At 51.5% G+C, this 70,874-nt stretch overlaps 1 protein-coding gene and 2 long non-coding RNA genes across 4 annotated transcripts in view; all 3 read right to left on the bottom strand.

The window, feature by feature from the left end:
* Positions 1 to 41,188: 41,188 nt before the first annotated feature.
* On the bottom strand, positions 41,189 to 43,058 carry LOC132244894 (uncharacterized). Its single transcript, XR_009456723.1, has 3 exons — positions 42,765 to 43,058; positions 41,860 to 41,913; positions 41,189 to 41,261 (listed from the first exon to the last, which is right to left on the bottom strand). It is a non-coding gene; the product is annotated as an uncharacterized LOC132244894 (long non-coding RNA).
* A 12,004-nt stretch (positions 43,059 to 55,062) lies between these two features.
* LOC132244821 (nicotinamide N-methyltransferase-like) lies at positions 55,063 to 57,422 on the bottom strand. The gene is made up of 2 exons (XM_059717341.1): positions 56,928 to 57,422; positions 55,063 to 56,676 (listed from the first exon to the last, which is right to left on the bottom strand). The coding sequence occupies exons 1-2, from the start codon at positions 57,188 to 57,190 to the stop codon at positions 56,250 to 56,252; spliced, it is 690 nt and encodes a 229-aa protein (XP_059573324.1). The 5' UTR covers positions 57,191 to 57,422; the 3' UTR covers positions 55,063 to 56,249.
* A 12,785-nt stretch (positions 57,423 to 70,207) lies between these two features.
* The window catches only part of LOC132244769 (uncharacterized), a 2,412-nt gene continuing 1,745 nt past the window's right edge, over positions 70,208 to 70,874 (bottom strand). The window contains exons 1-3 of one of the 2 annotated variants that reach the window (XR_009456517.1): positions 70,761 to 70,874; positions 70,438 to 70,678; positions 70,208 to 70,268 (exon numbers count right to left, since the gene is read on the bottom strand). The exon at positions 70,761 to 70,874 is cut by the window's right edge and continues 1,745 nt beyond it. This is a non-coding gene — a long non-coding RNA (uncharacterized LOC132244769). The remainder of the gene's footprint in view (positions 70,269 to 70,437; positions 70,679 to 70,760) is intronic. The other variant, XR_009456518.1, reaches the window with a different exon arrangement.

The following is a 70,874-nucleotide window of genomic DNA, read 5'->3' as shown; positions in this document are numbered from 1 at the left end:
CTGCAGGAGCCTACTCTGTTGCTTGTTGCTTGCCTTTTTGGTTGCCACAGAGGGTCACCCTTCAGCCTCTTTGTGGGGTTGGGGTTTGATACAATTTGATTGCTGCAGACCAGAAGAGCTTAACCTTCTCTTGTAGTCTGTCACTTTTTGGGAAGCCTGTGGGAGCTGCTGGGAGTGAGCACCTTGCTTCCTTGTGGTAGCATCTCAGCGGTGGCTGAAAGCTGCCAGTTAGCTTACCTGTGGTTCTTGAGCCAAGGGTTGACTAATGCATTCGGGTTTGTTTTGTGATTCTGGTTACACCATTTAAGTTCACTCGTAAGTCACCTTTCCTATTATTCTTGTTTTGTAAATAAAGTGTAAATCATTAAATCAGTTAAGTGTTAAACCTTGGGACCACGGGCCGCTCTGTGGGAAGCAGGGGCCGGCTGGAAGGTAAATTGGTACTGGCCAGAAGCCCTGCCCCACTCTCACCACACCACACACCGTCCCTGATATTGGGCAGGGGTGGCAACTATTGGGCTGCCACCCCGGTTATATAAAGAACTGAGCAGTGACCACATGCAAATGAGGCAGGGAGCTTGCTAAGAAAAAGCAGCCAATTCCTACTGAAAACCAGCCACTGGCAGAAAAAGCTCTCAGCATCTGTACAGCTCTCACAGGCATTGAGGGAACCTGACATGGCAGGTCTCGGTGTGCTTCTCTTCCTGGCAGCTTGCTCAGGTGAGTGCAGGAGATGCACAGACACCCAGTGAGAATAGGGCCTCTGGGAAGGAGAGAACCTGGGCTCAGGCTGGGATACAGACATTTTGGGATATAATTACCATACAAGGGTCTCCAGGGTTTCACTGTCGTCAGTGTTATTGAGAATCCACTGTTCAATTCCAATAGGAAACATGGGAATCTCAGACTCTGTGCCCTCTGGTTTGCCTGGAGGAGAATAAAGCAAAACAGTCCCTTGCCACTTACAGGGTGTCTGTGGATAAAAGAGTTAATAAATAAAAATTGAGATACTTTCAGGCAGGAACAAAAGGATGGACATGGACACAACTAGGAGAAGGATTGTAAAAAAGCAGACATTAATGGGATATAATTCCCTATATTGTTCTTTCTCTGCAGGAGCCAGGTCCCAGACCCAACTGACTCAGTCTGGAACAGAAGTCAAAAAGCCTGAGGAGTCGGTGAACCTGACGTGTAAAACCTCTGGTTATTCATTCACCACTTATAATGTGGATTGGGTACGTCAGGTCCCTTCGAGTACATAGGAGGGATCAATACCAATACTGGTGGTACTAGCTATGCTGAAGCTTTTGAATGGTGATTCACCATCACCAGGGACACCTCCATCAGCACGGTCTATCTGCAGCTGAACAGCCTGAAGACAGATGACACAGCCACGTATTACTGTGCCAGGGACACAGTGAGACAAAATGCAGCTAGAGAATATCAAAAACTTCAGTGAAATCCTGTGGGCCTCCTGGTGACACTGAGGCCCTTAGTCACCCCAGTGAGCACTCACCCAGTGGAGGCAACTTTGGGTCCTTTCCTCCTAAGGTGTCAGGTGATCCATGAACCCCAATTTCAGTGTGATCCAAGGGGATTTTTGGCTCCTGCGTAGCCAGGTCTCTCCTCCATCCCAGAGCTCTGTTCCCATGGCTCTAGGAGCTTCAGTGGAAGAGGCAGATGGGCCAAAGCCTTTGAGAAGGTGGATTGTCCAGAAAGGAGAGGGTGGACCCCTGGGTCCCTCACAGGACTGGAGGTAGGATAAAGGACAGCTGGCTCTCCTAGAAGGACCCTGGCTGAGGTGAGCAACTGCTATTAGAGGTTTGCAGGTAAGGGAGCACCATGTGCTATGCTAGGAAGGGACACATGGCTGCAGGAAAGCAGAAGCACTAGGCAGCGGTGCAAGAGTGATCTTGAGCCTGTGGTGCACAGATGTGAGGTGGCATGAGCGGTGCCAGGAGGGATGGAAAAACTGCAGCACTAGGGCACAGGGCCTGTGGGAGGGAAGGGGGGAGGTGGTGGAGAGCCTCAGTGCTGGGTGTGGGGCTCGGGTCTCAGCGGCTGGGGCTCGGCCCTGTCATGAGGGTCTGGATTCTCCCAGGGAGCTCAGATGTTGTTCACTCCTTGAGAACAGAGGATGCTGGAAACAACTGGAGTAAAAGGGACAGAGAGGAAAAGGGGACCCTTACTGCTCACAACCATCTTTTTAGAGTTGTTCTTAGACAACTATGCTGTGTCCTGAGTCTCTGCTAATGCTGTGGGAGGGCAAGTCACATTATCTCACCAGAGAGTGTCTCAAACAATTAACTGAGGAATTCCAGAGATGGTCTCCCCATGATCTGCAAAGTAAATTGCGAGCTTCCCAGCTGTTCTCCTAAGGGACACCCATCCTCTATGTACCAATAAGAACCACTTCCACTCAAGCACTGAGGAAGGATCTGGCTTTGGTTTGCTAAGGGAATCTGGTGCACAGAGCTCTGCAATCTGGCATTTTAACTGGAAAACAGAAAGGGACTGAAGGCACAGTCGTAGGAGAGAGAGGCACAAAACAGGAGGATGCTTTTACAGGGTTTGTGAGATGGAGGGGGAGATACAGGCAAATGGACATTGTAGATGAACAGACCAATGGTTTAATGCTAACCCTCCCCCCCACCCTCCCAAAACACAACTTATTTATTGATTTATTTTAAGGAAACTTGTTATAAGACAGGGTGATTTTTCTCTGCCCACTTCTCCCTCACTTTCTTCCCACCCCTCCCAAGACCTGAAGATATTTTCAAAGTAAAAACAATAAAATGGAAAGTTAAAAGCAGACATGCCACCTCTGCTTCCAACAGATGTGTACAGCCTTAGGCTGGCAGCACATTTCCACATTTAAAACAGGGTGACACATCACAGAACAAGGAAAGATACTGAGAAGTTCATCATCTGCAGACACTGTGACTGGGATTTGCAAACTGGAGGTCTGGAAACCCAAATCCCTTTTCCATGTGTGACACCTACTGTATCAATTCCTCTGCTGAATTTTTGGACGTCCAGGCTCACCTGCACATTTTGTCTGTAGAGAGGGCTCCAATCCACGGTTCCTAGAGTTCATGTCATCATAATTGTCCTCTTATCCCAGAGCTATTCCCTGTCAGGGTCCCAGAGTCAGACACTAGTGCACATTGTGTCAGACGATATCTAGGGCTCATACTCTGGTCCCACTGAGGCTGACATACCTCAGGGCTCCCCTGAATGGGGCCTAGCCAGACTGCAGGGCCCAGCACCCATCTGGGATCTGAACTCATGTATGGGAGAAGGCCACTGAGGATGGGATGTACTCAAATGCCTGAGCAGTGACCACATAAAAACAAGGCTGGAAACTGGCCTGATAAAGGAGCAGTGGATCCCCACTGAAAACCTGCCAGAAGAAGAAAAGCTCAGTGTCTTTGCAGCCCACACAGGACCCAACATGGCAGGCTGGGAGTGCTGTTAATCTTGGCAACTTGTTCAGGTGAATGCAGAAGACAGAGACCCAGGGAGGACAGGGCCTTGTTGGGATCTGGGCTCAGACCTGGAACAGAGACAGTCTGGGTTTTAATTCCCGATGAGAGGGCTTTTCTCTCCGACTGCCACCATTGCTAGTGTGGACCAAACAGCCAAATCCTTTAGTAATGTTAAGAATCTCAGCCTGTGTTTTTCTGTGCTTTAGTGTGCTTGGAGCAGAATAGGGATAAATGTCCATCTTATGTTATGGGATGCTGCATGGATGAAAGTTTTAATAGTGACAAGAGACTATCAGATAGCTGGGGCGGGGGAGAAGAGGGCAATAAGTGGGGAGCCAAAGGAGGAACCTGAACACAAGTAGAAATGGGATTTTAAAAAGGCAGAAATAATTCCCTCTGTTATCATTTCTCTGCAGAATTCATCTCCCAGATCCAGTTGACACAGTCTGGAGCAGAAGTCAAGATGCCTGGGGGTAAAGCTGACTTATAAAACCTCTGGCTACACTTTTACATACCTTGGCATGAACTGGACACAAGAGGCTCGTGGGAAAGCACTGGAATGGGTAGGCTACATCAATACCAATATTGGTGGGTATTGGCTCTACTAGGGCATTCAAGGGCTGATTCACCATCATCAGGTACACCTGGCTAGGGAATGGAGCCACCAGGAAAAGTGGCTACGCCACTTCCAGAAGTGGGCAAGGAGCTCTGGAAGTTGTGTGGCTGCAAGGGGAACCCCCCCCCCTACTCCCCTGGTCAAGGGGATAGACTGCCAGAGGACCCCCCCATCACTGACTGGTGTCAGGTACCAGATACTCAAGAGGTACCAGATACCAGTGGGGTGAGCGAGATGCAAATCAGGGGCAGGCCGTCCCATATAAAGCTGTGTGCCTGGCTTACCGGGATGTACCCACAGAGACAACCTGAAGCCTGTGGGGTCTGTGCAGTGACTGGCCATCACCTCCACAGCTTCCCCTCCAGAACCAACAAAGATGGGACCTGGGCTCCACCTCCTTGTCCTGGCAGCAGTGCTGGAAGGTATTTAGCACTCCAGGAGGCAAGGGAGATGGAGGGGAGAACTGCATTGATCCCATCCTGATACTAGTTACCCTTGATTCATAACTTGGTTTTCAGGTGTTTGGCCCCAGGTGCAGCTGGTGGAGTCTGGAGGGGCTGTGAGGAAGCCTGGAGACTCTCTGTACCTCTCTTGCAAAGTCTCCGGATTCAACTTCAGCAGACACGGCATGCAATGGGTCCAACAGGCTCCTGGGAAGGGGCTGGAGTGGGTTGCTTATATTGGCATTTCCTCCACTCCCCTGTACTACACTGACAGTGTTAAGAAGCAATTCACCATCTCCAGAGATAACTCCAGCAGCTTCCTGCACCTGCAGATGAACAGCCTGAGAGCAGAGGACATGGCCCGGTATTACTGTGCTAGAGACACAGTGAAGCAAATGCTATTAGAGCTAATGCAAAAAACCCTGAGCACAAACTCCACTTGTGCCCTGTCCCACAGGAGGCTGCAGGGACCAGAGCACCACAAGACTGGGTCCAGTGCTGGAGGGAGCCGACCTGTTGGTGTCAAGAGTGAACACTTTCTTTGACTGCACCAGTCACACATTCCTCCGCATGGGGTTATTGGGAGAGCTGGTCTCCACACTCAGCACTTGAGCCAGTCCCGATGGCAGGGCAGGGGCAGGGGCTGCACCCCCAGCAAAAATTCGAAGATTTTTGAATCCTGCTTTGCAAGTCCACCTGCTTTGACCTGGGCTTGGGATCATGAGCCACCAATGCAATGTCACAGCTGGCAAACGAACAAAACTCTGGCTTGCATCCATAGATGCTTCTCAAGTAAATCTCAGGATGTCATCCTCCTGCTGTACTCGGCCTTGGTGAGGCCACAGCTGGAGTACTGCATCCAGTTCTGGGCTCCACAATTCAAGAAGGATGTGGAAAACCTCGAGAGTCCAGAGCAGAGCCACACGCATGATCAGAGGGCAGGAGTGTAGTCCTTATGAAGAGAGGCTGAGAGCCATGGGACTCTTCAGCCTGGAAAAGCGCAGGCCCAGGGGTGTCTTGGTGGCAGCAAAGAAGTATGTCAGGGGCGTGCATCAGGATCTGGGGGAATGCCAGAGCACCCCAAGGGATGACAAGGACCAACAGTCACAAATTCCTCCAAGACCATTTTAGGCTGGAAATAAGGAAAATTTTCTTTACTGTCCAAGCCCGCAAGACCTGGAATAGGCTCCTTCCAGAGGTGGTGCAGGCACCTACTCTGGACTCTTCTAAGAAACGTTTGGACACATATCTTGCTGGGATCCTTTGACCCTAGCTGACTTCCTGCCCCTGGGGTGGGGTGGGGTGGGGGGATAGACTTGATGAACTTTTGAGGTGCCTTCCAGCCCTAACGTCTATGAAATAAGAAGCTCAGAGTCTGGGCAGCCCTCCAGGGTGCTTAGCATCATGGACAGGACAGGCTTGTGGTTTCTGCTCCTCTTGGCAGTTTGTTCAAGTAACCACAGGAAGCTCTCAGACCCTGGGTGAGAACTGCAGGGAGAAAGAGGTACGGTCTCACGGTGAAGGGTTCAGGCTTGGGTAGCAGGGGGCTCTGGGGTCTGTTTAACGCACTTACTTGTCAACTTTTCCTCGGTTTCAGTGAGAAGCAGGTTTTCCTGCACTCCATGCCTCAGTTTCCCATCCAAGAAATGGGCACAAGGGAACTTCTGTCCTGCCCAGGAATGAGATGTCCATCTAAGCATTAGTGCTGTAGCCCAGGTGTCCACGGGTTTCTACCTCCCTCTCCAATTGAGGGAATTATTGGCAGGGCAGTGTGCTGAGGAGGGACACAACAGCCCAGTGGTTGCCCCCATTCCCTATAAAGTCAGGTCCAGTCAATCAATTACTTAACTATATACAGATTTATTATTACAAGAAAACCATTAAAGGGTAAGGACATATATGTATAATCTATGTACAAATTTACAAAACAATAACCGCCCCCCCCACACACAGTTATCATTCAAAATGGAGATGAACAGTAGAACAGACCAGACCAAAGGAAATTGATAGAGCAACTCTATAACTCTATTCATATATAAACTATTACTTCAAAACGGTTTATGTAAACTGTGAGGCACAGTCCACAAATATAATCAGCAGTTCTTAGACTACCTGGGTGCCCTCCAGGGCAGGGGCCCCACTCCCAAGGGACCACTACAGGAAAGGAGGTGGGGGGAAGAAAAAGGAGAGGAAGACCCCAAAGACTCCTAAGCTCCCCCACTGTCACCCAGGAGCGGCCCATGTGGTGCCCCTTCACATCTCTTGGGGGGCCCTACCCTGTGGGACCCTCTCTCCAGGGCAACTTACTACTCCACAGTCCCGGAGGGTTTTCTCTCCTTCTCCAAGTCAAGCTCTGTTCCCCGCCGGGTTTTCCTGCCACCTGACTCTGCTGCCACTGTCCTGGCTTAGGGCCACATGCACCGCTGTGTGTAGTGGGCAGTTAGCCTTGTGTTAGGGGTTTGAGGCCTGGATAGCCTTGTGCAGCACCAGGGCTCAGTCTGTCAGGACCCTCTGGGCAGTGTCATCTGCACTGAGCTGCTGCCCTGTGTCAGCAGCTATAGACCCAAGACACCTCAAGTGGCTTCCAAGGTCTCTCACCCTGCATGCAGCGCCGCCTGCACCGAGCTCCCAGCCTCGTTCTGGGGGTTGAGGACCTGAGCCACCCCAGGGGCTCCAAAGATCCTGCTCCATGCACTGGCCTTTGTACCGTGTCTCTGGCTGCATGCCAGAGGTTGCAGACCTGAGCCGCCCCAAGCAGCTCCCAGGGTCTGGACAGTACAGGCACTGCCAGTACTGGCTAAGCCCAGGCCTTTCAGAGCAGACTCATCTTCCATGTGGTAAGAAGTCAGGTCTCCTGGGGATCACAGAGGCTGTCAGACCCCTGACCTAAGAGATTAGAGGGATCAAAATACAGGTTGGGGAGAGCAGTGTGCACCTCCCTTCAGCTGGGAAAGGGGAAGAGAGGTAGAAATGGCTTGTATGAGGATAGGGAGTTGCACCAGAATCTTACAAAACTCCCCCAAGAAACCTTGATAATCAGATCATTTTCCTAAATGAAATGAAAAGAACAGGCCCCTGACTGGCATCTGTTGGCAGTGAGGAAATAACTCTCTCAGAGTTAATGGTTTAAACATTGAAATTACCAGTGTGCCAAGACTTTATGCTTTCAACAGAGAATGTAGCCAGATGGTGGCAGTAAAAGGCCATGGTAATACTTTGTGAAATGCTGTAAGTTAATACAGGGAAGGTTTTGTTCTCTTCAGACCAGTGAGGCTGAAATATCCCAGGTGAGGCCCTCAGCTTCCACATCTCCTCTTCACTGAGTGGGAACTGCATTCAGCTCCCATTAGAAACCTCTGAAATCCCAGGAAAATCACGTGTCACCAGGGCAGAGGACTCACGGTCGTGGGTCGCTGCACTTCCAACTGCACTCAGAGCCTAGAAGTATGAAAACGCAGGTGACAGGTGAGGGTACCATGTTTTAAAGAAAGAAAGGGGGAAATAAAACTGGCAAAAGGGGAACAGGAAGGAGACTATGATAGAAATCCTCCACAGGCTCCAGTTCACTAATTACCAGATATCATGTAATCACATCTGTACTTGAACCCCAGGGTCTTTTCCTGTCAGGGGCAGTGTAAGGCACCCAAATGTCAACTGGGCCCAGTTACACTTTGAGCACAAACTCTGGTCCCACTGAGGTCAGCACACCTCAGGGCTACCATCTGCACAACGCTGACCCAATGTCCCTCTGGCCTGATTTCTGGGTGGTGGGCTGGGATAGATATAACTGAGTAAGCAGTGACCACATGCAAATGAGGCAGGGAACCTGCTGATAAACAGCAGCCAAGCCCCACGAAAACCAGCCCGTGGCAGAAGAAACTCAGCATCTGTACAGCCCACAGGGTCATTGAGGGGACCTGACATGCCAGGTCTTGGTGTGCTTCTCTTCCTGGCAGCTTGCTCAGGTGAGTGCAGGAGATGCACAGACACCCAGTGAGGACAGGGCCCGGGGGGAGGAGAGAAGGTGTCAGGACCTGGGATCAGCCTAGGATGCAGCAATTCTGGGATATAATTACCACCTAAGGGTCTCCAGTATTTCACTGTCATCAGCGTAAGTGAGAATCAACTGTTAAATTTCAATATGCGCATCTTAGGCTCAGACTCTGTGCACTTTGATTTGCCTGGAGAAGAATAGTGGGAAAGCATCTGTCACCTCACACAGGGTGTCTGTGGATAAAAGAGTTGAAAATAAAAGGGGTTTAGACACTTCTAGGCAGGAACAAAAAGGATAGATATGGACACAACTAGGAAAGGGATTGTAAAAAAGGCAGAAATTCATAAGACGTTATTCCCTCCATTGTCCTCTCTCAGCAGGAGTCAGCTCCCAGGTCCAGCTGACCCAGTCTGCAGCAGAAGCCAAGAAGCCTGGGGAGTCGGTGAAGCTGACATGTAGAACATCTGGCTACACATTCACCAGCTATAGCATGAGTTGGGTGCGTCAGGCCCCTGGGAAAGGGCTTGAGTACATTGGATATATCAATCCCAGTAATGGTGGTACTAGCTATGCCGAGGCTTTCAAAGGGCGATTCACCATCACCAGGGACACCTCCATCAGCACGGCCTACCTGCAGCTGAACAGCCTGAAGAGGGATGACACAGCCACGTATTACTGTGCCAGGGACACAGTGAGACAAAATGCATCTAGAGCAAGTCTAAAACCTCAGTGAAAGCCTTTGGGTCTCCAGGCAACACTGAGGCCCTTTGTCACCCCTGTGAGCACTCACCCAGTGGAGGCAACTTTGGGTCCTTTCCTCCTGAGGTCTCGGGTGACCCAAGAACCCCAGTTCCAGTACAACCCAAGGGGATTTTGGTTCCTAGGTACCCAGGTCCCTCCTTCATCCCAGAGCTCTGTTTGCATGGCTCAGAGAGCTGCAGTGGAAGAGGCAAATAGGCCAAAGTCTTTGAGAAGCCATGTTATGGGATGGCTGCTTAGAGCACCAAACTTCAGCCCCCACTGGGACAAAAGGAAGGCACTAGCCCATTCACCTGTTTTCATGGGAGTTTGATCAGAACTTCAAGGGCAGGGCTTCTCTCCCACTATTGTGCACTGGTGAGGCCATGCCTGGATCACTGTGTGCAACTTTGGGCCCCACACGCCATCCAAGAAGGATGCCAAATTCACATTTGAAAGTGTCCAATGGGGAGAACAAAAAATGAATAGAAGTCCAGGAAACAGGACCCACAAAGAAACATTGGAAGAATTAGGATGTTTAGTCTGGAAAGGAAATGACTGAAGGGGATTTGATAGCAGCCTTCAAACACCTGCAGGGTGCTTATATGGAGGATGGAGACAGACTGTTCCTTGTAGGCATTGGGGGGGGGGGGGGGGAGGGGCATAGCATAAGGAGCAATGGCCCTAAACTGCAAGACAGGAAAGGGAGGGTTGGAGATAAAGGTAATGCTCTCACCTGGAGTGTGGTTCAGCACTGGAACTTATCCCAGGAGAGGCTGTGGATTTCATAGACATTAGGGCTGGAAGGGACCTTGAAAGATCATCAAGTCCAGTCCCTCCTCCCCAGGGGCAGGAAGTCAGCTGGGGTCAAAGGATCCCAGCAAGATAAGTGTCCAAATGTTTCTTAGAAGAGTCCAGAGTAGGTGCCTGCACCACCTCTAGAAGGAGCCTATTCCAGGTGTTGGGGGCTCAGACAGTAATGAAATTTTCCCTTATGTCCAGCCTAAAATGGTCTTGGAGGAATTTGTGACTGTTGGTCCTTGTCATCCCTTGGGGTGCTCTGGGGAAGAGACGTTCCCCCAGATCCTGATGTACACCCCTGACATACTTGTATGCTGCCACCAGGACACCCCTGGGCCTGCACTTTTCCAGGCTGAAGAGTCCCATGGCTCTCAGCCTCTCTTCATAAAGCCGAGACTCCTGCCCTCCGATCATGCATGTGGCTCTGCTCTGGACTCTCAAGGTTTTCCACATCCTTCTTGAATTGTGGAGCCCAGAACTGGATGCAGTACTCCAGCTGTGGCCTCACCAAGGCTGAGTACAGTGGGAGGATGACATCCTGAGATTTACTTGAGAAGCATCTATGGATGCAAACCAGAGTTTTGTTTGCTTTGCCAGCTGTGACATCGCATTGGTGGCTCATGTTTATCCTGTGGTCAATCATGACCCCCAAGTGAGGGTAGCACTGCCAAACCTACAAGTGTGCGGCAGGTTCCCCCCCTACCCCCATCCCCACTCTGAGGTGGAGTACTTTGCAATTTTTGGTATTGAACATCATCAGGTTTATCTCTGACCACTTTCTAAGCCTATCCAAGTCAGCCTGGATCACCAGCCTATCCTCAGACGTGGACCCTGTACCCCAATTTTTAGTGTCATTAGCAAATCTGGCCAGTGCACTTCTGACACCAGTGTCCACATCATTGATAAAGATGTTAAAGAGAACCAATCCAAGGATGGAGCCTTGGGGGACACCACTGGTCAAGGAGCACCATAATGATCCACTTCCATTGACTACCATTCTGGGTCTGGCCTTAGAGCCAATTCCCCAGCCATTGAACTGTGATGTAGCTGACGACACAGTTGGCAATTTTTTTTCCATAAGAAGATCATGGGATACCAGATCAAAGGCTTTTTTAAAGTCCAGATATATGAGGTCAATCACTTCTCCCTTCTCCAGGTGTGTCACCTGGTCATAGAAGGAGATGAGATTGCTCAGGCAAGACCTACACACAACAAACCTGTGCTGGCTGTCCCTCAGCATGTTGCCATCAGGCAGCTTGTCAACAATGGTCTCTTTGATATCGGTTTCCAGAATTTTTCCAGTGATTGAGGTCAAGATGACTGGCCTGTAGTTCCCCAGATCTACTTTCCTCTCTTTCTTAAAGATGGGCAGTACCTCAGCCTTCTTCCAATCTTCAGGTACTTCACCCGAGCATCACGAATCTTCAGATATCTTTGCCAGTGGCTGGGCTACGATGCCTGCCAGCTCCTTAAGTCCTTGGGGGTGCAATCTGTCAGGACCAGCTGACTTGAAGGTGTCCAGCCTCTCAAGGTGTTCCTTTAAAAGGTGTACAGTGATGCTGGGTATAAATTAAACGTCACCCTGGCCCTCCTGCATCATGGTAGGCAGGGCAGCCCCTTTGGTCCGATGGAAAACCAAGGCAAAGTACCCATTAAGCAGGTTGGCTTTTTCCTTGGTGTCAGTTATCAGTTGTCCCACTTGGTTTAGCAGGGGCCCAATGTTACCCTTGCTTTGCTTCCGAATCCCACAAATCTGAAAAAGGATTTTTTATTGTCCTTGATATGTGTAGTCAGATGGAGTTCATTTGCAGCCTTGGCTTTTCTTGTTCGGTCCCTAAAGGTTCGCTCCCTCTTGGACTCCTCTCCCTGACAAGTCATGGCCTAAACAACAAGCCTCCTGAGCTTATCAACGTCAGCTTTCCTGCAGTTGAGGACTTCTGCATTGTTGACTGACTTGCCAGCTTTAAGACGGATAGTAAAAGTGCTGAGCTTGTGGCCACTGTCTCCCAGCTTTCCTTCAATTCTTAGGTCACCAACTAGATCATCCCCTTTGCCCAGAGGCTCCATCGTCTGAAGTTTTTAACAGCAGGTGAGACAAACTCACCGGAGATGGTTCAGACATGGAGGATCATACTGTGACTTGGAGCTTGGAGGACATGGGGCCTCCTGAGGGCCTTCCCTCCCTTTTCTATGGCTCTGGGCCCTGTTCAAATCAGCCAGCTCCACCCTGCACCTCCTGCTTTCCTAGTTAAGTGGTTTCCACCCCTCAGCCCATGCAAATAAGCACCACAGAGGCCCTGTTTATAGAGCAACTGCAGACAGGTTCCCCAGGACCAAGAGAGCTTTCCTTCTGTCCAGAAGTGATACCAACAGAAGGGCCATGGCCTCTGTCACCTTCATCCCCTTCCTCTTGCCAGTGGGTGGGTGTATGAATCACAAGAGTCTCCCATACCTGTGCCTCTGAGCATCCCTATGACCTCCCTCTTCTTTCCCTCTGCTGGGATGCATCTACTCCCAGGTCAGCCTGGTGGAGTCTGATGTGGAAGCCCAGAAACCTGGAGAGACCCTCAGACTGACCTGCAGTGAGTCTGGACTCTCACTTCTCAGCCTCTTGTTGGCTCAGATCAGGTGAGTCACTGCACTAGTCTGATGCCCTAGCTGAAATGCATTTAAAATGGCAGTGAAGGGTGTGGCAGAAAGCCACCTTGGTCTCTCCCCAAAGTCTCTGCTATGTGACAATTGTGATAAGAATGGGCCCAGCAGAGAGACACATCCTTACCCTATCTCTTTAGGTAACCTGAGCTGGATACATTCCTGAGGGAGGGGGGAAACCTGCTGTCTCTGCCTACGTGACTGGCATCACATACCTGGGTGAGGGGCTTCCTTCCTGGTGGGCTAGAGTCTGCCCAGCAACTAGTGATGCATTTCAAATTGGTTAGCTCACAGCCAACAGGTGCTGACCTTCATTGGACCAGGTGAATGAGGTCACAAGGGCTATATAAGTTAAGGACTGCCCAGGAAGAGGGGGCAGAAGCCATGAGGGATACCCAGGAACAAAGAGCTGGACCATCTGAAACTGGCCCTCTCTCTCAAAACTCGAGATCAAGGAACTGCCTGCCTCCAGAGGGATTCTCCAACAGCCTCTGGATGATAACTGTGAGTAAGCTAACTGACATCCGACTAGATATATAGCGTGCAGTAACTCAGATGTGCTCTCCAAAGCCAGCTCAGCATCAGCAGAGAAATATCCAGCAGTCAAGTTCACCTGAGCCTGAGCAGCACTTGCATCATGAACAGGATGTTGGCATCATCTGAACTGAACCCCTGCACTTACCTGCTGACTTCCAGCACAGGCTCGCCAGCTACCACCTTGTAGCACAGTCCTTCTACAATGCTCCTATAGTAACCGACTCTCTAGACACCATGGCAACATTGCAGATGGTCTCTACACACATCCGCTGGAATTGCATTGATGGAGACAGCACCAGCCATTAGCCCACACACGCAAAGGCAGATGACCGCTCCAGCCAGAACAAACCCCCACAGGCCATGGAGGGGCACACAGAGAGAGCCCCCATCCTCAGGCCCAGGGGTGTCTGGGTCCAGGGGAAGTTTCACTTCTGGGCTCCAGCTCTGAGGCCCCAACCAGGGGAGAGTGAAAACTTCTCACCTTCCAGCTGGGCACCTTTGCAGACTTCCTCTTCCACAGCTTCTGCCAGCTGCAGAGCAGGAGGCTGCCCAGAGTAGTCAACAACCTCCAGCTGCAGCCCCCAGGCTGAGCCTATTGGAGCAGCTGTGGCTGATGGCAGACAATCGCAGCTCTGGGACATAATTCACAGATTCATAGATTGTAGCCTGGAAGAGATCTTGGAAGATCATTGAGTCTAGGCCCCCCTGCACCAATCAGGAAAGACAACTGGGGTCAAGTAATCCCAGTAAGGTGACTGTCCAGTCTCCTCTTGGAGATTTCTAGGGTAGGCAATTGCACCACCTCTGGAGGGAGCCTATTCCACTGTCTGGATACCCTAGCTGTGAAGAAGTTTTTCCTAATGTTGAGCCTCAAATGGTCTTCCAGGAGTTTGTGACCATTACTCATGGTTTTCCCCAAGGATGCCCTGGTGGACAGTTGTTCACCGACCCCTTGATGTACGCCCCGATCTAGTGGTAAGTTGCTACCAAGTCCCCTCTCAGCCTTCTCTTCTTCAGGCTGAAAAATCCTAGGTTCTTCAGCTTTACTTTGTATGACTTGATGTGTAAGTCTCTGATCATACAGGTGGGCCTCCTCTGGACTCTCGTGAGCTTTTCCACTGCTGGCACCCCACATCCCTTGTTGAAGTGCGGCACCCAGAACTGGATGCTGTACTCCATCCGTGGTCTCACCAATGCCGAGTGCAGCAGAAGAATCACTTCCCTGGTTATGTTGGAGATGCATCGATTGATGCACGCCACAGTATTATTTTCCCTGCTGGCTACAGTGTCACACTGCCAGCTCATGTTCATACTGTGGTCGATTATTACTCCCAGGTCTCTTCCATTCATAGTGCTGGTCAGATTACCAGGAAGGTGCTGTTAAGCCTGTAGCTGTACAGGGAACTGTTGGTCCCCAGATGGAGTACTTTATGTTTCTCGATGTTGATGTTAAACCTCATCTGGTTCCAATCCACCCAACTTGCCAGCCTGTCTAGGTCTGCCTGTATCAGCAGCCAATCTTTAAGCATGACTGCACTTCCCCCTAGCTTGGTGTTGTCTGTGAAGCTGGCCAGTGAGCTTTTCACCCCCATATCCAAATCATTGATGAAGATGTTAAAAAGCACTGAACCAAGCATCGACCCCTGAGGGACACCACTGGCCACTTCTTGCCAAGATGACAGATCCATTCAGTAGAGCTCTCTGGGTCCTACCCCATAGCCAGTTTCCTACCCCCCTAACTGTCTCACAGTTAAGCCCACAATCTTTCAATTTTCTCATGAGAACATCGGGGGAATACCAGAACAAATGGGTTTTTTTGGAAGTCAAGGTATACACTGTCAACCTCCTCTCTCTTATCTAGGTGGCAAGTAACCAGCCCCATCTCCTTTTATGATCAGGTAAGATGAGACCTGCCCATGATGAAGCCATGCTGGCTGTCATTCAGGCTTGCAAAAGGTAGGATTCTATCGCATATAGATGCTTTGATTAATTTTTCCAGGATTTTCCCTGGGATAGAATTTAAGTTAATTGACCTATAGGCACCTGGGTCCTCCCTCCTACCCTCCCTTGAAAATGGGCATAAAATTGGCCTTTCAAGTCCTTAGGGACTTCTCTGGAGTGTCACCAGTTTTGGAAAAAAATCACCAGGGGGCCACAATGACTTCAACCAGCTTCTTCAGCACCCTTGGATGAAGTTCATCCAGGCCTGGTAACTTATATACGTCTCTCTCTCTCTCTCTTTTTTTTTTTCTTCACACCAGTTGTACAGCAACAGTAGGAAGGAGGTCATTCCTACCTTGCTGCTTCTGTACTCTATCTGGCATGTTTTTCCCTTTTGCCTTGTGAAAGACGAAAGAAAAGTAGTCATTCAGGAGCTCAGTTTTCTTTTGAGCACTGGTAACTAGCTGCCCCGAGTTGTTGAGCAGTGTCATAGAATCATAGAAGTCGGGTCGGAAGGGACCTTGTAGATCTGCAAGTCCGACCCCCTGCCTGGGCAGGAGGGAAACTGGGCTCAAGTGACCCCAGCCAGGTTGACATTGAGCTGCTTCTTAAAGACCCCCAGGGTAGGAGCCAGCACCACTTCCCTTGGAAGTTGGTTCCAGATCCTAGCCGCCCTGACTGTGAAGTAGTTCCTATGGATGTCTAATCTAAACCTACTCTCCAACAACTTGTGGCCGTTATTCCTTGTTATTCCGGGGGGCGCTAGCAGGCAAGGCAGAGCCCACAGCCCCAGCCCACAGCCTGGCCCAAGCCATGAAGCCCAGGACCAGTCCTTCCCTCTGTCTGTCCTGACCACAGTGTCTCCCTCTGTGCCAGAGACTCAAAGCCCTGTGCAGAGAGAGCAGGGCCCCATGCTGAGCACTCCCAAACTGGAGCTGCTTATAGCCCCTTGGGAGCAACATGCAAACCCCTATAAGGAAGCTGCTGGGTAAATACAGCCCCTGGGTCCCAGAGCCTCAGTCCCTACCCTGCCCCCTCCTGTCTGTTGAGAGTCTGCCTCATTATATAGCAACAGCAATTAACTCCTTATTCCTACTCTTGTTTTCCTTTCCCACATAGGTTTTGGGGAAGATTCAAAGGAATCCAGGGCTCTGGAGCTTCCTCCCTGGACCTTATTTTCCCCCTGGTTTATCTTTCCTTTAGGTGTCCTCTTTGCTTTGCAGCTGGTTAAATATGGCCAAGGGGTGGTGAAGCTTGATGAGACCCTCACCCTGACCTGCACTGTCACAAGTTACTCCATCAGCAGTGGTTACCAGTGGAGCTGGATCCAGCAGCCTCCTTGGAAAAGGCTGGAGTGGAGGGGGTATATTGACAACAGTGGCAGCACCAGCTACAACTTGACCCTCCAGAACTGCATCCAGTTCCCCTTACCAGAGGCCATACCCAGGGACACCTCCAAGAACCAGTTCTCCCTGCAGCTGTGCTCCCCGACAGCTGCAGACACCACCATGGATTACTGTGCCAAGGACACAAGAGCAGAGCAGGGGCTGTACTAAAACAGGAAGCCTGTTCTTCTTAATGTAGCAGAATTACAACTCAGACAGGGAAATTTCCACCGGGAAACCACATGTACGTAAAAGGGAAACTCGAGCAGGATCAGCCTTGGCCATCTGAGTACTTATTATATTTGGACCTATAAGTTCCCAGAGAGCAAGATTCTGGGGTCTTCACCAGGCATTTGACCTCATAAAACAGTACATCCATCACAGAGTTTTTGGTCCTTGCCCCCATGAATGGCTATGGCAAAGGGGCTCCTCACTCCCTGGGGCACTAGGGATGCCCAGCTCTGCCTGCCCAAGGGGCCATCAGCACCATATTGCACCAGCTCCTGAATTCCCATGAAACTTCTGTCCTGTCTTTTTATTCAGCAAAAAAACATTCCTAAAGGCTTGAGAGGAAGCACCCAGGCTCTCCTCTCCCATGCCAGTTTTTCTTAGATTATTTAGGCTCTCATAGAAATCCTGCTCATGGACACCAAAGCAAAGAGGGCCTTGCTCATCCACCTCAGCAATCACCTGGCGCCTTCTTTCCTGTTTCTATATTGCATTGGACATTTCAAACAGCCAGCAGGAATGCATGGCACATCAGTCACAAAGGTTACATAAATCCTGACACACACACCAGCTCCCAGCTCACTTGGAGCTCCTTATCCTGAAGGGTCAAGCAGTAAAGGGAAGTCACCCCACCACTGTCACCGCCACCACTCTGGGCTGGACTCAGGAGATCAGTTGACAGCAACAGCAGTGGCGGGTGGGCGGGCAGGTGGGTTCTTCCCTGCTTGCTCCTCCAGGACAGCACCAGTAGCTAAAGGTTTGTCTGTGAGGGGAAGTGGATAATCTACAGACACTGAGGAGGGAGCAGCTGGGACTTTGGATAACAGAGAATAATGTGGAAAGCCCAGACAGTGCTAAAGCACCAAAATTTGGTGTCCGGGGCAAAGCCCACAGTGGCAGTCCGCCCTTGCCCCATGCACAGATCCAGAGCAAGGTGATGGGGGGCGGGGGGAGCAGGGGCACATGCACCCCCCCCCCATGCTTGCCAGGAGTGCACACAGCAGTGGCAGCCCCCCTTCTCCCATCCCTGTGCCCCCTCCCCCCAAGTGCTCTGCTCATGGCTCCATCCCACATCCCAACCCAGCTGGGCAGGACCTGTTGGTGCCCCGCTTGCTTTGGCACCTGGGGCAGTCACCCTGCTCGCCCCCCCTCCCCCCCCCCCCCGCCTCTTGCTATGGCACTGAGACCAGACACCCTCACACAGCCCTGGCCCCTTCCTGCACTATGCTGCCCCAGTGCCGTCTCCCAAACAACAAAAAACCCACTTCACTCCCTAACTAACTGGCAGAGTCACTTCTAAAAGCCCTGTCAGCTCTGGGCCTCTCCCTAGCCTGGGGGTCCCTACCCCATTGTGCCCTCAACCCCTAGGACCACTGATTCCCCCCAAGAGACAGTCAAACTCCAGGCCCTCCTAAAATCCCCACCAGAGACCACTTCCCACCTACTACTGCTCCCTTCCCTGCTAGGCAAGTGCCTCTCCAGCCCCTCTGGCCTCTTATAGGAGCAGCTGTTTTAAATGAAGCTGACCCCAGCTTGGGGAGATCATTACATTCCTCATTGACCCTTCCTGGGCTGCTGCCTCTGGCCTGCCCCTTCCTTATTCAGCGTGGCCTGGAGGTGTTGCTCTAACCAGAAGGACAAAGAGGCATGTAACATCTGAACCATTTCCAAGTGCAAGGGTCAAGCCATTTATAAAGGAAGCATTCCAGCTGCTGGACACTCACATGGCCTCATCTGCCTTCAGCTGGAGCCCTTCACACTGCCAAGGGCTGCAGGCAGGGGTGGATTCTCCAGCCCAGGGTACAGGGAGCTGTGAGGACTAGGGAATCCATAGCCTAGAGAAGGTGGGGGCAGGACAGACTCTAGTGGGGCTCTGCAATCCCTGGCACACAGCTTCCACCTCATTCCCCACATAGCATCACACGCAAGCAGATGTTATTTAAAACCCCTTTTTCACCATTGATGCACTTAGTTCATAAGGTTCAACTTTACTCTGCCTTGTTCTAACCTGTCTCTGGCAGAACAAATTGGAGGGGGGTGTCTGCTAGAGCAGAGGAGATCCAAAAAAAAAAAAAATTGCACACAAACACACACCTATACTTTATCATTTTCATGAAGTTCAATGAAGGGATGGGGATAACATGTAAAGGGTTCAGAGGAGGGCCACTCGTATGGTTGAAGGCCTGCAGGTAAGATCCTATGAAGACAGATTGAGGGACCTGAATCTCTTCAGCCTCCACAAGAGAAGGCTGAGAGGTGATCTTGTGGCTGTCTACAAACTCACCAGTGGGGTCAGCAGGTAGTTGGGGACACTGTTTACCAGGGCACCCCTCGGGGTTACTAGAAATTGTCACAACCCAAAGTTGTGAGTTTGTTTGTGTGTGCTTCGGCATTGCTAAATTATGTTCCCGCTAAATTGCAGCTTCCTTGCACGGTGGAGTTCTCTGCTGCAGAAGAGAACTCCGGTGCAATGGGGAATTTCCCGCCAATTTGTAGCTTTCTTTGCATGGTGCATTTCTTTTGCATCTCAGAAATGCACGGTGCAAAGGAGTTCCCACCATTTGTATGATGATTCGTGCCACATTATTGGCCGATTCTAATATATGCACACGTAACTGCTAGCGATTGGCTTGTTAGCCGTATAAAGAGCTTGAGTGGTTTCCGCCCAAGTTGGAGGACTCCACGAACACCAGGAGAGAAATCACTTGGAGAGAAATCACTTAGAGCGTGAAGATCTCTAAGCGCTGCGGATCCTCACGGACCCAATGCATTTCTTAACAGGCAACAGAGGTCTAAACAGCCTCTGGCCTCTCCCCGTCGCCGAGCGCAATCCTAGACGTATCCCTTTCCTATATACTCAATTTTTGAACCCACGAAGATTTAACAACTCCGGGGCCTGAGAACCGAACAGAGCCCACGGAGCTTCGACAACTCCGTGGGAAAGAAATTGCCGAACCTGCGGAGCCTTAACAACTCTGGGGCCAAAGAACCGAATTTGTCGTAGTCCTCCAACGAGGATTTAAGCGGAGCTGCACCTGGAAACTGTCCAGCCTACACCGCGACCATCTTGGGTGTAAGTAAATAATCTTTTAATCAACCGTTACGCCTTTGTGACTAATTCTAGCCCGTGCGTGCCTTGCCGCCGCACGGTCTCCTCCGACCCCGCGTGCCCGGGCTGCTGGCCACAGCCTGCGTGCGCAAAGACGGGCCCGGCTCGCCCCCGGCCCGCACAGAAATAACAGCCACAAACTGAAGGAGAGTAGATTTAGATCAGACATCAGGAAGAAATTCTTTACGGTGAGGATTGCTAAAATATGGAATGGACTTCCTAGGGAGGTGCTGCTTTCCCCTACCTTGGAAGTGTTCAAGAGGAGATTAGACAAACACCTGGCTGTGGTCACTTGATCCCAGTGCTCTTTCTTGCCCAGAACTGGGGGGTCAGATTCAATGATCTAAAAGGTCCCTATGACCCTAGAAAACAATCAAATCTATGAAATGAAGGAAGATTTAGCCTTCACAGGGCAGTTCCAAGTACCTGCTGCATTTGCACCTGAGAACAAGGGGAGAGAGGATATGGCTGGTGTCCCATGTGAGGCACGGACTGAAATCTACTGGCAACCCTTGGCTGCAATATCACCAGCTGCACCATCAGCCTCATTCCTCTGATGCAGGGGGTGGCAGCTCCACATACCAGAAGCCCAGAGCCCAGCATCAGGATAAGCCTCTACATGGATACAGGTCTGCTTGACATTCACCCTGGGGGCATCTGCTAACACCAGACCCTTCTGCTGCACCAGGCCGGGGGCATCTTCAGGGCAGAGATTGCCCCACACCCACACACCCCACCCTTGTACCCAGGCAGAGATGGGGGAAGAGCCCACAGCCATCTGCACATAGAACTGCAGAAGCAACAGAGTCCAGTGTTTCCTCTGCTCCATCCACCTCCCAGGGCTCTTACCAACTGTGCTTTCAATCCCCTAGCAGCTAAAATACCAGCTAAATTTGACTTGCCATGGGCCAGAACATCCAGGGCTGGAGCAGAACCCAGGAGTCCTGGCCCAGCCTCAACTGCACCCACTACTGTGTCTGTCTGGGAGAGTGCAGCAGTCCAGGAGGAACTTAATCCAACCAGCCACTCCTCTGGCTTCATACTGGGGATCCCCTGCCCTGGACACCAGCCCCAGGGGAGTCCAAGTCATATCCCACCCCCCTCCCCTGAACAGCAGCTCAAGCAGGACCACAGATACTCCCAGTCCCACCCACCCCATAACGGTCTGACCTGTGGCTAGGGATACTGGGATTATGACACAGTCCAACTCTCAGTGCTGTCCCAAGAAGAAAAGGATCTGGAATTTTAAACCCACAGCAAAGTCTTATGAGTTGTCTTCAAGATTTCTGATGAACCGTGGGAAATCCATCTATCCTCATACACATCCCACTCTCTCTCCCTCTCTCTCGCCCCCTCTATCCTCTCCTTTCCACCCATCCACCAGATAACCCTGCTACCTGGGAATACAAACACTTGGGCTATTAATGGCTCGGTGTTGTTCCCCTGCAAGGTTAAGTTCCCAAGTCCAGCTGACTCAGTCTGGCACAGAAGTCAGGAGAACTAGGGAAAACATGACCAAATCATTCGTCATATCTGGGCTGGAGTTTCCTTGCTATATCATTGACTGATCCATCTATCCCCTGTGCCGGAAAGAATAGGAGACTTCAGTCCACATTCTAGATGGACTGACATAGTCAAGGACTTTCAGGGCTGACTCTCTATCATCTGGGACAGCTCCAAGACCACCATCTACCTGCATCTGAGCACCCTGAGAACTGAGGATGCAGCAACACACTACTGTGCAAGATGCACACTGAAGCAAAACCCATTTACAGCAAGTAAAAAACCTCCCTGTAAAACCAAAACCCAATTCTCCTAGTCACTGCCAGCATCCTGGGTTGAGCACATACCTCAAAGACAAGTTTTCTCTGGCCCTCTTTTAAAGTACAATAAGTTAGGAGCCCAATTTCCAGAGCAAGCTAATGGGGCCTAGGTTCCAATTTCCCCTTCTCATTTCATGTCAGACTGGGACTAGCATTGCACAGTATGACAGAGGAGCATTTATTTGGTTCAAGTCAAGCTTTGCTATTTCAAAAGTCACAGATCCACAGGGTGGCACCAAATGTTCACATTAGTAATGATACAGAGAGACTAGAAGACAGCACTTAGGACATCCCCAGGGGCTCTTCCCATCCTCCACTCCATGAAGGAGAGATGTTGGGAGGATGTGGGGATCTCTGCTGCCAATGCCTTTTACCATCAATGGCACCGCAGTGTCCAGTTCTTGAGGGGTGGAGAGGCAGGTGGCGGAGGGGGTTGAGACCCTCAGTGCCCAACTCACCAGCAGAGTCTGCTCTGGTTCATGAAACAATTATTTAATGACAGACAGCTTGTCCCCCACCATCACCTTGGCCCTCATGAGGTCTCATGAAGCTGCACCAGTGGATACCCACCCTCGCCTAGGACATGTGGAAAGTGGGCAAGTGCCAAGAGAGGGAACAGAAGTTCAGTATATGGATAGAGGGACACACACACAATTGTTTTAGTCACAGAGCAAACGATGCAGCCTCCCTCTCTCCAAATACCCACCGTGTCCAAGAAAAACCTTCTCCAGTGCCTTCTATGAGTACAACATGATCCTTGGTCATTTCACAATCTCTGGTAGACTAAAAAAAACCCTAATTCCCCAAGTTATTCACACACTGTGATACTACAGGTATAGGGGAACCCAAGGGTGCAGCACTGCCCAGTACACACAGGCACCCCGCAAGAAAGAGACTCAGCAAACCTGCATGGGCAGAGATAACCAGGGAACGAACACAAAGTGTAACTGCGTAAGTGAGGAAAGTGAGGATTTTTTCCCTTATTTCCCTGCTTTACCAAGTCAAAGTTAAATGCTTATCACCATGACAACTGGTGTCCCAGTACATTGCTTTACTGTCTACATTTAAGGGTCACACCCCGAGATCCGCTTTCCCCACAAAAACAGTTGTATTGCAAATTTCTGCTCTGGGGGTATCACTCCCTCTGCTCCAGAAACAGTCACCTTCTGAATAAATCAACCACCCCCTTCCCCCTCCCCCCAAATCCTGGGGCTCAGTCTATTGGTTGTAACATAAAACAGAAGGGACCCATCTTTCACTGACCATCCTGAGACACCGCCAGAGAGGGCTTGTTCCCTGGGAGGGAAAGGAAGATCCAGAGCTTTGACAACTCCTGGCTTTTAAACACTTTCCATAATGCCTCTAGGTCTTTATCGGCTTCTCCAAGTTCCTAAACCCCTTGGCTTTCAAAGCCGCATTATTAGTAGACAGATGTACATTGTGTTCAGTGAGGTCAACAGAAAGGACATTTATAAAACAAGTTCATGCAAATCGTGTGACCCGATTTCCTGCTTGACACCTGGAAGTGTCCTCATTAAGCACCAGCCCTGGATCTGGGTGCTTCAGTGTCTCCTTAGATTTGCCCCCTCCTTTCTCTTGGGGATACCGGGCATTAGTCAGAAGGACCATGACACCAGCACTGGCTTTGCTCATCCTGCTGGCAACCCCCCTGGGTCAGTGCCTGATGAGATGTGGGGCAGGGGGATGCAAAAGCATGGGCAGAGGGTCCATTAGCTAATGCTTTATTAATTTCTCCATTAGGTGTCCTGTCCCAGGTCACTTTGAAGGAGTCTAGCCCTGGGGTAGTGAAGCCTGGACAGACCCTCAGCCTGACGTGCACTGTGTCCGGATTCTCCCTCACTTGCTATGGTGTGCACTGGGTTCGGCAGGCAGCAGCAGAAGGGCTGCAGTGCATCGGAGGTACCTGGAGTAGTGGAAGCACTAACTATAACAGCTCTCTCCAAAGCTGCTTCACCATCAGCAGAGACACCTCCAGCAGCCAAGTTCACCTACACCTAACTGGACTCCAGCCTGCAGACACTGCCCAGTATTATTGTGCCAGATACACAGTGAATAAAAACTCATGAGAGCCTGCACAAAAAACAGCCAAGAGGAACCACCTGCCTGTGTGAGCAGCAGAGGCAGCAGCTGCCAGCCCCGTGCTGTGCCTGCTGGGTCAGACACATCAGACTTTTTACATCACTTGAACAAACCAGGAATTAAATCCAGGGAAGGCTCAAAAGTGACCAGTAGGTCAGAGTCTCTGAGAATTGAACTCAGGTGCCCTGCCCTGGTCTACATCGTGCCCCCTGCTCTGCCTGTCCTTCTTATAGCAATCCAAGGGACAGACTCCCCAGCGTGGCACCCAGGACTCAGGTTGCCACCAGCCTGCTGTGCTGTTACAGGATTACAGGGGGGAGATGCGAATGTGGAGGTGACTCCTTGCTTAAACCTGCTCCATGCAGCCTGAGCTGCACAGAGGGGCAGAGCCTGGGTGCTGGGTCTGTGTAGGGACCAGCTCCTCTACACCAAGAACTTCCCCCCCAGCAGCATGAGGCTCTGGGCCCTGGCCATACTCATGGCCAAAGCCCTGGAAGGTATACCCCTGAGTGCAGGAGAAGGGATAGGGGAATCATGGCTCTGGGCACTGATGTTTCTGTGAACAGTTTCTCCTCAAGGGGTTATCTGAATGAGGGGTGGAAGACGACCTTGAGGAGACTGACGACCTTGCTAAGATCTGCAAGGTCCCTTCCGACCCTACATCTATGAATCTATGGCGGGGAGACATGGGGATGGGGGGAAAGGGCTGGACTCGATGATATCTCGAGGTCCCTTCCAGCCCCTAATGTCTATGAAATGTCTGAAATCTATACTCCAAAGTTCCTTCCTGCAGGAAGATCTGGCCAAGCATTTCAGACATCATCCAGCGTACTTCAGCACTCAGAGCTTAGCATACCACATGCCAGATTGGACCCACCAGCTGGATTTGGCCTGGGAATTAACTGGGCACTGTTCCTCCATCCTATGTGGCAAAGTTTGAGTGCCACTGCTTAGATGATCACAAGGCAAGGAGAATTGCTCTTAACCAACTATAGGAAGACTTTTCTGTCCTCCAGTGCTCACAAATCCCTCATGATGGCCTGATCTGCTGAAGGAGATTTGGCCACCCATATCCCAAGATGATTGTAGAATGTGGGTGCCCTGATCTGCTAGATAACCTTGGAAATGGGACCCTCTTACCCAGTTGAACTCACTGTCCAGGTGAAAAAAAAATCTCCTGGGGTCAGGTTCCCAGCTGTGCAGGGTTCGATGTCAACCGCCTCCTATATCCAACAATGTACCTACCTACTCATTCCTGCTGGAATTTATTGCAATCTCCTGGTCCCAGCAGCCTCTGTCTCCTCCCAGATACTGAACAGCCCAGTCCTGCCTTCTGGGACTCTGCAACCTCAAATCTACAGTGTCCCAGGCAGCAGCACTGAACCCCACTGTGCTTCAGACAACATACCCTGAATCCCTCCCAGTCTTGCCTGGGTCCTATTTTATGGGGCCATGGATAAAGTTTGAAGGTCTCATATGGCACTGCAAAGTGGGGGGCAGGCTGCAGGGAGTATCTCACCGGGGGGCAGTAACAGACCCAGTCTGACTGATCTGCAGTCCACAGCCCCATCTCCCCTGGGTGTCCAGTCTCCCACTTCCACCAAAGCACTTGAACCTCCAGGACCAAACCCAGCCCATCTCCTCCTGCACCTGCAGCTTCTTTCCCACAGCATGTTCTCAGCGAGACTAGCTCCCCAAGTGGGTGCTGTGCATTGCTCAGACACCTGCCTGGAGCATGGCATGCAACAGGTACTGCTGAGAGGAGAGACCCAAACAGTGCCCATGGGGTAGGGGCAGGGATCAGACCCAGAGACACGAAAAACACAAAAAAGACCCTCCCCTAACCATGAAGACACAAAGAACCCTTTGGGGCTGGACTCGATGATCTTTCAAGGTCCCTTCCAGCCCTAATGTCTATGAAATCTATGAACCTTCCCCGCAACAAATCCCACTCCCAGGTTGGAGGCCTCCTGGCTACTACATTCCTTCTAATATATAGCAAACAGTTTGAATACACAATACCCCCTCTGCAAATGGCCTGTGTTTTAAATGGGATGGAAAGGCTTTGAAAAAGTCCAGAGCTACGTTACCTCATCTGTGTACTTGCTGTTTAATTTTGTTTTCTCATGGGAGGCTCACAAGATCCATGTGTCTTTTACATTGAAGGTGATCTTATATTCCAAAGAAAGTGATAGCAAAATCCAGGCTGGGGAGAACCGCAGAGAAGCCCCCTGCCCCAGGGGGGTTTCCTGAGCCCTGGTCCTGTGCCCACAGACTCCCACAACCTTCCCCCTACTTCCCATTAGAGCTCAGGCCTGGGCAATGCAGATCTGAAGAGGAGGGCACAACGTCTGTCTCCAGATCAAAGAGCTCACAGACCTTCACCCTGACCTGTGCTGTCACAAGCAATCCCATCAGCAGCTGGTACTGGCACTGGATTCAACAGTCTACTGTGAAAGGCCTAAAATGTATGGGATGGATCAGTGGAAATCATGGGAGAACAAGCTATTCCTCTTTTCACCAACCCCAACCTCCATGTGCAGAGACACCTCCAAAAACCAGCTCTGGTTTCAACTGTACTCCCAGACAGCCACAGACACCACCAGGTATTTCTGTGCAAGGCAATTCAGAGTGACACAGAGTAGGGCAGGGGCTGTGCCAAAAGAAGCAAAGTCTGAACAGCCTGGCAGAGTCTGTGCCCAGGCTTCCCCATTAGAATGGGAACGAGACATGGACTCAGGGGCTGCAGGTTCAGCAAAAGGGGGAGGTGAAAGGAAAAAATCCAGGCTACCCCCAAATCAATCTCAAAGAGACCAAGCACAAACAGACGCCCACAAACTGATTGCTCGCAGCCAAGCTGCACTCCCCTGGGCCAGACCCAGCTGCACCTCCCTGCTGGGCACAGATCCCTGCCCAGCCTGATGGCCCTCTCATCCAGACCCAGATCTGTTGCCCCACAGGGAGGAGAGGGTGACCTGCTGAAAATGGACTGCCTGAGTCCCTGGCAAAGCAGAGCAGCTCCTGCAGAGAGATATCTGCCCCCTCCCCAGACCCTTCCTGCCCTGTCTGCTGCTAAGCCTTCAGCCCCAGCCCTTCCAGAGCTAGCCCCAGACTGGCAAATTCCCCAGCTGCCCAGTGCACCTTCTCCTTGCCTAGACCTGGCTGCTGCAGCTGGGGGATGTCACAACCCAAAGTTGTGATTTTTTGTTTGTGTGTGCGCTTCGGCACCGCTAAATTATTTCCTGCCATTTTTGTCGCTTTCTTTGCACGGTAGAGCTCTCTGCTGCTAGAGAGAGCTCTGGTGCAACGGGGGATTTCCCGCCAACTTACAGCTTCTTTGCAGTGTGCATTCCTTTTGCATTGTAGTGATGCTCACCGCAAAGAAGTTTCCGCCATTTGTATTAGAGTCTACGCCATGTTATTGGCCGACTTAATTTAGGCACACGTGGCGGCTAGCGATTGGCTTGCTAGCCGTACATAAGGCTTGGGTAGTTTCCGCCCAAGCTGGAGGAGGGAGGAGAGAGAGATATTCTGTGTGAAGATCTCCAAGCGCTGTGGACCCTCGCGGATCCGGTGCGCCTCCCCTAAGCAGGCAAGAGAGGCAATAGAACCGAGCCTACGGAGCTTTCGCTTCTCGCCTCTCCCCGTCGCCGAGCGCAATCCTAGACGTATCCCTTTCCTGTAATTTTGGACCCCGTGGAGCCTAGCAAACTCCGGGGAAAACTTATCGGACCAGCGGAGCCTGAATAGCTCCGGGGAAGCTTTTCGAGTTCAACTTGACTGGACCCGCGGAGCCTAGCAAACTCCGTGGGAGCAATCGTTTTGTCAGAGTCCTCCAACGAGGGTTCAAGCGGGAGCTGTGCCTGGAAATTTATCCAGCCTACACCGATACCATCTTTGGGTGTAAGTAAACAATCTTTTCAATCAACCGTTACGCCTCCGTGACTAATTCTAACTCGCGTGCACAAGACCATCCCGCGGTTTTTCCCACCCCGCGTGTCAGGGCTGACGGTCACAGCCCGCGTGCACTGGAGACGGGTCCGGTATGACCCCGGTTCGCCCCCGGCTTGCCCATGGCGGCCAGAATGGGATCGGAATCACCGCCGCGCATGGTGACGAGGGCGGGCTCGGGGCCCGGCCCGCACATGGCGACGAGGATGGGATTGAGATTGGGAGAAAACTCGAACATGGGATTGAGATCGGGAGACAGTGCACACGTAACAACTCAGACGGAATTAAGAGAGAGCATGCTAGAGTTAGAATTGGTTAGGAATTGCCCTTGGCGCGATAACCAACGCCAAGTGAAAAATTTTGAAGAACTAGAGATCCATATCGCTTACCACCAGGCGGGTGGAACGGGTGAAAGATTTGTAAGCGGCCGTTTGTCGCTAAAGGGAGAAGAGGGAATCTCCGAAGACGGAGCCCCGAAAGAAAGGGAAGTGTATTTGCTCCCCGCGGCGTTCGGGTGTATAATGAGAGATAAGCAGGTCCTGTTTAGGCCCCTCGATACTGTGTCCCTCGCCGAGCCCAACCCAGCGGGCGAAACGAACCCGACTTTCACCTGGGAGTGTGCCCGATGCCTACGATACGCTCGGGAGAGTGAAGAACCGGAGCCCATCGGCCCGTTCTCTCGGGAATAGTAATGTCTAGATTGAAATGAGGGAGCTCTCCACACTCTGCACTGGTGTTAATGGCTGAATATGACCTACAACATTGAGAAGGGACTAACCTGAGGCCCTGGGGATTGTCCTGTCCCTGTGTGACAGAAGCACCAAAAGAAAGCCCAGGCACAGTCCTGCTCCTGTGATAACAGAAGGTCACCTGTCAGACCTCTCCCAGTTGGCAGAGCCATGGGACCTTCCCCCTGGGCATGGATAGCAGTTCGGCTGGACCATGGGTTTTCTCCCATAAGGGCCCAAGGAGGAAGTGCTGAGCATCTTCTGGCAGTGGCAGCAGCTGCTGTGTGCTTCTCAGGCATTCCCAGCCCGAGACGGTGGGTGCTGAGGACACAGGAAGAGATACCAAGTCCTTCCCTGGAAACACATGGGGAAAACCCTGCCCCAGGGAGCTGTGACGGTCACAGGGGCTCAGTGAGATGAGTGCCCACAGCCTACGTGTGGCCCTGGGCATCAGCTGCTGACATCCCTTAAACCTCTTGACTGTGGGCCATGCTTCATCCACCCCAGTCTGGAGAGGGGGTATCATGCTGCACACACCCCAAGCCATGGCCAGTCACCACCTGCACCTGCCCTGTTCTGAACCCAGACAATCTTCTCCCCCTGCAGATGCTCATGGGCAAAACTGGACCTTTAGTGTGGAGTGCAGTATGCCTGGGATTGGTCCCCAGGCCACAGGTCAGAGGTGTGGGGGGTCACTCAGGTTTATTCATTGGCAGCCCTGGGTCTGCTGTGGGCTGTGTAGCCCCAATTTTTGTCACTGCCCCAGTGTAGACATATCAGCTCATTAGTGGGAGAGGCTCATGCCCCTTATTGCAAAGAGGATATGCAAAGGGCAGTGCCAGGTCCTTGCTCAAATCTGTCTGCCCAGGCTGAAGTTGGAGAGTATCCACTGCCCCTGCTCTGTGCAGTGCTCAGCCAGTTAGTTTCACATCAGCATTGTCACTTGAGGGGAGATTCACCGTCTCCAACAATAACTCTGAGAACCTGTTTCACCCGGCATTACCGTGCAAGGGACTCAGGGCATTCATGCATGGCACAGGGGTTTAATTCTCTCTAAATTGAAAAGGTGGCTTTTTAAAAACACTGCTTCAATTTAGGGCAAAGTAAACCCCTGTGTCATGCACACCCATGTTGGAGCCCGATCCTTAGCTGCCTCTCCAGTGGCAGGGAGGAGAGAGAGCTGCTGGTGAGCAGAACAGTTCCTGAGCTGCAGGGGGCAGGGAGGGGAGTGCTGGTGCCTCCCCTTGCGGCAGCAGCAGTCCCCCCCCCGCCGCCAAGTGGCACCCACCCGCAGGCACCCAGCTCGGGCAGTTCCAGGGGGCACTGCAGCTGTGGAGGGGAGCACCAGGGCCCTGCACAGCTTAGGTAGGCAGGCAGGCTTGGAGGCAGTGGGATTAGGCTCACCGCTTCCATTTTTTTCTCCCTTCTGTGGAGCCTGCCTTCCCGGGCTGCTGCCAGGCTGCCTGCACAGTCTGTCTGCACTGCCCCTGAGCTGCACAGAGCCCAGCGCTTTCCTCTGCAGCTGTAGGGTAGGCAACAAACTCCTTGGAGGTGTCTTAGTTTGCAGCACCCCAAAGTCATTTGCTGCCTCCCAAAATCATTTAAGGCACATTGCACCACTGAATGTGCAACAGTGGATGGAATTAAAGTGCAATACACTGCCAAATGTGCAAACAGCAGTGGCATTAAAGCATTGCAAAAGACATTTAACCCACTTTAAAGTGTCATCTACAAACTCCCACAGTGAAGCAACTCCAATTAGAGTTAATGTCAAAAACTTATTGCAGTTCCTTCTCCAGTGGCCCCAAGGAGGACAGCAGTGACCAGAGCAACACAGCCCTGGGAACAGGGGTAGGACAGGGAAGGCTATGGAGTGAGGAAACCTGGCAGCAAGATTTAACTCTTTCTTTCCTGACAGAATCACACATTTCAGTCAGTCATCATCATCCTTTCCAGTAGATCCAAATGCCCAGAATCCCAGGTGACATATGAGCCCCACAAATATTCCAGTTTCATACAAAGTAAGTCTGGCTACCAGGATTATACAACCCCAGTATCTACAGCTCAGGTACAGATGGGCACAGGTGAGCCCCTGAGCTCACAAAACTCAGTCCCGAGAGGCAGTGGTCACAGCCCACTGCTAATGGGAAATGTAGGGGCACAAATAGACATGTGCTACTGTGCCAAAGACAGATGGCCATGAATGCACAGAGACACAGCAAAGCAGGGCATTGTGCAGCCTGAGGAGTGGGTTTTGCATAACAACATGATGCTGGGTCAGCTGGGATGGTGTAGCAGGCTCCCTGGCTTCCATATGCAACATGTAGGAAATACAGAAAAGTGTCCTGCACTCATACATCTGAAATAAGAGCTGTGCCCAAGAGCTCTCCAGGGTTTTACCTGCTACTTAGCTCAGGCTTCACGGGATTCTACCCCAACCCTGAGGAAGGGCTCTGTGTAGTCAAAGATTGTCTGACATGATCTCAGCCAACTATGCATTGGGTGCAATGCTCAATACCTCCCCAAAAGCCCTGGCTTCCTGCACCATCACCACCACAGCAACACTGCAACCCTGGTGCATGATAGAAGCAGGCATAAGTGATGAGGACAGCATCAGGGAGACAGGTACTGTTGGAGCTCAAACCAGTTACATTAGATTAGAGAAATCCTCAGGGTTGTTACCAGCAGATGAAGAGCTATTCTGCCACATGAAGTACTCCATAGGAGACCAGGCCAGGGGCTCAAAGCCCTCACCAGAGCCTGGACAAAAGAAGATGCTGATTCTGACCAAGCATCTAAGGCCCATCCCAGCCTCCTTCCTTGTACCATCTACCTGCCAAGCAGCTACCAAGGGCACAAGCTGAGCCCAGTCCAGCCCAGACCCAGACCCAGACCCAGACCCAAGAGCTCTGCTGCCCCTCCAGTGCTGCCAAACTCCAACTCCAACAGCTCAGGCCCTGTACCCCCCCCCCCTCCCCCAGGAAAGGGCTGGGAGGGGAGAATCCTTTGGATGCAGTAACCAGGAGCCTGCAGACACAGACACCCCCTGGCCTGGAGCTAGGTAGTAGGGCTGTGCGAAGCTTCGGACCATGATTTGGATTTGGAAAAAAGATTAGATTAGACAGTGGAATTCAGACACACTGCAACCTGGCGAACATCCGACTCCCCAGGCACCTCTGCACTTTTACCTGCACTGCTACATTCTGCTTTCCCACCCCCCAATCCCCACCCCAGTCTGTCCCTCACCCCGTGAAGTCTCCATTTCCATTTTCACTGACTAGCTTTCTTGCCTGCATTGCATGACAGTCCAGCCTCTGGCTTCTTCACTATTCCTTCCATCCAGGACCAGAAGACACACCAACTGCAGGTACTTCCTCAGCCTGACAAAGGGTTTTTCAACCTGAAAGCTTCCAAAGATATATCTATAGATATCTATATATTTAAGTATTCCTTTTGTTTTCTCCATAATAAACATATAGACATAAAAATACAAGATAAGCTATCACATGCCATGAGTAACATCATATATCCAACACAACACAATATTTTTAATTCTTGCTGCCAATACCTTTATAAAAAGAAAGGTGCTGTGACAGTTCTGTTTGGGTACCTTTGGTGCTGCTGCTGCTACTCGTGTTGAGCCAGCTCAGTTATTTTGACCTGCTGTTGTTTAGTGGTGGACTGGACCAAGGCTGTAGGGAAGGAGACTTCACTGGGGCACACTGCCGTGTTGTGCAGAGGCCCCAGCGCCAGTGAGGGCACACCTTAACACACACAGTGTCACCCACCCACGCCACGACTTTTGCCTGTTAGCTGCCAGAGGTGCAGGGCCCCAGAAGCCAGACTCCCCCCTGCACTTATCTCCTTGAGAGCTGGCAGGCTTTGTGGCCACAGCAGGACCTAGCAGGCCTGCAGTATTCACCCTGCTGTGCATTCACACACACACACACACACACACACACACACACACACACACACACACACACACACACACACACACACTCTGTTACCAATGTTACATGTTTTGCTGGTCAGCAGCCTGAGGTGCAGTGTCCCCAAAACCCCTGCACCTGTCTCCTTTAAACTTAGCAGGCCTCATACTCTCTGCAAGGGCTACCACCCCTGCAAGTTTCATCTGAATAAGGCAAAAAACAACAAAGTTATAGATATGTCATTTATTCCCCATTATACCCTATGGACAAATCTCTGAATTGGCTCCACTGAATCAAAGAGGAAAAATGATTTGGAGCTCCGAATCGAATTGCTGACATCCAAAACAGCTGAATCCAGATCCAAATCGAACAGTTCCCTATTCGCACAGGCCTACTAGGCAGGGCTGTGCTCCCAGGGGCCCTCACTGCTCAGGGAGAAAAACAAACCCTCTCCAGGGGCCAGAGAGGACACAGAGAGCCCACAGCCTCAGTCCAGGGGTGTCCAGCTCCCAGGACAGTTTTCACTCCAGGGCTTCAGATCTGAGGCCCAACCTGAAGTACTTGCATCCTGGCCACATGCACACATATATCCAGCAGCACTGTGCACCTGCAGATGGACAGCCCGAGAGCTGAGGACATGCCAAAGACACAGTGATCTCAACAAGGGCAATGTTGTCTGGCACCTCACAGCAGCCTGAAAAGCAGCACCCGAGGGCGCTGTGCACCCTGCCCCAGCATCCAGCTGAAGTACAAAGGTTTGCTTCAGTCATTTTGGGACCTGCTACCTTTAGGTCCTGACTCCTGATCCTATTTCAATCCCCTGGCAGCTTTTCTGTCTCATTGCTGTAGTTCAACTCATTAATTATCTTTAGCAGGCGATTAATGAAAGCACCCTCCTTTTAGTATCTGCCCTTGCAACGCAGTGCTTCAGCCCCCAAAACGCCCGGACCCGCTTCTCAGCACAACGCCTCCGCCTACGCCGCGGCCGCGTGGCGCATACTAATGCCTGAACGCCAACGGCCAGTTAACTCTCAATCTCGGTTGCTCACCGCAATTTGCCTGTCATAAATTTCTCCCTTGTGTTTGGGGGAGAGTTTTTTGCAGGGGGAATCCTTTTTTTTCCATTTAAAAAAAAATAAATTACGTAAGGCTGGTGTTTGGGCGGGGGGGGGGGAAGTTGCACGTGGGCTCCCACTCCTCTGTCCTGAGTTGGCGTTGCTGGCAGGATGGGTCTTCATTTATTTTTAACTTCAGTTGTAAGCGGGTTGTAGTTTCACTGATTCCATCTGGGACAAAAAGACACCACCGTCTGGGTGGATGACTTTGATTTCTTCCAGCTGGCAGTCAGGGAGTGCAAGAGAACAGAAAACCTCGTTTTGAGAAAATTTGCCTCTTTCCCACCTGATGTTGGGGGCTGTTTATTCTGGATTTAATCTATTATTATTATTATTATCTTCTTTTTCCTTCCCACCCCCACCTTCCCTCAGTTTTTTTCAGCTCTGCCCAGAAAGCACATGGTAGGGTAGTGGATGAGGCTGAAGTTGGTTGTTTATTCTCAGTTCCTTATTTCTTGTTCCCAGTTTCTTTTTCACACCTAATCTATACCCAATAAAAAGCTTGTTATTAATGAATTACATATCCTAGAGAAAGAGCGTTTCATTGGCTATGCACATATACTAATTAATATGTAAAACAATATCCTGCATCTAGCATAGAGCCCTAAATGAAGGTCAGATGAGGATGGGATTATGGGGCAAAATGCATCTTGGGCTGCCCGAAATTTTCTCTTCATGCCACTGGGGGACTGTCCCAAGAAATCCTGATCACAGTCCTACCCAGCCCAAAGCATGGTCTGGCCATGCCAGGCTGCCAGTCCCCATGCCCACTGTACTAAAGACAATGGCTTCAATAAGGACCTGGCTTTTGGGCTGAGATTATGATTGGCAATTCTTTTTGGGCCATCCCATGCCATGTCTCTCTGTCACTATAGGACTCTCCTGGACATCTCTGGTCAGGGTATTGCCTGGCCCAAAGCATGGTTTATGCACGTCAGGGTGCCAATTGACCAGTCCCCCCATGCCCACTGTACTGAGTACATGGGCTCCAATAAGCAACCAGTTTTGGCTGGGTTTCTGGTTGGAAATCTTTTTTGGGCCACCCCACGCCATGGCTCTGTGCCACAGGAGAATCTGATGGACATCTCTGACTAGAGACGCCAGGCCCTTGGCCATGCCAGGCTAGTAACTGGCAGCACCCCAGCCACTGTGCTAAGTATATGGACCAGAAAAAGGAACTGGAATTTGGGCTGGGATTACAGCTAGAAATCCTCTTGGGCCACCCCATGGCATACCTCTGTGCCATAGGTCAGCTCTCCTGGACCTCTCTGACCAGAGACTTGCCCGGCCCAAAACACGGTTTGGCCGTGCCAGGCTGACAACTGACCCCCCAACACCCACAGCCACAGCACTAAATATATGGGTTTGAATTAGGAACTGGTTTCTGGGCAGGGATTAGAGACGGAAATGGTTCTTGGCCCACCCAACACCATGTCTCTGGCACTTGGGCACACTCCTGGACATCTCTGACCAGAGTCTTGCACGGCTCAAAGCGTGGCTTGGCCCTGCCCCCACCCCCAACCCACACACACTACTAAGTACATGTGTTTGAGTAAGGAACTGGATCTTGGGCTGGAATAATGGTTGGAAATCCATTTTGGGCCACCTCACAGCATGCCTCTGTGGCACCAGGGGACTGTCCTGGTCATCTCTGGTCAGAGTCCTGCCTGGCCCAAGACCCAGTTTGGCTGTGCTAGGCTACCAACTGACAGCCCCCCGAGACATTGTACTAAGTATATGGGCCTGAATAAGGAACTGGGTTTTGGGCTGTGATGACAAGCAATCCTCTTTGGGCCACCCCCTGCCATGCCTCCGTGGCACTGGAAGACTCTCCCGGACACCGCTGACCAGGGTCTTGCCTGATAGAAAGAGCACTTTGGCCATGCCAGGCACCAATTTACTCCCCATCCCCATGTGCTATTTACATTTCTACCAATAAGGAGCTGCCCTTATGCTGGGATCCTGGGGCGAAACCCTCATGAAATCATCCCAAAACATGTCCCCACTACCAAGGGAGCCTCCGGAAGAAATCTGGGCATGTCCCTGCCTCGCTTTTTGAGTGTGCGCCTGCCAGTTGACACCCAACCCTTAAGACCTTTGTGTTGCTGTTCCACCAGGCACTGGATGGTAGGACGACTGCCTGCATGCAAATACAGGGCACCGGTACACGTGATGCAACTCTGCTCCGATGCATAGTCAGAGCAGACCCGATTAAATGAGTTTGCTGCCAGTCTGCTGGAGCATGCTAATTAGTGCACTCCAGCAGCCTCTGCATCGTGTATTCAGTTGACTGTCCCCGTGTTTTAAAATGGCAGCGCCAGCACTTTAACTAAAGCTCTTCTAACAAGCTTTGTTAAAGTGCCCCTGCCGCCATTTTGAAGCACAGGACGCTGAATACATGTAACGCTGCAGCCGACTTAATTAGAGTGGCTCTCAGAGCCGTTCTGTTTAAAGCAGGCCCTCTATCCACCCCAGAGCATGTATATAGAGGCCTCTAGGGATTTTTCAACAGCTTTTCACACTTACCTCCAGCCGCCACCCAGAAGCTTGGTAAAGTAACTTAAAGCTGGGTGTTGAAGTTTAAAGCAACCTGCTCACTCACTAGCAAACATTAAATTAGAACAAGTTTATTACAAGGGAGAAGGAGAACAGTGGTACTCCCAGAGCAAAACCTTAACTATTAGCCTTCATTTGTAACTAAAAATGGATCACAGTCACAGTCAGTGGAAAACCAACCTAGGGAGCTCCCGCCTAGCTGAGTCACTGGGGAAGCGAGTCTCACCCACGGCTGCCATCCAGGGACCACCTGCAGTCCAAAAGAAATTCCTTACTCAAGCCTGTATACTTAGTGCAGTGGGCATGGGGGGCTGCCAGTTAGCAGCCTGGCACGAACAAACCGCACTCTGGGCCAGGCTAAACTCTGATCAGGGGTGTCCGGGAGAGTCCTCTGGTGCCACAGAAGCATGGCATGGGGTGGCCCAAGAAGCATTTCCATATCTAGTCCCAGCCCAAAAGCCAGTTCCTGGTATCCACAGACAAGGGGATGGTGTTCCCGCGCCAGTGAAGTCTGTCTGCCCCCGGGGTGCAGCTGTATGTGACCTAGATCAGAAATGCGCCAACTCAAGGCAGGTTCCGGAGGTGAGAAACAAGCAGAGTCTGAAGTGAGGGACGATGGTTGTGGGATGTGCTCGCTCCTTCCCCCGGGGGCCGTTGCCATCCTTTGGGGGGAGCTGTGCAGGACCCCAGGCCTTACCAAGGTGGCGGTCCTAGAGATCTCAGCAGCAAACTCATTGGGCTGCACTGGTTTGCTCTCCTGAGTCCTTCTTCGACACGACCAGTGCTTCACAGCGCAGACGGTACCAGCTACCTCCCGCCCTGCACTTGGTGCCACAGGCCAGCGGCAGTGATGTGTGGCTGAGCAGCCTGGGCTGTGCCAGGTGTCAAGAGGTTGTGCCTGAGTCACACACAGGTCACAAGAGGGGAACGTTCCCATAAGTGTTGCTCTTAGGGCTGGTCAAAGAGGGCAAGTGGCCCTTCACCTGGGATTCAGTCACCAGAGGACCTTGGGGCTGGGGAGCACAGCACAGGGGAGAAGGTATCCCTGCTGCAGAGCACACAGGGGCAGTGAGTGGGGTGGGCAGGGATGGGCAGAGGGCCCTTGAGTGCAGGAGCAGCAAGGTTGGGGGGTTACATTTCTGCTATCTCTTTGCAGGGGGTTCCCGTGGGTCTGTCTGAGAGATATGCAAAGGAATCAAGTCCAGACTCTAATGTGTCACTCTGGGCCTTGCTCCAGCCCCCAGCACTTCCCCAACCAGCTCCAGGATGTGCATGAGGCCCAGCGCTGATGGCCCACCTGGGACCTATGTCCACTAACCCAAACGTGAAGCAGGAAGGGTCCCAGATGCCAGAGCCTCCCTGCAAGCCAGAGATTTCCCATCCTTTCCCCAGCCTGCCTATGCCTCTGCGCCCTGGAACAGAGGCCCCAAGCACAGATATCCCCGCACACACCATCCTCACAATGCTCCAGGCTGAGCCAGGCACCCGGGGAGCCAGAAACCTCAGGGGCCGTTTCGAACCACGGTTTGTAGCCCCAAGAGATTCAAAAAGCTTCCAAATCACGAGCCCTGGGGATTTATCCAGCTCAGCCTTCCCCGCTGCTGGGGAGAGCACTTCTGACATGCAGGTGACACTTCTCTGCTGTGTTAGAGCTACCATAGCTGTGAGGAAAGACTGAGGGGCTAAGCCCTGCAAGGTGCTGGGTGAAGAGGCTGTGCTTCCCCAGTGTTGTCCCATGCGTCGGGTAGTGGGCCAAGCTGGCTCAACTGGCTGGATCCCAGGGAGGATGGAGCCTGCTCTGACCACAGCAAACGGTCTTGCTCTGTCCGGTGGGACAGCTGAGCCCTCTGCTTGTACTGCTGAGAGCCAAGGTTGAAACCCCACGGAGGAGTCGTGACCGGGGCTGCTGAGCAGCACTTGGTGCACAGGCAGCTCCACTGTTTCCTGCCGCACTCGAGCAGCAAAATAGGAAATCCCTGGCCGAGGTGTTACATGGTGTGACTCTGAAATGCTGAGGAGATCAGACTAGCCTGGAGAGAGGGCCCCACACAGCTCACGGGGCAGGAACTTTGTTCTGAGCTACGAGCAGACATGGGACACTTTTTACATATGTTTGTGCTGCAGTGCCAGGCACTTTTAAAAGCACCCGGTGCTGCATTACATACATTTGTATAAACAGTGAAATGCATGTCAGCGCTGAGAAAACAGTGGTGGTGCACTTTCGAAGTAAAACACATCAAAAACGTTTTAGTTCAAAACCACACTGCTGCCATTTTCTCAGCACTGATGCACATTTCACTGTTTATATGAATGCAGGCGACGCAGCACCAGACACATCAGCTCGTGTACGGAGAAGACTCGATTAATTGAGTCTGCTCCAACACACAGGATCTCTGGCCCATTACAGCAGACAAATATACGTGGATAAATGTCCAAGGTGCCTAAGGAGGCGCACAGCATCGCAGTGGTTAAAGGAAGAGATGGTACAGAAGGGCTAATGCACCACACATCGCACAAGGTAGCCCCACATCACCTGCAATGGGAGCAGGAACCTCCTGGCTTGAACTCAGCCCCCTGATTTAGTCAGTTCAATTCTCAGGTCCAGAAATGCAAACATTTGAAATATCCATATTTAAAACTGCAGGTGGCCACGTACATCTCATTAGGGGATCTGTGCGTGGGGTGTCCCCATATCTTGTCTGTCCTGCCTGACCGGTCTGTAAACACAGCCGCCCACCCAGCAGTGGCTGCATCTGTGTGCTGGGAGGGACGTGACTGTGGGGAAGAGACGCACTGTGTCTCCTGTTGGAGCTTATGCAGTATCGGGGCCAGGTGCCTCAAACCTCCCCCCAAAAGAACGTGTGTCCTCAGCAGCCTGGTGTCTCCCTGCTACCCCTGCACACACGGAGCTGCCAGCGGCTCCTGGCTCTTATTTGACTGAGAAAGTCACAGACCAGGGGAGCAAAAGCCCTTCCGTGAAAACTCAGCACATCACCTCATCCACCACTGTGCTAAACCCCTCCTGCCTCTCCAGCCAGGCACAGCTCTTGTGTCACTCAGCCCTGCTTCCTTTCTTGATGCTGAGAGCAGAACAGACCACGTCTCTGCATCCCAGCTCCTGGGGACTCACTGGAAGGAAAAGCCAGGTTTCACTTTAGCCTTGACTACCCCAAAAGCTAAGCACCCGCTGCTCCCCTCACGCTGCAGTCCCCCTGGGCAGCCCAGGCACAGCCCCAGGCAGCAGGGCTGAGCGCTGATGCAGTCAGATGACAGGATCCCAGAGCAGTGGGGCTGGGAGGGACCTCCAGAGCTCACATCTAACCCCTGCCTGAGGCAGGACCAGCCCTGGCCAACCCATGCCAGGCACATCCACTGACTGGCCTCTTAGCAACACTACAGTCAACCCTGACACTACACTGGACATAACATGTAAACTGGCCACAGCTAAAGCAGAGGGGTTACCCCAATACCTTGGACTGGGGACCCAGGGAGTCTTTGGGAAAAAGAAAGCTCGGGAGACAGGAGTTTCCACTGCACTCACGTAGGTTTTCTCAGCACTCACTGCAGGGGAGCAGCAATCAGCCAGCAAAGAAGCCCTCTCCCAGGCCAGCTCCACAGAGCAGCAGGGAGAGCTGTATGACCTGGCTTTGCTATGCTATGGGGCTCAGCCCCGGTGCTGAGAGATAAGAGGGAGCCAGGGGAGAGAGACAACAGTATGGCGGGTGCTGCAGGGTTAGGAGAGGAGCCTGGCCTCTCGTTGCTGCAGACACTCTCGGGTCTTCCAGGGGGTGCCGTTGTGTGGTCACATAGCTCACAGGCTGGTGGCACTGGTTCCCTGCTGCCCAGATGCCTTGGTCTTCTGAAACTGGGCAGGAATTGAGATCAGACCATGCCAGGGTAGCACCCACCGGGGGGTTTTTTAGGTCTACAAAGCAGGAAAGCAGGGCAGCGTCCTCTCCTGCATGACCACGCACAGGCTGTGCCTCTGGTCTGCTTGTTCCCAGTGTATTTCCCCTCCTGCCTTCCAGAACGTGCCCAGGCCTGAAGGAGCTGTGCACCAGCACTGGGGTGGGACAGGGAATCAAGGCTGGTCCAGTGTAGCTACATGCACTGCACAGCCCAACACAGAGGGAGCAGGATGGAACAACTGCTGCTTTGTACCCAGTTGTCCCAGATGGATGTCAGCACAGTTACATGTTATGGGCAGGCTACAACAAACAGCTGCTTCTGTCTAAAGAAGCACAGAGGCACATAAATAACCAGCATCTAATATATACTACAAGGCAGTTCACCACAATACCATATAACAGGAAATAAAACAATATAATATAACTTAACCTAGCCTAACCTAACATCATATATAGGGGGAAAGGAGAGGCAGGGAGGGTGGTGAGGGCTGGAGAGGGAAGGGGCAGAACAGAGGGAGTAGCTTTCTGGTGCTGATTTTCTTCCCTCCATCGTACAGCCCCCAAATCCACTCCTTCATGCTTGATGTCCTGCGGACCAGGTCCTGAAATACAAAAAGGCAACAGAGAAACTTTCAGCAACTTCCCAGGTGGCAGAGGAGGGAGAAAAAACAAAGGGTGATGTATAGGGGTGTGCAGAGACCACCACACAGCTGGAATCACCTGTCAGGACCCTTAGCAAATACTCTGAGCACAGCCTTGCTGTCCCACAGGGCACCAGCCCATCAGAGCTGTCTTCACCCATCCATCCTGCCCAGCTCCCTAGATGTTCGTCTTGACTAACATCAGCTGAGTCACAAGAGTAGAAACTTCTACCAAGGAGACAGGGTGGACCCCACAGTGTGCTGGGGTTCCCACAGCACTGACACCTGCTGCCTGCCTGGGACATATGTTGGAAATCCAGTCTCTAGCAGTGGGAACTGTCCCCAGGGGTAGGGCAAACAATGCCCCCATGCACTGAGGAAGCTTGCCCACGGTGCCAAGAAGAGGCAGGCACCAAACCCTAGGCCCTCTCCCCACTGAGCTCTACCCAGCAGCCACTGGGGCTCTACTGTTCTCGCATCTTACCAGGAGGGAGCTGGGGGCCACGGGTCACAGTCCGTGTTCCCAGAGAGGCGTGGGAACTGCCATAGTACAGCCGTAGAATCATCTTCAGTGGCTGCGGTGAAAGGCATCGTGACATGGCATCAGTGAGAGAGAAGAAAACTCATGGGATTAAAACCAATACAAAACCATGGCCACACCCTGATCTCAACGGGGTGGCACCCCCGGCAATGCCCATGGCTGTGCCTGGGTGAATGCACTGCTGATACAGCTCTCAGATGGGCCAGTGAAAGCTGCTCTGTTGCTAACCCTCACTTCCATCCAGCTATTCGTTCCCGGTCCCTATTCCAGGGTTAGGCCCCCTAAACCTCTCACTGCTGCTATCAATTCCTGCCCAGGGCCCCTTCCCTAGAAGATGTGTCCTAGAAGACTTCCTTGGAGTCCCAGCTGTGGGGCTCCTAGGTGTCAAGAGATATCTCTGGTGAGTAACACAAGACATGTCTGAGGGGAGAGGTGATGGAGCTGCCTCCAAAACTCAGTCATCTTGTGTGAGCGCAGCCACTTCTGCTTTACACAAAGTTCCCATCACTGTAAATAATTTCAGGGCTTGGGCCCCCAATGCATGCGCTTCTGGAGATAATCTCTGTACAGGCCAAAGGCTGCACAAAGCAGTTGCTGTAGGGGGATACTGGGAAACTTAAGAGGAGACCAACCATAGAAAGCAGATTTCGGATGCTGCACCAAGCTGCACAGTTCTTGCCTGGAATCTGGAAATAAAATACAAATTATTTCCGATGGACTACCAGTTCTCAAAAGTAAAAAGAAACATTCACTAGTAACTTCACGTGAACAACTTAAAACATAAAATCGTAGAGAAGTGGGGCTGGAAGAAGGGACCACCAGAGGTCACAGCCAGTCCAACCCCTGCCTGAGAGAGGAACATCTCTATCCAAACCATCCCATACAATCCACCATCTAAACTCTACATCAGACTGCCCTCAACCCTGACATGACGCAAGACGTAACACCCTCACCTGCCACAGGTGAAGCAGGAGAACCATGGCAGCAAACGTCCTGCTTCTATGAAATGTTATCAATATACACTTGAGAGATCTTGCATACAAGCCACACTCCCCACTACAGAGGAAGGAACCCCGCACCCCGACAGACCATACCAATCTCACCATGGGGTAAAATTCTTTCCTGACCCCAAATGTGGCGTTGGTCTGATCCTAGGCAGATGGGTAAGACCCTCTAGCCAGGAGCCTCTGGCTTTGGTCCCAGCAGGAGCATTGGCACAGCACAGTCAAGGTCCCCAGTCATAACACCCTCAAGGCACATATGTCCCAAAACATAACACCTTCACCTGCCTGTCTCCCCTGACTTCATAAAGAGGAAGAACAATCTGAGTGGCCTCAAGCTAATTCAATTCCCTTGCTTGAAGGGGATTCTCACTTGAAGCTTGGATTCTCACTTGGATTCGCACTTGAAGCTGAGATGACATGTAAACATATTCCAGCCCAGCACATGAAAGGGCAATTTCAGATACATCCTTACCACACGGGCCATTGCTGGAGTGCAGAACTGGAAAATCAGTTACCACTAACAGACTTGATACCTTTTGCAATGGCTCCAAGACATGCTGGATCCTCCCCTTCCCAGTGGGTCGAAGCTGACCAGGACTCCAAGTTTTTCCTGTCTGGAAAGTTTAACATGATGTTACTGGCAGAACTGTGAAGTCCAAGAGGTGCCCAGGAGGCCCGCTGTGTTAGGACTCGGGCAAGAGAAGACTGTGCACCAACCCAGCACTTCCACTCCCAAGGGATGCAATTAGGAAAGGTGGAAAAATACAGGAGCTACTGCATGAAGAACATCTCCACAGGAGCTTTAGGATTTCTGTTCCAATTGTATGATAAACAGCTGACAAAAGCCTCCCAGTTGCTCGGCAGTTTCACCTACCCATTAAGGCTGCCATGCTCTGCCACCTGATCTTGCAGGTTCCAGGCTTGGAGACATTGGCCAATAGCCCCTAGGCAGAATGGGGTTTTCTACATGTCTGTACAAAACATGAATTATCTCAGTGGGAACCTCTGAGAAAGGCAAAAAGGCTGCAAAGGGACATTCATGGACAAAGGTTCCTGCATCATGAGTCTAGAGGAGGCCGGGGCACAAACCTCTGCTTCCAGCAGTACCAAACGTCTGATCTTGCATCACAAGGTTGGCTTCCCTGGCAGTGGGGCCAGGGTGAGTGATAGCACTGGCATGGTGTCATATGGGAATTGGAGGGCACATTGTATTTCCATCACCTTCTCTCTCTGTCCATCCTGTCCATTTGGCTAGAAGTTGATACTTGGGATACAATAAGCATCCCAAGAATCAGAAACTCCTGTCAGGGAGACAGGGTGGGTCCCATGGGTTTCCGTTCCCACAGCACTGATAGGTGCTGCCTGCTAGAGACACATGTTGGAAATCTAGCTTCAAGCAGTGTGAAGTGTCCCCATGGGTAGTGGCCTGAAGGGATCCTAGCCTGGGTTCAAAGGCACAAGTGGACAGCTGGGAGAAAAACTCACCTCTGCCTGCCCTGTCTTCTTCCCAGACATGGCATCATCCTTGGTCCATGTCCTCCGAAAAGATCAAAGCATTTCTGTTTAGACCATGCAGTCCTGGCCACGGGGCTGCATCCCACTCACCTGAGGAAAAAACATGGACTGGGCCTTGTCACTAACCTGATGCATGGGATTTAAGGAGTAGGACAGAGGCTATTTCAAACCAGTTATGTCTTGTTTGGATTGATAGCATTGCAGGAGGCTGCCCCTGAGACCCAGAGTGAGCCTCAGTCCTCAGCTGTCTAGTGCTCCATGCGCCCAACTGCTACCAGTCTTGTCCTTAGCCACTATATCTCCTGAGAGGCATAAGTGGCTCCATCTGTCCCTGCAGCCATACCCATGCCTTGCAGGTGGTACTTTATATCACTTCAGGGGGTCCCTGGCTCCATCACAACACTTGGACCGCTCAGGCCTCAAACCTTTGTTGGGGCTTCAGCCTTCCTGGCTTTGGTCCTTTTTCTCTGGCTGTGCCTCGTCAGCCAAGGTCCATGGCCTTGGACTTCAGGTTCTGGACTTCAATCCCGTCTTGCCCTTCTCAGCCCCCTTAGGCCCCTGACCCTGGTCTTGCCCATCTTGGGCTACTTGGGCCCCTGGCCCTGCTCTCAACCACCTTGAGCTGCTTGGTCCCCTGGCCCTAGCCCTGGCAAAGCTGCTGCCTTGCATCCCTGCCCCCAGGGTCCCTGACCCAGGCTGGGCTGCTCTCATGCTGCTCAGGCCCTTTAAGGTCTCTCCCCTCTGCACAGCTCTATGCTGGGTGCCTCGCAGGTGCCCCCGTGACTTCCATACCACCCCCATAGCCACAACCCAGTCCTCCAGTCTTAGACTTCAGTGTAACACAAGTATAAGCAAGCAGCTTCCCAAGCTAAACTTTACCCTCACTCTGGGTCAATGCCCCACCATAAGGCATACCTCCCTTTAGCTAGGCTGACCATAACAAGATCATGGACATCCGGGACATTGCCCCAAACCTCTCCTCCCGCACTCTCACAAGCTGGCAGGGGGCTGGGTCGCCTTTAGGTGGGCAGCCGTTCCTGGCTGCTGCCTGCTAGCTGGGTTGTGCCACTCAGTGCCGTTCTGATTCCCTACCCTGCACCCCTGCATTTCTGAGGCACCCATTATAATTCTCCTCAGCCAGCCAGGCTGACCTCTTTAATCTGGGACTGTCTCGGCAAAACAGGCCAGGTGGTCACCCTTCCTTTAGCTGCTCTGTCTAGCACCCCTGGGTAGCTCGGGTGTCCATGGCACTGTTCCACGAGGCCTCTCTCTCTCCCAGGAGCTCCTTCCCCCCAGCATGCAGGGCAAGACTGCCCCTTTTGCCACAGGCCCTGGGCTTATATACCTCTAAGCCGCACCCCTTCCGGTCATGTGGCTCACCAGCCACACACAGGGGTTTCCCCTTTTCCCCATGGCCAGCACGTGCTCTCCTGCTGCAGCTGCACACAGCCCACTTGGCCCGCTGCACCCTCATTAAAGTGACAGGAGCCTCTGGCTTCCTGCCACGCCATTGATCCACACAGGAAACGGGTGCCGAGGGCGTTCCCTCTGACCTGATGATTTATTCTCTGACCAGGAAGATGAGCTGGAGAAAGATCCAGTCTGACAATGGAGGAGCAAAATGTTGGGAACACAGAGGAGAGGAGAGGAGAGGAGAGGAGAGGAGAGGAGGGCTGGCCACCTCTCAGCAGAGGGTCACACAGCCCTGGGGCCCAGCACTGCCAGCGATGGGCCCTTCTTATTCCCATACCCAAGCCGAGGAGGTCTCCACTACTACCACGTGAATTCAGCTGCACTCTGCGAAGCAACTGTTTTGCCAGTGGTGGTCTCTCTTCTGTGAATCGTACTGACCAGAAGCCCAGGGGTCCTGGACACGGCTGCCTGGGGCCCCATGGAAAACAGTCCCAGCCGTCCACCTCTAAGGAGAGGCAGCGAAGGTAGGAAAAGCCCCACATTTCTCTCACTGCTCTCTCTGGAAAAATGTAACGTGGTATTTTCCCTAAACATTTCTCTTACCTCAGCAGATGTTTTGGGGGACTCAGCCAGGCTCCCTCTCAGGGCTGATCCAAAACGCCCACAAGGTAGCAAACAAATTGCTCTCCGAGCTCGTCTCCTGTGCCATTGGCAGGCCCTGAGTGGAGAGAGGGGGTTAGCTGTGTGAGACTGGACTCGGGCAGAAGGCAGCGCAGGGGTCTGTATTTCAGACTACTAGAGTTGCAAGTCAATGCTTTCACATGGAGATGGAGTTAATTGTCACGTGCATGTGAAATCAAGGCTGTTACAGGCAGGATGGCATGACAGATTTCTTGGCACTAAGCTTTGTTGCCAAACAGTGCCTATTAGGGCTAAGCAAAGCAGTTTGCGATGGCATTTCGAAATCCTCCCCTTGCATGGCCTAAGAAACTGGGGAAAAGGAAAAAACAGAAGTAAAGCCTCCCTTTGGTATTTTTGAAGTGAGATGGTTCACACTATACCTGCAAACTATATTTCTGTTTCAGTCTTTACCTGAATGTATTTGTTTTGAAATGCATCTCCCCAAATTCAAATGAAATGCTTCAAGTACACACCAACTGCTGAAACTTCCTTAGCCTGACGAAGGGTTTTTGAACTCGAAAGCTTGCTTAATAACTATTCTCCAACTATTTGGGTTGGTCTAATGAAAGATATCAAATTCACTCAAGGAACCTTGTCTGCCTCATTCAAGCAAAACATTCGTTTCCTTCTTAGCTTGGCTTGGCTACTGCCTGAAAAACCAAATCCTCAGACACTTGCCATGGTCACAGGGGTGAGATTTCACTTCACAGCTGAACAGAAATGGGATTATTTCCCTCAGAGGAAGTAGCATCTCCTCTAGTTCAAGGTCTCCGTATCCCCAGACACCTGCTGCTCAGCTTCCTTTCCAGGCAACATTCCCAGAAGACCAGTCGAAATGCTAAGGAAGAGAACAGCCCGGGTAGGGGCTAAAAATCAGATGATGCCCACAAGTAAGGGACTGTGCAACGCACCCTGAAAGGAGGGGCATAGTTAAAAAGGGAGCTCGCCACACTATGGATTCTCTGTACGCCTGGAGACAAGGAGTCCCCACGGGCAGAAAGAGATTCTGCCGACTAAGTGAGAGCAGCAGGCAGCTGTCGCCTGGAAGGGTGGCTGGGATACCTGGGAAGGAGTTGATGGAGTGGCCTGGCCATCTTTGGAAGCAGGCTCTTGTTTTGCCAGAGTCTGAAAAAAGGAAACCCAGGTAGTCAGACAGTCTTCCCAGGGTTTTGTGGCTCCAGCAAAACTCAGCATCAGTCAAACACAGAACACAAGTAAATCACACATAATACACTGAAGCAAAGCCAGAGACAGTCGGTTCTGTTTGCTCTGTAAGGAGAGAAGGAGTAAGCCAGCAGTAAAGAGCGGGCACAGCCAGATGTCAGTCCTTCCTAGGGAACGCCTCTGTGGGCACAGCACGTTCCCCAGGCTGTTTCCCTCAGGGGGGTTGTAACTGGTCAAGCAGTTTCCAAAACCTGCTCCCACAGGAATGGCTCCATCTCTGCTCCATCAACTCAGGTGAGATTGTGCCATTAAACCAAGGGGATTCACTAGAAACAATTCCAGCCACCGCTACAGCTTTACCCAGCCGACAAAAGCCTCCTCGCTGTTTGGGAGTGTCACCCACTGGGTGCCTATGCACCTGCTCTGACCCGCTCTATTTAGAACCCAGCTCAGTGACTCTGGCCAAGTCCTGGAGGGCCGACCGCCTTGGATCGGCATTAACGGTGGTGCAATGAAGCTGCTTTCTGGCTGGGGCCCTGGATGAGGTCAGAAAAGTTATTTAAAGTTGCGGCCACTTGGCCTGATCCCTCTTCTTGTTCCTGGGGTGCTGAAGTCTGAATGCTGATTTGGGAGCCAGGAAAGCCTGATACCCATGGGCGGGGGGCGGCAGGGGGGCACCCATGCTCTTCACCGATGAAGCAAACTGAAACAATGTGCAGGACAAGCCTCAGGAACAGCAAGAGAAAATCTCTCAGGGCTTGAGACCTCTGTTCTCTCCCTCTGCTTTCTGGGTTTTTGAGTGGGATGAAGCTGTGTGAGGGACATCAATCCCTGCAGCAAACTGGCCAAGGTTGAAACCTGGCGTAAATCCAAAACACCATAAAACCAGTGGGACGTGTTCTTTTATTAGTATGATGAGATGTCCAAAAGGCGAACAAAATCTCAAACTGAAAGTCTAAAAGACTCTCAAAAAAAATTAAAACAGCAGTTAAAAGCCGTTCGGGAAAAATTGGCTGCTCCCCCAAATTACACGCTGGCCACCGCACCAATGTATCCAGCATTGCCCGGGGCGCCCCCACTGCCAAAGCCAGCAAAGAATATCCTTAACTTTTGTTCGAACCCTGCTCTCCTGAAACTCCCACATCAGCAACAACCGGTTCAACATCAGGCTGCAGCCCAGGCTAGTAACCCATTAGCTGAAGCTCCTTTGGTAAACTCATCTACGGAGCTTAATAGTCCAAACTCATCCACCGTACCTGCCACTCAATCATCACCAGTGTGACAATTTACTCCTGGGTCACAACCCACCACAGGTGTATTTAGAAGAATGAGAATAGGCACGGAAAGATCTGCCATTAATCTTAGATCCCGGGATGTACAAATTCTCCCCCTAAGACAAATGCCAGGCATTGGCACCAATGGAGAAAATATAGTAACTGTGCATGCACCCTGGACTCCAGGTGATCTCTAGAATTTAACTCAAAAATTCCCCCAAATCAGGGAAGACCCAGAAAAATTTCAGGAAGAATTGCAGACTGTTATAAATTGTTATAATCCAACATGGGCTGACATTAATCAGCTCATGCGATCCATTTTGCCCAAGGAAACTATGCTGAGTCTGTACGCTGCCAGTACTTGGCCAGATCAAAACCCAGGGACTGGCCAAGACTTTATTGACAAGAGAAATGCTTTGGTTCGGGCAGGTCTCACAATTTGCTCAAAAAAGGCAGACTGAACCAAAATAAATACCTGTAAACAAAACAAAAATTAACACCCCAGTGACTATTTGGAACTCCTCAAACAGGCATTTGAACGATATTCAGTAATGGATAACCCGGTTGGAAATGCTAAACAAGCAATAGTGGCAGCATTCGTCCAGGGACTTAACCCTAAAATTGCTGAGAAAATTCAAACAGTAATTATTGGCTGGGAAACTGAAGATTTGACTGAAGTCCTTGCTGCAGCTAACCATTTTCATAACAAATTGGAACGGTTCAAAGACAATGCTGAGTTTAAGTTAATGGCCTTACAGATTTCTCAGTTGCAGGGTCCAGGTAGAGGAAGGGGATGAGGACAGGGAAGGAGAGGCCCCAGTAGATTCAGGGGAAGAGATAGATCCTCGGGCCCACAAAACCCAGGCTATGGGAACCAATGTCATTATTGCAAGCAAGAAGGACATTGGAAATCAGAATGCCCCAACCGCCCCGGCCAAGGACCCAGCCCCCAGCCCCCACCTCCTCTTCCTGTCAGTTTTCCCAGTGTTGAATAGGACAGCCTGAGGGACAGTGACATCATCGCTCCTTTGCTTGCTACTGACCAATCCGGTCCCTTTGTTGAATGCCTTATTTCTGGTAAACCTGTCTCCTGTCTTGTTGATACCGAAGCTTCCCGCTCCACGCTAAGGGCTACTGAATTTCCTTTCCTACCTCATTCCCCTGAAACTGTAAATGCTGTCGGTATAGGCAGACAGCCTATCCCATATCCAGTCTCTGAACCTGTCTCCATCTCTATTGGCCCTTTGTCTGAAAATCATGCCTTTCTTCTTAGCCCTTGTGCACCTGCTGAACTCATTGCTTTAACACGTACTTGCATTCTTGTAAAAAAATCAAACCACAACCATTTATACTGACTCTAAGTATGCTTTTGGTGTTGTTCATGATTTTGGACAAATCTGGAAACAAAGAGGGTTCCTCACTTCATCAGGGACCCAAATCAGTCATGGTTGTTATGTAAAAGCACTCTTAGAAGCTGTTCAACTGCCTTCTGCTATTGCTATTGTTAAATGTAAAGCTCATGAGAAACCCGTTGATGATGTCACACGAGGAAATGATCGGGCAGACCGTTCTGCCAGAAACGCGGCCCTTTCTGGCCCACAGGCTCCTAACTCTGGTCTTGTTTGTTTTTCAGCAGACCAGTCTCCTTTGGCTAGCCTTTCAAGTCTGGCCCTTCTTCAAAAACAGGCCCTAAAAAAAGGAAAGGATGACTGGCTGCGTGCAGGATGTTCACTGCGCCCCGACTCTCTCTGGCGCTCCCCGGATGGCCGCCTGGTGGCGCCTAGAGAGCTTTTGCCACATCTTGCTCGTTTAACCCACACTGTGGCCCATACGAGCAAAGGGGGAATGATTGCTATAGTACAAAGAGATTGGTTTGCCCCAAATTTTCCTTCCATGGCACAACAGTACTGTAGCTCCTGTCCCATCTGTCTAGCTTACAATATTGGGCAACGGGTAAAAACGACACCCGCAGCCCATCCCCCTGCATGGGGACTGTTTGTAAATCTGCAAATGCTGCGAGCGAGGAGAGCCCCCCCCCGGCCTGGTCCGGCCCGGCCCGGCCCCGCTGCCGCTTCCCTGCCCTGCCCTGCCCGTGCTATGGGACCGCGAAGGATCGCAGGCGGACCAATCGGCGCACAGAACGGCATCCCTCCCAGCCAATCGCCGCACGTCTCCAGGTGTCCCCCTGGGTTTAGCAGGGAGCTGATGTTCTTCAGGGCAGCACAAAACGTGCCGAGGTCTTTGCAGGCAGCTTCCAAGCACAGTGTGGAGAGCAGGCACTTGGCCGCGGGCAGCGTCATGGGGGCCAGAGGGTTGGGCTTCCTCACATCGCACTTCAGAGCCTGCTTCACTTTCTTCCTCGGTTTCTCTTCCTTCTCAGCCCACTTTTCCCTGGGAAGAAATATTGAGTGCATGAAACCTCTCAGTCAGCTGCCTGCCTAGAAGCTTGTGTTGATAGAAAAGGGAGGGCGTTCAATGAAACTGAAGAGCAGTGCCTTGAAGAGGGGATGCTCGCCCCCGCTCTATTATACACAACGAGGCTGTAGACCTTACTGCCACAAGAAGCCATTGAGGCCATGGCCAGGCACCTGCACTTGTTCCCAGACAGAGAAAGGCCCCTAACTCTGAGCTCAGGGTCCCCAGAGGGAGACTCGGGGTGCATATGCACTGCAAACTGGAGGAGCAAGGGCATCCTGTGCAGACACCCCCAAAGCTGCTTCCGGGGAGCTCCGATGCCAGCATGAGAAACATTGAGCTGTGGAAACCCCAGGACCAGAGAGACTAGATTAAAGCTACGTGAGTTGGTCAGCACCCGCTGTATCACATCAGGAGAAACTGCTAGAGTTGCTGCATGTAGCTACAGCTGCAGCTGTTTTCCCACTTACCATTTGCATTGCCTTATTCACATCAGGGCCCTTTGCAAGGCGGCAGAGATAAAGGTCCTGTTCGGAGGCCCTCTCCTTCAGGGACAGAGGCTGGTGAGAGCTGAGCTAGAATGAAGGGCCCATGAGCCCTCTGCTGGAATTGTACAGAAACTCACCCGGAAAGGTTGTGTTGTCTGCAAAAATATCTAGTGTGCGGTTGTCTACGGTTTTCAGAGACTGTCAGGGGCTGCAAGGGACCTGGTAGATCGCCGGGTGCAGCCCCCTGCACTAGGCAGGAAAAGACACTGGGGTCAAATGACCCCAGCGAGGTGACCATCCAGTCTCCTGTTGAAGATGTCCAGGGTAGGTGACCGCACCACCCCTGGGGGGAGTTTATTCCACAGTCTGGACACCCTGACTGTGGAGGAGTTTTCCCTGGACTTGCACCTGACGCGGCTTCCAGGATTTTGTACCCATTGCTCCTGGTCTTCCCCAGGGGTGCCCTGGTGAACAGCTGTTCCCCAAGCCTTTGATGTACTCCCCGATGTAGCGGTAAGCTGCTACCACGTCCCCTCTCAGCCTGCTCTTCTGTGGGCTGAAGAGGCCCAAGTCCCTCGGCCTCTCCTCGTATGGCTTGTCTTGCAAGTCTCTGATCCTATGAGTGGCAGCGTGGTGTTTGCCCTGCGGGCCGCAACATCGCACTGCCAGCTCATGTTCGTGCGATGATCTAGCACTACCCCTAGGTCCCTTTCGGCTGTGGTACAAGTCTAATTGTTGCCACCGAGCCTGAGGTCTGCTGGGGACTGTTTGCCCCCAGATGCGGGTGTTTCAGGCATGCTCAGCAGGAATAAGGAGCCTGTCCCATCTATTTTGACTGTACAGACCTGCGGTCAGGACAATTGCTTCCTGGGTGTTTGCACAGCACCCACTGCTCTGGGGCCCTGGTCTCAGGGCAGGCCTCTAACCACGGTTGGGTTAGTCTTTACCTATCCTAAAGCAGTTCAGCAGGGGACTTTGTCCAGACTGATGCAGGACAGGCTTTACCTACTTAGCTGCCTGCTGTATTTTTCAGCTTAGGAAGGGAAAGAGCAAGGAAAATCATTTAGGAACAGGATGCAGAGGCTACTTGTACCTTCCTGTGGGGTGGGGTGGTGGGAGAGTGAAAGGTTTAATTGCTGGTGCCAGCACCACCTGTTAATCCATCCCCACCTCTCTTGAATGGAGACTGCCTCCCATGTGGACATGGGTGAAGCCCAGTAATTAGCCAGTATGCTGGCAACGTAGTGACATGTGGGGTTAACAGACTTTGAGATACTGGCCATGGCTGCAGAGAGGAGCGGGTAGTGCGATGCACGGTGAGCTGTCCTGGCCCCACAGCTGTTGCTACCAAGATGGGGGCGGGGGGTATTTCCAGGCCCCTAGACATGCCTTGGCACTTCCCAAGTGTGTCTACACAAGACACTTATTGCACATTAGCCTAATAATACTGTGCAGTAGCTTGTCATGGCAAAAAATGTGCTATTAGTCTACTGCGCAGTCTTATTCAGGTAATGTGCAGTTAGCATCACTAAATAACTATGTGCCAGTGCTACTGCACTGTAACTTTAGTGCATTTCGTTAGTACTTTATTAAGGAAGTACTAAAATAAATGCACAGTATCTAAGGCGCATTAATGAACACGAACCCACACAATGCAGTGTGCTGTGTGACACTCACTTAAAGCGAACATCTCACACAGGCTTCTCAGGTTGAGTGTCAGGATCTTGTTTCCTTTGCAGTGACTTGCACCGAGGCTGCAGTATGTTTCCAAGTAGATCCTGGGGTTGAAATCCATCTGATTCCCTTGTAAAACTGCTTCAGCAACTTTCTTAAGGACTGGATACAGAGGCTATGGGACGAGTGTTACTATAACAGCGTGCTGGGGCTGCGAGCTATTGCTGGGGGGGTGCTGGAGGATGGAAGTGGCCTACAGATGCTTGTGTGTGTCAGGAAAGCAGAGACATGTGGGATTGCTGAATATTCGTCAAAACTCATCCCTCTTCCAGCACCGCAGCAGAGGGCTGTAGGACAGGGCATCGTTCCCTGCTTTTATCATCCTTGTGAGTAACTGTGGGCATCGCTCCCTGTGTTTTATCATCCTCATGAGTAACTTTTCATGGCAGCAAAGTGAAGCAAAGTCAGCAGGAGAGGGATTCATTTTGGCTGTAGGAGTGCAACTCACTGAACCAGGCGGGAGATCCAGAAGTCTCTGAGCTCCCTAGGGATGCCTGTGAAGTAGGCACTTGGTAGTTAACATGTGACGGCATTTTTCTTGATGTATCACAGGCTTCAGAACAGGACGGAGAAGAAACTGTGCCCTGTGCGATGGGATGGGTTGCATTGGGTGAGTGAGATGCATTGGTGAAGTGGCATGGGAACTGCCCGCTGGGACAGCAAACAGCGCTATAGCTCGGCTCCAGACAGACTGTGCTGAGGGCACCTAAGGGCTGGCAGCCTTCTCTGGGTTTGCTTCATGCTAAACAGGGCTCTTGGTATTAGATGAGTTAGAAAGCAGCAAAAAAAAAAAAAAAAAAGCGGGGGGGGGGGGGGGTGTTGCAAAATAACTCCTCCAAACTGGCAAAAGTTTCCAGTTCTGTTTTATTGATCCATAGATGAGAACTCCGTGCAGAAATAGTTTGCATGTTATACTGGATACGAGCATTTTCTATTCAAGAGTTAAAGCAGACTATTGTGTTTCAGGCAGGTGTAATTAGTTCTAAGAAGCCGATCTAATGGATTATTTGATTGTTTTCAATGCAGACCAGAGGGCAAATCACTCTCCACAAGAAACAACAAATACCATCTGACTCACAACCCACTTCCTCTCCCATTCCTGGCATTGGTGCCTCCTATTATCAAAGACTGGGATCAGACAGACCAGACATTGGACCAAAAACCACAGGGCCCATCTTGGGTGCCCATATACAGTGCCCTTCCAGACGTGGTGTAAGGTTTGTCAAGAGCTTGAGAAACCCAGGGCCTGAAAAGATCTGGACTGGCATAAGCAATCCATGATTAGTACATGTGGAAGCAACACCCTGGCCACTCTCAAGGCAGTTTTCACGTTGCTCCTGTTGTTCAGGGTCAGAAGACACTAGCATCACACCTGAGAGTCTGCGCTCCTCTCCTGCCTAGCGGGGACTTCCACTCGCATGCAAATGCTGCAATTTCTTATTTTTTAAGGAGATGTGTGTATTTTCACAGGAAAGGGTGAAACACATTTTAAGCAGGAATATATGCATCATCCTGGGCATAATGTAGCTTTTTAATTAATTTAATTTTAATTTCTATTTTAGAAGGATCCTTTTGTGTCCCACTTATTCTCCAAGGGACTTAAATCACTTTCTCTTTGTGGGTGACAATGAAGTACATCCCAGAGAAATGGCAGATTTCCTGCATGGTGTCGCCGTCCCTGGAGAGGACATCAAACTCCTGAATGGCAGAGCCAGTTGCACTAAGGGCCCCCCTCAAAAATTCCTCTGTCAGAACCAAACAGAAGAACTTTTTGGGACCGACCATGTAGAAACTGGTGCCCAAATCTCCACTCAGCACCAAATGCCCCCATGGCTTTAGCAGAGAGCTGATGTTCTTCAGAGCAGCACGGTAGGAGCTCTGGTCTTTGCAGACTGTTTCCAAGCAAAATGATGACACCGGGCAGTCAGCCGGAGGGAGGACATCTGGATCCAGGGGCTTAGACTCTACCTAAGACTACCTTCAACCCTGATGCAACATAGACCTAGCATCTTAACCTGCCACTAGTAAAGCAGAGGAACCACAGCTTCCTTTAGATGTTGCCACTATACGATCAAGAGGTCCTGGGTAGAGACCACATCCCCCACTATAGAGAAAGGCAAAACCCCCACTGTCCAGAACAAGCCCTTTCTCTGAGCACAACCCTACCCCCAGCACCTTGCATGAGCAAACTGAGGGAGAGGGTAAGAAATGGAGGAGTGTTACTTCTTGGGAATATCCAAGCTTCCTATGCCTCAAATCCCTGACCTGTAAAAAAATGTCTATCCCTGCTGAAATTGTGGTGTCCTGGCAATGTGGTCGGGAAGGACATGGGTGATGCACATTTCCAGGGAACTCATAAACCTAAGGAAAAGGATGACATAGTACAGTTAGAGAACAATTCAGCGTTTATTGGAAACAATGGCAAGCCACACATAATACATTTGGTTTAGGTCTAGTAGAGTCAGTCTCTCATGTTCATCACTGGGAATATTTAATAAAGCTGTATTTTGATTCCATTTTTCATACAGCTAATTTTGAGAAGTAACGTGACATTTGACAAACACTTGAGCAGCATCCATTGAGTTATCTGGAGATGCCAAAAATGTGGAGAGCAAGAACAAGGACAACCACCACGACAGAGAACAACTTTCCTCTCACGATGTGGTTTCCTGGAGGTTTGCTTCAGAAAATGCCAAGGCCAAAAGGACAGGGTGTGCAGAAAGCGTTCAAGAATCACCTAAATTTAAGGCATGTTAATCAGCATATTTCTACTGGACTATCTACTGCAAAGGAATTTGATTTTGATTTGTTGCTGCAGCAACTAAGTTTTGGGTGCCACTGTTGAAATGGGCACAGTATCCAGAGTCTCTCTTGCCTGAAGAAGGGTGTATGTGCCTGAAAACTTGCAAAGGACAATATTTCCAACTATTTAGTTGGTCTAGAGAGCACCAAGGAAAAAGAACTGTTTGCTGCTACAGAAGAAGGCGAAACCCCCTATAGTTCCCACTCAGGCTACGTGACAACTTGACTTTTCTGCTCATAAATCCCAAATTCCATCAGTTCCAATCAATCCCCTTCCAAGGAATGAGGACAGATCAAGGCCAAGATACCAATTAGGGTCTGCTAGTTATTGCCTCAAATTGTCCCTCTATGAGAGTAAACGTCTTCAGTCCAAATTAAGGGCATGTAGGAAAATCTTTCCCTGTCATCACGGGGAATGCACAACAATTAAAGGAGAAGAGAGCCATGACCAGCAAGAGAATGAAGCCTTAATAAGATTCTCTTTTCCCACTGGGGACAATTTTCCCCCAATTCTCCAAGGGACTTAATCACTTTAATTTTTGCGAGCGACAATGAAGTACATCCCAGAGAAATCACAGATGTCGTGCTGGGCCACGTCAGCCCAGGAGACAACCTCAACTGTCTCAACGGTGAAGCCCGTTGCACTAAGAGCCTCCCACAGAAATTCCTCTGTCAGGGGCAAGCAGGAGAACTTTTTGGGACCGACCATGTAGAAACTGGTGCCCAAATCTCCGCTCAGCACCAAGTGCCCCCCTGGCTTTAGCAGAGAGCTGATGTTCCTCAGAGCGGCGCGGTAGGAGCTCTGGTCTTTGCAGGCAGCTTCCAAGCACAGCGATGAGACCAGGCAGTCGGCCGGAGGCAGGACAACGGGATCCAAGGGGTTGCTTTTGTGGATATCACATTTTAGGACGCGTTTGATGGCTCCTCGTAACTTCCCCTCTTTCTCAGCCCATTTGTTCCTAAAGAGAGAAGAGGAAAGAGAGAGAGGAAAGCAAGAGGTTATCTGTTTTGGTGTGTTTTAAATGCCTTCCCCAGGATACAGATCTGAGAAATGGGCACGTGGGTTTTGTGTCTCTGATTTCCATTCCCTTGGAGAAGGATTTAATAAAGGGGGGAGCTTTGAAAGCCATTTTGCCCCACCCTCCCTGAAATTTGGGTGGATTCTCACGGGCAGGCTTAAACCCACGGGATTTCGATGGCAGTTCGGTACCTGTCTCCCTCCAGCTCACACACGTGCTGCACCACCAGAGTCCAGTCAAATGCTCCGGGCTCGTTCTTCAGCCACTTCAGCAGCTCCTGGCAATTTTGGTCTATATACTCTGAAGCAATAATCTCCTTAAATGACTCGCAGGCAGAAAGCAGCTGGTAAATGGTGGGTCCACTGCCAATATCAATCAGGGTGTGGCCGTCACAGCACCTGGTTGGGGTTAAAGAATGGTTCAAGATGATCATCACCTCTTCCCCATGCTGCATGCCCTCCAGCAGAGGCAGGGGACAAGCAGCCCCCCTAAAGCTGCAGCCTTTCCTGATTCTTGCTCTGCTTTACGGGTGCTCCTTCCTTTCCAGGAGCTGCAGAAATGAACTGATAAAGAGCCAAAACAATGCTTGAGTTTTTGCAGTTTCTCCTCCCTGCTCCCCCTGCACTCAGCCTCTTTCCATTCATGAACCATACCAAAAACATGATTTCTATTGCACCTAGGTGAGCATTTTTATTCAGCATTAATTATTTCATAAAACCAAGTGCCTCCAATCCCATTGCTGCACCCTGACTCTTGCAACCCCCTTTGCAAATGCTATGAGAAAGGCCAATCTCTAGGTTAAACCTGCCTGCCTCTGGGCTTACAACACCTGATATTAATAAAGCAGTGGTGTGTGTGTGGGCAGAGCTGCACTTGCAATCCCACAGGCATATCCCGCTTACTTCCCCAAATCCGATTCCTTCAAAACCCTTTAGTTCAAGGGATGGCTTCATGACAGTCTAAGGAGAAGGGGAAATCTGCTATATAACAATCTGCTCCAGGACAGCGAGGGCGCTGAATAGCCTCTCCTCTGTGCTCACGGATCTCCAGGCACTTTAGGCGGGGCAGGAGTTCACAACATCACCCCTTGCTTAAGGGATGAGGACGAGCAGGGGGCACAGAGAGCTGACACAACTGCTCTAGAGTCCAACAGGAGGGTGGTGGTATGGACACGGGGCATCATTTTCCTAAGAAAAGTCCAGTGCCCGACTCTTTGCAGGCAGTGCATGAGAGGGGAGGGTGGGAGAAGCTCTCCAATGCTCTGCACCCTGTTCAGAGGCTAAGCATGAACACTTGGCATTTTTGCTGTGCTTTGTAGCTGGAAAGCCCTTGGGAAAGCACCTGCACAAAAGCTTGTGGGCAGCAAGACAAACTTGGTGAACTGCCAAAGAACTGTTTGTCACACGACTGAGACACTTGTCTCTAGCAACTGCAGACCACAAGCATGTCGCATGAGCAGTGCAACCTCCCACCCCGTCTCCTCTCTGAGTGCCTGGCTGGTCGTGCCCCTGTCTGGCCAAGGGAAGACAAGAGTGCCCAGGGCTTTGGGAAGGACCTACCAGAAGTGAAGGTTTTGCAGTAGTGTTTCAGGACAAATGTGAGGAACTTATCCCCCAAGGTGCCTCCTCCAAACTTGAAATATTCCAGGTACGCCATGAGCTCGAACTCTGCCTTGTAGACCTCCCCTCCCGTGAAGGCAGCCATGGGTTTGCTCTGCCCTGGCTCTTCCCTGGCTTTGCTCTATTCTTGCCTGAGTCTCTTCTTGGGGCTTGTATCATCCCATCTACACTCAGCCTTTTAACCCCTTTGTGCCCCTGACACTGAAAAGCTGCTTGTAGCTTGTCTATACCTCAGAGGGTCACTTTAGGGTTGCAGCCGGCTGTTAACAATCCCCACTTGCTCTTTGAGCCGAAGGGGGAGGACACCCCGGGGTTGCAGCGGTCACCAAGTGATGTGAATAGTTAACGACTCAAGGCCATCCCGTTAGCTGCCACCTTGGCAGCATCGCAGTATATGTATATGTATATGCACAGCAAGGGACTTCTGACCCTTGGCCAAATTCCCCATCATGGACGTGAGAGCAGCAAGGAGAGCAAGTTCATATAAAGATCAACATCAGCAGCACAAAAGCTCTCTTAATGCCTCACTGCAGCATTCGTGTGCTTCATCTGATGTGTGAGAGGAGCCGGAGAGACTCCCCACGGCTGTTGATCCCAAGAAGCCCAATGATCATGGCAAAGGAGCCTGGAGATCTGAGTCTGATAGGGTAGGATACAGTGCCCAGGAATAGCCCGCATAGGCGAAGTGCCTGTGCTTAGGAGTAGCCATGAGAGGTGAAGTACCTGGGAGAAGCAGGCAAGCCTGGAAATCACACCTCAGAGTAGCTGAGGGAGGCCTGGTCACAGGGACTGAGGCCATGGACCAAAGGGGCTGATGAAGGAGATGGTTGATACCACCTACAAGGCATGGGCGTGGTGTGAGGGGCAGTTGAGCCACATCAATTAGCCCTTAAGGCAATGACCATGGACACCTGTGGTCACAAAAGTAAGGCCAGGCTTGGGAAGCCCTGGGACAGCCTCTGTTTTTTCTAAAAGGTAGTACCATCAAGGTGTGGCAGGAAAGTGAAGGGGGAATGCCCAAAGAAAGCCAGACTGGGCAATGGCTGAGTGTCACCACCGGCCCTGGGACCAGCACTTGCTACACCTCTGCGTTTGATCCAGGCCCCGGTTACTGCCAGCCTCCAGCACATGCAGAGCAAGAGGCTGTGCACACATTTAGGCGTGCTGGTCCCCATCCTGCCCTTGCCAGAGGTGTGACCCTTGCGGGGCTCAGGCCATGCTCCCTGCAGCTGGCTGTTCATACAGCTGTGGAGAGGAGTGACATCCTCACCCAGCATCTGCCCCAGATCCCCAGGTTCATGTCCAAAGATACCTAAGGGGAAGGTAGTTCCCCAGGACATGGGTGAGGGGCTTGTAAATCTTAACCGGACCATGTTCTACCGTTTACCCTCTGGTGAACCAAGGAAATCAACTTCTGGATATAATCCTGCCCTGATCCCCCATGGGCTGCCCAAGATGAGACCTGATCCATCTCGCCACCATCTCTACGTCAAATTTTTCCCTGCACATTTGTTAGTTGGCTCTGTCTGGAAAGAACACAGGACGGAGCTGTGCCATCCTGCCCGGAGCTGTGCCTTTTCCTATCTCTCTTGTGCTTGTCCTCTTCCTCTGCAAGGAGGAGCGCATGGATCCGGAGCACAAACACACGTCGTCTCAGCATTTCCAATGAGCAGCTCTTAGTGGTTTCACCTGTCCCTTTCCCCTTCCCTCAGCCCATTTCCATTCCTGACCAGTACCCCAGGATATGCTTTTAAGTGAGCCTATATTTTGTGTTCAGGTTTAGTTTTTCCATAACGCAAGCTACTCTAAACCCATCACTGCACCCCTGAGCCATGCAATCCCCCTTACAAATTACTGTAATTAATGACAAGCCCTTGGATTACATTACGTGTCTCTGGGTTTGTGGTAATTGATAGTAACAAAACAATACAACGCGATTTGCTAGGGCTCCCATTTGCCGTCTCACAGCTAGGTAAACAGCATTAGAAATAACAGCTCATTTCCTTCACAATAACAGATGAAGGAGGGCATTTGATATTTTAATGCGGTGCTTATGGAGAAGCTTTGAAATCAAATGTTATCAGTCTTATCTCTGCTGCCATCTTCTCCAGCACTAACATGTTCTGGATTGAATTTGGATCATACCCTGCCATGTTAATGACTCTCCAGAGAAATCTGGAACTTACACGTTCGGTGCATTTCTTTCCCCTTGGCTTCCCTCTCCACACCCAGCCTTGCACCCTGTATTTGTTTAAAGCTTACAGGGATGCGAGACCTGAGCTCAGCCGCAGCAGAGACTGGTGAATGCCCTTGCTTATGTGACTGTGCAGAAGTGCAGGAGGCTGGCTGCCTTCTTTTAAACCTTCTTTTAAATCCCATTTGCTTTCAGATCAGGAGGGAAGGGCTGTGGGGCCCAAACAAAGATCTTGGGACAGGTAACACATCCTGCAAAGTCCTCTGAGGGGTCGATAGCTGCATGCCCTGATATCTGGGGGAAATACAGACACACCGAGACCATCGTGAGACATGGCCCTGTGCCTGTCACCAGCATGGTATTGGGGACCTGAGCCTCCCAGACTGGGGCAAGGCACCGAGATGCGTTTGTTGTCATTAGGGGTGTAGGTTGCAGCCACGTTAGTCTAAGGACACAGGCAGACAAGGTTTTGGGGGTAAGTCTGATATCTTTTAGAATATCAGAAAACTCTTCTTTGCAAGCTTTCAGGTACAAATAATACCCTTTGTCGGGCTGAGGAAGTGTCTGCAGATGGTCCGTGCTCTTCCTGGATGAAGTAGTAAAGCAGCCAGAGGCTGGCAGTTTGGATCACTTGCAAGCACTTTAAGCACCGAGGGCCTTTGTCCTCAAAAGCCTTTGGCAAAGAAGACCATTTTGGACAGAGAAGACCATTTTGGACAGAGCCTTTTGGACAGAGAAGACCATTTGGCTGTGGGGCTGGTGTTACTCCAATCTCCAGGCAAGACTGCAGGCTGCTTTATTTTAGGTGCCGATGGATGGGCCCACTTCAGTGATCAAGTGCTCCCATCTCGGCTCATTTCAGGCTTGTGGCACTCTCTGTAGGTAGATGGCTGAATACTCCCAGTTGGACCGGGATAGCACAGCATATCCCCTTGCAGGCGGAGGGGAAAATCTGCCACATCCTATTGAGTTCTCATCATGCTTTCTCTTTTCTGGCCACGAAGAGGCAGCAAAGGCTCATGTGAAACTCCACTGCTCCTTGTTCTGTTATCTGCCCCCACTGAGAACAGCCCAGCTCCATCCTCATTGCAACCCCCTGCAGGGAGCTGAAGCTGAGCGGCAAGGACAATTCTGCTGCTGCTTGAAGGCACCTTGCAAAGAGAAGAACAGGTCTGTGCATGCACCAGTTGGGAAGGGAATTGTTCTTGGGGAAAAAAATTCACCAGAAGCCTTTATTTTATTGCTTTTACTCTCAGTTGCATGAAGGGATCTTGCTGCCGCTTTGGCTGTGCATACTTATGTCCAGGAGAATACCCACAGGCCCTCCTCACCCAGTACAGAGGTAACGAGGGTCCTTCATCCGTTCTTCTCCCAGCTGCCAATGCAATTGGTGCATCCAAGGCAGGCTGTGGGCAAGTTGGGGGTCAGGGGAATGGTGGGAAAATGTGGTACCATGGCTAATTTCTGCTTCCAAACCCCTGAGATGGCTCTGCCTGCGTTGGGGGCCAGACAGACCAGTCTGCATGTCCCAGAGTCTGATCAGCACAAATCCCCTGCAATTCTCTAGAGGCTCCTACACTGCACCGATCTCCGTGGTATCTGCGTGTCCCCAGTTGTGTGATAATTACCACCTTCCTTGTGTTTTTTCTCTAGTCCTGACCCTGGGACAGCAGGGTGGGCACAGGGGGAAGGTTTTAAATCATTTTAAATGATCTCTGTTGGTATTTATGCCACTGATGTGCACAGCGGTGCCAGCTCAGGCATGTTTCCATAGGCTACATTGGAGAAACCAAAGTCACGAAAACTTGCCAGGCATTTAGAGGGAAAGCTGGCAAGGTTGGATGGTCCTGTGCTTTCATGGGGGCCAGCCCCTGAGATAGCTCTGGGGTTTAAAGCCAGCTTTGCCCTCCCTTCCCCTTCTTCCCTGCCTTGTTCCTGCACCTAAAACACAAGCAGTAACCGAGAAGCGGATCCAGAGGTCCAGAGGTGGATACACCTCTGTGGCTATCCAAAAGGCTTCCTTTGCCTCAAAACCTCTGGTGGCCTGAACTTGTGGTATCTTTGCTGGCTCACAAACTTTCTCCGCGGTCAAGGCCTGATTCCAGCGCAAGGCAGGTGTGAAACTGCAACGTCTATTTTATAAAAGTGAACTTTTTGCCCTCTTTGCTCGAGCAGTGCTGGGCTTCTGGTGTTACCTGCAGAGTCCCACCTCTTGCACTGGATTCCTCTCCCCTGGGAACAAAAGATCCCGCTTGCTCCCGCAATACAGGATTGTGAAACAAAGGATTTGCATCCTAGTTCACTCTGTCCTTGTCTTTCTCCCTCTCCTTCCTGCTCTCTCTCATACCCTCCATCGGTGGTTTAAAAGGGTTCTTTTTTTTTGTTTGAATTTCTCTCTGCTGTAACAAGAAACTAGCAATTAACTATTATAAGGCTATTTTACAGTCCTATGGAAACCCCTTTTATCCATTTTGTTTTAAATGGTTATATCTTTTATTCCTAGTTTTCAGGAATATAAAACTTTACAACATTTGCTGCAAACCTTCATACTTTGCTTTGCAGTTTATGGCTCCCTCTGCAGATATATCTTACACATAAATAAGGCTTTCATCTCTACAGTACTTGACCATGCACTGCGGTGGCTGGGAGCAGTTTCATTAATGCAAATCTCTCTGCAAATCGCAGCGTGATTCATATCCAGTCTCCATCTAGGCTAGTCCCGTGGTGCAGAGCCTGGAGAAGTGATCCTAGCTGAGCATCTAGTCTATTCGGACTGTCAGTTCTTCAGGGCAGGGACCATCTCTGGTGCATGTGGGCAGAGCAGTCAGCCCAAAATGAGAGCCCATCCCTTCAGTGGCCTGGAGATACAAATAAGCCCTAATGAACCCTCTCTGTAATGAATGCAGCCAGGAGCTCTGCTAATTTCCCCTGCTGCTGCTGATCTGGCCCACAGGTGTTTGTCTGGAGAGGGAAACCCTCAGCCAGTGCGGAGGCCTGAGTGTGCCGTTCCCCTCCGATAAAGGCGTTTTAGGATTAATAAGGGGGTCCCGTGATGCACTCAAGCTCAACAAAAGTTTTGCATGCCTGCTCCCCCAGCCCCATCACACAAACAGCAGTCGGCACTGGTTGCTGCTGGCACTGGGGTAGCCGGCATCGTGAAGCCCATCCCCATGCTCCCACCCAGAACACCCCATGCCAATGCACCTCTCTGCTTCCACCGAGGCAATAAAAGTCACCAAGAGGCTTTGGTGTCCATGCAGATTTGCAGTGAGCTGTACTTTGTCAAAGGCAAGAGCAGCTCATGTCTTTGGAGCTGAGCTCCAGGGTTTGACCCCACTGCCAGGGGCAGGGTGTGCCGCGAGGGATGGTTTTAGCAGGACAGATGGTTTGGTTCCTGGGTGGGGCAGCATCTCCACAGCTGAGAAGGGACATTCCTACAAGAGGCAGATCCCTGTGTAACATTGTGGGTTTTGGATACACGATGGTGGTGGAGGATCGGATGTGAGCGAAGGCAGGTCTGCTGCATGTTGAGGACTTAGCCAGTAATGGGGGGGGGGGGGGGGGGGGGTCTCTCTTCGAGTATGGAGAAGCAAGTGCCAATTCAGTTTGCAGGCAAGGTTTCATAGTTTCATAGTTGGTCGGGTCAGAAGGGACCTGAGCATATCATCAAGTCCGACCCCCTGCCATGGCAAGAAAGAGTACTGGGGTCAAACGACCCTGGCGAGGTGTTCGTCCAACCTCCTCTTAAAGACCCCCAGGGTAGGAGCCAGCACCACTTCTCTTGGAAGCTGGTTCCAGATCCTAGCCGCCCTGACCATGAAGTAGCGCCTCCTGATGTGTAGCCTGAATCTACCCTCTGCCAGCGTGTGACCGTTACTCCTTGTCACCCAGCGGAGTCCACCCTGCTCCTGCAAGGTATGTCCCACCTCTACTGCACTACGCGCTGGCTGTAGGTCGGAGTAGCAGGATGACTGTCGCGTGAGACTGAACCTCTTTTTTCTTTTACAGCAGCAACACGAGCCCAGGCATGCTGTCACCCACGTTTCTTAAGCAGTGTGCCTATATATATATCTCTATCTCTGTCTCTGTATATATATAAAGCTCTGTATATCTCTATGTAGGCATATACAGAAAGCTATCTCTCTGTCTATCACTATATATTTCTATCTCCATTTCTATAGAGGTGTATTTCTATCTCTATCTCTATTTCTCATTGTGTTTGCTGTGCAAGCCCCAGACCCTGTGAGAGGCCATGGCTCTCTCTCTGCAGCCCATTTTGTAGCAGTCCTGGCTCTGCGCAGCCAGGGCACCTGAGTCCAAGTCAGAGCCCCTGGCCGTGCCCCGCCGCAGGGCTGGCTGGAAGGGGAGGCAGAGGCCTGAGCCCTCGGAGGGCCGCCCTTACCTCTTGGGTGTCAGAACCCAGCCCAAGCTGAGCCGGGGAGCCGGGGCTGGCTCGGGCTCAGCTCCCAGCTCCGTGGCTTGTCCTGGGAAGGAGCCTCGCAAGCGCCCATCAGGCGTGACTGCTCATGATCAGCACCTGTCCCACCGCTCCCCCAGGGACCCGCGGCTCCCAGCTCCCTGCAGCTTTGGTGCAAGTCCCCGGCCACTGCCACTGCCCCTGCCGCCCCACATATCATCTAATATGGGCGGAAGGTAACCGAGCAGAGCATAACTCGCCACTCGCACGCAACATCTGTCGTGAGCGTGGTGAGCACTCCTGGCCGCACGGTGCAGCTGGCCCTGGTCCCCCAAGTGCCGCAGCTGGGGTGCTGGTGGCCAGGACCCGCAGCCCCAGCAGAGGCCTGTGCAGCTTCCTCGCACCGTACCCCCAGCCACAGCTCCGCAGATGGACATGCCCGTGTGCAGCCACAGGCCCTGCCGTGCTCCAGGTAAGTCGGGCACGGAGAGACTGGGCACAGCCGGGGAGGCAGTGCAGGGGGTAAACGAGGCGATGGCTGGGGCTTGCAGGAGCTGCCTGAGGCGGGCTTGTGCAAGAGGCAGAGGGCAGGCAGTGCCTGTGCCCACCCCGGAGCCTGGCTCGCCTCCCAGGCTGCCTGACCTGGACGTAGCACTTCACCATGTCTCCCCAAAGTCAGGGTAGATGTACACCCGATAGACTGGAGACCTGGGATCACGGCTCTGCTCCAGGTCAGGTCAATCTAAGTTTCAGCAGCCGAGCTGTCTGCCATGCTGCTGGGCTCCTGGGTGAGATGCTCCTGCCTGCTCTCACCTAGCTGGACCCATTCCCCTGACGGGAAGTGAAACATGGAGGTTCAGACCTGGTACTAAAACCAACAGTCAGGCTGGGGCTGTAACCACTGTGCTTTTTTGAGGCTCTCAGCCGGGGCCACTTAGTGCCTACAAGGAGGAGCGTGCTCAACAGAAGACACATATTAGCCAGCGTTTCCAGGAGCCTGGGGGGGGCAGCGTGTTTTCAGAGCTAAGTCCCACGCTGCTCCATCAGCGAGACTGGAGGTCAAGTCCTGATACAGGAACGGTGGGTGTTTGGGTGCAAGCAGTGCGACTGAACGGGGCCCCGTGTTAGTCGAGATGAACAAAGACACCAAAGCCCCCAGTCTTTAATGCTCTCGTTCCACCTCAGAGGCACCGAGTCAAGGGGCGCAGCGCAGAGCTCTGCATCCAGAGGTGCTTGCTAGCCTGGAGGGCAGAGTCCCTGCTTGAAACCTCAGTGTTGTGGCTTTGAATCCTGCCCTGGCTGGTAGGGTGATTGCCTGCGTCACTTCTTTGCTCTTGTGGCCTCCTCCTTCTTTCATTGCTGGGGCCGGTGGCACCGGGTCAACAGGCGCAGCCGACAGCTTCTCCTTCAGTAGAGCTTGCTGGCCTGGTGGGCAGAGAGCTTATCTAGAGAGTTGGTGTCATAGATTCAAATCCCACCCAGGTTCTATGAGCAAGTGCCCTTTGTAAGCTGGTCTCTGGGGCCAGTGCTGTACTCCCAGGGCCCCTGACTCTTTCATTGCTGTGGCCAGAGGCACCAAGTCAAGAGGCGCAGCCAAAAACTTTTTTAATTAGGAGAGGTTGCTAGCCTGGTGGGGAGAGTGCTAGCATAGAGGCTTGGTGTCATGGGTTCAAATCCCACCCTGGCTCAGACAAGCTGGTCTCTGGTGTCAGCTCTTTACTCCTGGGGCCCCTGACTCTTTCATTGCTGCAGCCAGAGGCACTGAGTCAAGAGGTGCAGCCGACAAGTCTCCAGGAAGGAGAGCTTGCTGGTTTTGTGCGTGAGGCACTGCCTTCAGACAGTAGTGGCATGGGTTCTAGTCCTGTGTGTGTCTGGGCTGGATGAGTGATCTTGAGTGAGCCAGAGACCCATGGCCTGCGTGCCCCCCTAGCTGTGCTGTTTGAGCGCAAAGCAGTTGGGGTTGGCTCCATGCTTCTTCTTAGGCTGCTGTGCAGGTGCCTACAGGCACTGGGTACTGTTGTGGCAGGACCTTTTGGAGGTGGTCTGGGGGCGTCCAGTTTTGGCACTCCTGCTGTACATGTACAGTGTACAGTCGTACATCCAGTGTACAGTCATCCAGGTGAATGTAGAAGTCCACGTGGACATGACTAGTCTGGTTTTGAGCCTCCCAGTGACTAAAAGGCATACACATAATCAGTAACAGAGACTTCTATGTTCACCTGGATGACTGTACACTGTACATGTACACCAGGAGTGCCAAAACTGGATGCCCCCAGACCTGGGCGACCTCTCCGTGACCTCCAAAAGGTCCTGTGACAACAATACCCAGCAGCCTAAGGCATGCTGAGAAGCAGCATGGAGCCAAGCCCAACTGCTGTGCACTCAAACAGCACAGCGAGGGGGGTACCCAGGCCATGGATCTTTGGCTCACTCAGGATCACTCACCAGGCCCAGACCCTATGCCACCAGTGTCTCAAGGCAGCATCTCACCCACAAGGCCAGTGAGCTCTCCTTCCTAATGACCTGTTGGCTGCGCCTCTTGACTCGGCGCCTCTGGCCGCAGCAATGAAAGAGTCAGGGGCCCCCGGAGTAAAGAGCTGGCCCCAGAGACCAGCTTATTCGAGCCAGGGTGGGCTTTGAGCCCATGACACCAAGCCTCTATGCTAGCACTCTCCCCACCAGGCTAGCAACCTCTCCTGAAAAGGAATGCTTTCGGCTGTGCCTTTTGACCCGGTGCCTCCAGCCCCAGCAATTAAAGGGACAACAGGTTGACCACACTGCAGTACTCAGTGCCAGGGCTCGGGCAGAGGTGCAAGTGCAGCCAAATCAGGTGGAGAGAGAGAGAGAGAGCGCAATATAGAAATATAGTGATAGAGAGAAATAAAAAAACCCTGCACTATTTCTCCCTATATTGCGCTCTCTCTCTCTCTCTGTGACACAGGAGGGAGACAGCTGGAGAGACCAAGGGTATGCCACAGGCCTTGGGCCCCGGCCCTCCCCGGGAGCTGGTTAAATACAGGGTTGTGTTCCTGTATTAATGCAGACCCTAGGACCATCTTAGACTCCTCTCAGACTTCCCTTGCTTTACTTAACCAAGGGGTCATCATCACTGCACCCGCGTGAAGCAGGGACCTGTTACATGGAGCACCTGGTGCGTGGAAGGGGGGTGCAGATTGAGACTCAGGGCAGAGCCACAACAAAAACGGACCTTGGGCAGGTAACGTGGGGCTTCGGTTGCAAGCCAGGAGCCTGCATCCAACACTGCTACCCGAAAACCGCGACTTGGCTGCTGCCCAAACCTGGAGGTGACCAGACATCAGGGCCTCCTATATCTCGGACCTTAAGGCTTCCCTGATGGCAACAGCTGCGTCTCAGTGAAGGCCAAAAAGTTTCCCAATCTTACCCGATCAGCAGCCAGGCGCCCAACTCCCCTAAACCCGTCAGCATTCAGAAGATACGCCTATCTCCCCAGCCAGCCCCACTGCCCCCATGGAGCAGTGCCGGCTCACGCCGCCCCGCACCTCTTCTCCGGCCCTGCAAACACCACGTCCCGCAGGCCGGGCCCGCCACCTCCGCCAAGCCCTCGGCTCCCGGCTCAGCCCTACCCCGAGCAGGGTTGGCTTTCCCTTGCGGGCTGCCAGGTGGAGCCGGCAGCACTGAGCAGGGGTTCTTCCTTCGGTACAATTTTTGTTTTTTGATGTGGATCAGCCAAAAGCAAGAGTAGCTTTGTATCCTATGTCAATCAGAAGCCTCCACTTGGTCAAATGCATTTTTGTTTCCACGGTTCGAAAATATTCATTCCCTCCCTCCAGCCAAATGTGCTGGGAAACGTGCTGACCGTCACTGACTCACCATTTCCCCAATAATTAAAATAAGTAATATGGCTGAAAATAAATTCAAAATAAATTTAAAAATTATATATTTTAAAAATATAATGGCAGTGAGAAAATGTGTCTGGCTCTCTCCCAACTCAGTAGCCCCTCAGGGATGAAAATCGGGAGACATGGCTGAAAGCCCGTGGACATTACATTGAACAGGCATGGGGAGGGGTGGAAACCACAGTTGGACTTCAGGGACTCGCGAAAACCTGGAGGCGACTGGGGATCGACACAGGCATTCTCCTTCTCGCAAGGGGACAAGTACATCTTCCCCCTGCCGTGACCCAGCCTGGTACAGAAAGAGCACCCACCGTGCTAGTAGAAGTAGCAAGACTCGTACCAGAGCCATTCAGAGACTACGGTCTGAAACGCTGGAACTAAACCACACCAAGAAGCTGGGAAGTTAGTCCTAAGTATTTTACTTTTATTGGGACCAGTTTCTCTTTTTAGACAAGGATCGGCTGAACTTCCACAGATCGTACCAAAGCATCACTACTTCACTGTACCTTATTTTCAGTTCCTCACAGAATCAGGACTGATTTCCTACAGTGCATTAGCAATTGTGAACTGATGACTAGGAACCATCTGTTACAGTCTTTTACCACTTGTAAATCACAACAGGAAACATTTGCATTAAACAAGTAAGACCACGGACTGGATCAGTAGATAGAATGAAAAAGTTTATTCCTTCAGCCAGCCTCAGTAGGAAGGATAATGGCTGAATCTTCTCAATGTAGACAAGCACCAGCCACAAGGTAAAAAGTTTTTTATACCATTGAGTGTTCGACTGTGTACATCTTAAGCCCACTTGTTCCTACCAGTTAGACAATGACGTCAATTAACTTTACGATCGTTTGGACACGGGACAAGATCTTCGTCCCAATTGGAGTTGGAGATTAACACTTTCAAACACCCATGGAGACTTCACTTCCAGACGCAAACAAACTGCACCACAAACAGCCTCAAATTGGCCCCGCAACCTCCAGCCGAAGCAGCTACAGCCAAGCCACGAACAGAACCGAGCACAAACCTGCGTTTCTACGCTACCACCGAGAACCGCTCAACAAGAAAAACCTACACGCTGCCTTCAGTCGCATCTATTTGGACCAACCGCTTAACTAGCAAAGCCAAACAACCCGCAAAACCGTCGACTGCCGCATATCAGTACGCACAACCGGCACAATGCCTCAACCTCGTCACGCACAATTGGGGCCAACCCAAGACCAAATGCACGGTGCAACTTGAAGCGTGGGGCTGCTTGCTCCTAATGGGTGTTTGAAAGTGGAGAGATGCACACCGTCTCCATCAGGACTCGTCTAAGCATGCATTAACAATTCCCCTCCCGCCCACCCCAACCCACGCTATTTGTTCCCCAGCTTCTTTTCCTGCTTCCGTTCGCTCTTGTCCAGCTGCCCTTCAGGGACCTGCAATAGTACACAAGACAGAAGTCAAGCTGACTGGCAATGAATTGCACCCCCCCCATAGCATATAAAATAACGTAGCTCACACCGCCTACTCAAACTTGGTGTCCTTTCAAAACAAGGGGGGTGACATATGTCTGGTTTCCTAAATGAGTACCCCGCTAGCACTCACCCGTGTATGACAACAGGAGGACCTAAGGCACGAATCCTGTGTATAAGGGGGTCCCACTGCTCCAAACCTTCCACGACATGTTCATCACAAGGTCGGCAACTTGGGGATGCAACTTGCAGAGAGGACAGACACTGTGTTCGAACTCCTTTACCTTCCCTCCGGGTGGGCTGACGTGGGTCTCTTCCCTCCTTGGTGGCTAACTCCTGCTCGTCTGCCATTTCCCTGCTTCTCCTTCTGGGGCCTTAGAAAACAGACAGGCACTGGATTTAAGTCAGCACGTCAGAGGACGAGACTGCAGGCCCCAACTTCTCTTCTCCTCTTACCTGTGAATGGACCTGCTGCCACTCCATCGTCAGTCCGTGCAAAGTGGGAAGAGCAGACGTCTGCAGGTTCGGCCTCTGACATCCAGCCAGGAGCAGAGTGCGATGGGCCAGAAC

The sequence above is a fragment of the Alligator mississippiensis genome, chromosome 14, assembly GCF_030867095.1.
Source record: "Alligator mississippiensis isolate rAllMis1 chromosome 14, rAllMis1, whole genome shotgun sequence".
Classification (NCBI taxonomy): Eukaryota; Metazoa; Chordata; order Crocodylia; family Alligatoridae; genus Alligator; species Alligator mississippiensis.
This window is presented reverse-complemented; position numbering and strand designations above follow the sequence as displayed.

Excerpts from the sequence above, each read along its gene's own strand:
- LOC132244821 (XM_059717341.1), bottom strand. The coding sequence starts at position 57,190 with ATGCAGCATGGGGAAGAGGTGATGATCATCTTGAACCATTCTTTAACC. Across the intron at positions 56,677-56,927 it reads TGTGAGCTGGAGGGAGACAG|GAACAAATGGGCTGAGAAAG; the intron begins GTACCGAACTGC and ends TTCTCTCTTTAG.